Source organism: Indicator indicator, chromosome 11 (assembly GCF_027791375.1).
Source record: "Indicator indicator isolate 239-I01 chromosome 11, UM_Iind_1.1, whole genome shotgun sequence".
Lineage (NCBI taxonomy): Eukaryota > Metazoa > Chordata > Aves > Piciformes > Indicatoridae > Indicator > Indicator indicator.
In genome coordinates this window covers 29,010,546-29,082,355 of record NC_072020.1, presented here as the reverse complement: position 1 = coordinate 29,082,355, position 71,810 = coordinate 29,010,546, and the positions used below count along the sequence as shown (strand labels likewise).

Below are 71,810 nucleotides of genomic sequence, written 5' to 3'. Positions count from 1 at the left end.
CTAATTTCTGCAGTGAGGTCTGCACCCACCCAAAGACAAGAGGATTCTGGTAAAGAAAGCTGATCCCTGTTTTCTGCTTCAGTCTCTCACAGCATGGCTTTAGGTGACAAACGTGTTGATAACCTTGTCACATCACAGAGGTTGTAAGTCACAAACTGACACTGCAGCAGCAACTGGAAATAAGAATAAAGGCAAAGAGACTAAGAGCCCATTTTAATAGCGTGATTAATTCATTAAAGCAGCAGAAGTTTAAACACAGCAGTCCATTGTTCAATCCCCTGGCCAAATTTCATCTGCTTGTGGTGGCCAGACGTGTCTGAACTGAAGTGCAAACCCCTTGTGGTATATGATACAGATCCCATCTGTGCCGATTCACAGCAGTGCTTTACAGTTCACAGCTACACTGCTGTTAACTCTTCATCTCAAACTGCAGCAGCACATAGAGCCTTGAGATATTTTTGTCCTCCCAAGGTCCATGGTTCATTTATCAGTGTATCAGTAAAGGCAGCAGACTGCACACTGGCTTCAGTTGCAAAAAAGAAATGGTGTATGAGACCTTGGTATGATTGAGAAGATAGCCTAGGAAACATGATTAGACAACACCACAACACCAGCAGCTTTTGGTGTATGAGTTGTTCATGTCATGGACTGGGGCATTACATTTGAATGGTGCCTTCACCAAGTAAAGCTTTACACTAATCAAGGAATTGCAATTGTTTGATTAATTTGGAGGCATAATTATTAAAAGGTGCACAAATCAGGGAATTTAGTCCAGCAACAGCTACATGAGTAGGGGACAGATATTGATACACTGATATTGAGGTGCTTTGCATCTTTATCTCCTAATGCTGCCCAATTTAACTCTAGGCTTTGTACTGTTTAAGCCATATCAGCCTAAGCCTAAATACAATTAACATTCTAACCATCATCCTGCTAAAACAAGGCTGGCTTAGTTCCTTGAATTTAGAATTTGTTCCCAGCCAGTGTCCATTTGCACCAAGGCCACTGTCATAATCCAATATAATCCTCACAGTTGGTACACATCCATGAGCAGTGGAGCCTTACATTTCCCACACTCTTTAGGACTACATCCTGCCCACTACAGAACAAATTTCAACTACACCCTGTTCCTTTAAGCAACAGGAAGCAGGAAAATACAGTTCTGGCATTCCTCCCAGGTCTTAAACAAACACATGCCTGGCTGCTTGGTTTTAGGAACATATTCTGACTATGAGTGACATTTGTATAACCACATGCATGATAAAGCATTGGGAATTTCAGTACTGTCACGGTATCCCCAGGACATGAACTGTACAGCAGGGCAGTGACTGTGACAGCAACAGTGGCCACAACCTGAGCAGTCTGCTCTGGTGCCCATGTGGGGACTGGATCTGGAGTTTGCTTTCAGGTTTGACTTCCAATACAACTGCCAGAAGTTGGACTTAACCTGCAATCTGTCTTGAAAGATAAAGTTGTTTTACAGGGCAGCAATCTTTAGGTAAAATTTTCTTTGGATCCACTCCTGAGAGGCACTTGGTCCTTGCTGCTCAACAGGAAGCCTGTTGGTATCAGAGGTTTGGAGAATGGCCTTTACTGAAACACAAGCCAAGGTTCCCAAGCCAGGGCTGTCTGTGTTAGATCACTGGCTCAAAACAGGGTACGACATAGCTGCATGAGGCTCTTTATTCCAGAGAACGAGGAGAAAGTCCTCTTGTGTGCTTTGCCATCTTCAGAGCTGATTGCATCAGGTGAGGTATGTGGTTGGTTATATCACAATGAATTACTAACACAAAGATCTCGTGATGATAAGGTTCACGGATCACTGGAGACATAAAAGGCTTTCTTTGTCTAAGTGCCCAGGAAGAAGTTGCTGTTGGGCATTCTTATTTTTTATTGAATAAATCACATGAAACTAGAGACTAGGTCGAGGGAGGTGATTCTCCCCCTCCACTCTGCTCTGGTGAGACCCTACCTGGAGTACTGCATCCAGTTCTGGCGTTCTGCATCTAGTTCTGGAGTTCCTGTTACAAGAAAGATATGGACATGCTGGAAGGTCTCCAGAGAAGGGCCATGAGGATGATCAGAGGGCTGGAGCTCCTATGAGGACAGACTGAGAGAGTTGGGACTATTCACTCTGGAGAAGAAGGCTCCAAGGAGACCTTATTGTAGCCTTCCAGTATCTGAAGGGGGCTACAAGGGAGGGACTTTTTAGGGTGGCAGGGAGTGATAGGACTGGGGAGAATGGAACAAAACTAGAAATGGGGAGATTCAGATGGGATGTTAGGAAGAAGTTTTTCACCATGAGAGTGGTGAGACACTGGAACAGGTTGCCCAGGGAGGTGGTAGAAACTTCATCCCTGGAGGTTTTTACAGCCAGGCTGGATGTGGCTCTGGGCAACCTGATGTAGTGTGAGGTATCCCTGCCCTTGGCAGAGGGGTTGGAACTGGATGATCCTTGAAGTCCCTTGCAATCCTAACAATGCTATGATTCTACCTGATACCCTAAAAAGTCCCTCCCCAGCTTTCTTGTAGCTCCCTTCAGATACTGGAAGGTCACAAAGAAGGTCACTTCTCCAGACTGAACAGCCCCAACTCTCTCAGTCTGTCCTCATAGGAGAGGAGCTCCAGCCCTCTGATCATCCTCATGGCCCTTCGAAAGATTGCAGGATTGGACGATCCTTAATGTTTGTTTGAATGTGCTAGGACGGCGATGTTTCATCTGCAGCGTCCTTGCTCAGCACACTGCACACCTCGCTGCTGCCTGCAGCAGCTGAGCACCGGCACTGATTCGCCTGTGCCACCGGGTGGCGACCGCTTAACAGTTATGAAAGCTCAAAGCATCTTGCCCTGTCTTCTAACTCCGGTAAAACTAAAGCCAAACGGAGAGATAAGACTTCAATTCTTCTCAACAGCGGTGGTAAAGTCAGCCTAAAGGAAAACAATATCCCTAAGTCTGCTTTCTAAGCATAAGGCATCTCAGCAGATCAGACTACACTGAAAAAAATATTGCAATCATTTTGTGTCACCTGTGCCAAAGCATTAAAATACTGCAGGGTTTGTTATGACTTCTCAGAAGAAGAAAAGGGCTTTCTACACAGACAAATGTAACTCACAGCTTTGGAGAAATCTTTTAGGTGCAAATCCTTTCTGATCAACATGCATTTTGAAGTGAATTGTAGCTGGCTTTTCAATCACTCAGATTTTGTTGATCTGGGCACATTTCAACATAAGCAAATTTTTTCTGCTTATACCTCTAAGGGACTTTGTCATATCAGTAAGTCCCAAATGTGTACCTATTTAGTATAAGAAGTAATAAAGGTGACACCTAAATGAAATCAAGCTCTCTGGGACTGCAATGGCACATTAGCTAATCTATCTTTGAAATTGTCTTTCCTTTTAGAGAGTTTTTTTGGTTTTTAATTTTATAACACTGAGAGACAGCTCTGACCATTCTCTCACAACACAGTGCTGCTTCCTAAAATCACAGCCCTTTGGATTTTTACGATCCTTTCAGTACATGTAATGCAACTGTTCTTGTCTTGTTCTTGTCATTTACCGTCCTTCTCTACATTTGACAGAGTGGATTAGCTACTTAAAACATATTTCTCCTGATTCTTTGGTTACTGTCCAGATTAGGGTGCCACAGGTGATGGCATACCAAGTGCAGTTCTGCAGAATCACTCATTCCTTTGTCATGCCCTCAGATATGAAACTGGAGGAGACAATGTGAGCAACCAGATGGACAAAGACAGTGATTTATCAAGAAACCTAGCAAGTAAGGTTCTCAATATCCTAAGTGTATGTATTGTCCACTCGTTTCTCAGTGAGATTCTTACATAGCCTTGAAATGTCACTGTCTGTACAGAAGCATCAATGAATACTTCAAGATCTCCTAACTTGTGTTTCAAATAAGAGTTAGGTGTAGGTTAGGTACAAAACTGGCAGCCAGTCTGGCAAGACTCTCCCAGGTTTGAGAAGGTTTACAAAAGTGATGCCTCACAGATGAGTGGATTGTTGTACTGCATCCATTTGAAAAGGTACTTGTAGATTAAGGATAATTCTGAGTGATGTTGAAACATGATTGAAGAAGTCTTTTATATATATAGCTATACTTCTTTTTTTAACTACTGCTTAAAAACTCCAGTGCTAATGAGCTCCACATTTGGCCTGGATGACACCACAGCTTTGCAGAAAGAACCTTGGATATAATATAAGGTGACCACTATCTTTCCCCAGCCCAATCAGGAGGTACAGGACATGCCCATTTCCTTCTCACAACAATTATAAATAGAGATACGGTTTTCAGTGAATAAGATAAATAAGTTGAGCCTGGACCCTGCCAACTGCAAACAAAAGCACATGAGCAAAGGTTGACACCACACCCAGCTACCCTTAGCTTAGTTACAGCTCAGCAGCTTGTGATATGGCTTCTTGCAGTCACATGGCATGCTGGAGAAGTCCACAAGACCAAATGGACAGGTCTTTGGATCTCCACACTCTTTCATCTGTTGCTTATCCTAATGAGATAAGAAAGTAAGTGCTGTAATTTTTGGAGTTCATCAGACAGTGTTCAAAGTATGAAACAATAAAACTGCAGTAAGGGAAGCGAAAGCTCTTCACTTAGCTACAAGCCCAGTGGAGCACGACTCCTCTGCCACAGAACTGCTTGTCCATATGTAACAAGCTCTAGTAGTTACTCCTCACAGACTTACTTCTTCCTTGCTGTCTGTGCTGGTTTGAGGCCAGACAGATTCTCTCTTACCCTGAGAGGGACAAAAGAATGACACTCACAGAAAAGGACTGAAGAGTGATGGAAAGTTTAAATGGAAAAGCAATTGGTGAAACTACAAAAAAATACAAGCATAGTGGCAAAGATAGCCCAAAGCATACAGAGTCCCTTACACAACACCCAACGACCTCCCAACACTTCCCTTCTCCCCACCTGAGGGTATACCCAAACCCCCCAGGGCTCTTTCCACCCCTCTCCCCCCACTGCCAGGCTGGTCTCAGGCTGGCCAGGTCTGAGACTGCCTCCCTGCCCCTTTCTCCTCCTGGCATTAGGCCTAGACAGGCCTTGAGATACTCCCCCACTGTTACCTGATAGGGAAGCATCTCCCATGGGAGCAGAGAGGGAAGAACGAGGAAGAGAAGGACTTTGTGATGGATTGATAGGGTGCAGGCTTTTGGGGTAGAAATATGCTGATTCCTGTGTCCACCTGATTGGGTTGGACACAGGGAACACCGGAGGTGTAGCTTATGTAGCAGTAACGGGAGGCAGCCAGCCTGAACTGCCAGACTGGCTTTGGGGGTTTCATCAAGAAACTTAACCCTCTGGATGCCATGGAAATGCTTAACCTCCCTCCTGAGCAATCCCTTGGCTTGCAGCCAAGACATTCCTGCCTTTGCTGAGCAAAATGGAGAGGAATTATGACCACAATAAAGCATTCAGCTTACTAATTGCTATTTAATTGCTGTTCAGCTTTTCCCATGCATTAGCTGCAATGACAGTGTTACATAAACACTTGAAAGCAGCAGCAGCCAGCTCTTTAGGACACAGGGCAAAGCACAGTGTGTCTTGAATGTGTCTGTGCGTGTTCATGTGCGTCTCTGAAGGCACTAGACACGACAAGGCTTCTCTTCTCCACTCTGTACCACATATAGCCATCAAGCATATGGACGTCTCCACCACAGGAATAACCACTGAATTACACAGAATTACACAGAATCAGCCAGGTTCAAAGAGACCTCCAGGATCACCAAGTCCAACCGATCACCCAACCCTATCTAATCGACTAGACCATGGCACTAAGTGCCTCATCCAGTCTCTTCTTGAACACTTCCAGGGATGTCAACCCCACCACTTCCCTGGGCAGCACATTCCAATGGCCAATCTCTCTTTCTGGGAAGAAATTCTTTCTAAGATCAAGCCTAAACTTCCCCCTGCACAGCTTGAGACCATGTCCTCTTGTTCTGGTGCTGGTTGCCTGGGAGAAGAGGCTAACCCCCACCTAGCTACAACCTTACTTCAGTTAGTTGTAGAGAGCAATAGGGTCTCCCCTGAGCCTCCTCTTCTCCAGGCTAAACACCCCCAGCTCCCTCAACCTCTCCTCACAGGGCTGTCCTCCAGACCCCTCATCAGCTTTGTTGCCCTTCTCTGGACACATTCCAACATCTCAACATCTTTCTTGAACTGAGGGGCCCAGAACTGGACACAGTACTCAAGGTGTGGCCTAACCAGTGCTGAGTCCAGGGCAGAATGACTTCCCTGCTCCTGCTGGCCACACTATTCCTGATCCAGGCCAGGAGGGGTGATTCTTCCTGTGCACTTAATGTCCCCAGAGGATGCATATACATCTAATACCAGCTGTAGAAGAGCTCTCTGACAATAGGCCTCCATTTTTCAAGTGAAATGCCTAGATTTTTGCTTCTTCTCCCATACAGAAGCACTCAAAATGTTGTGATTCATTAGGAATGGAGACTGAAAGTGCCGGATGAAAAAAGAAATTAAAATGAAGGCAGAGAAAAATAATTTCCTCTTCTTCTGTAAATGGGGAGAAGACGACAGGGAATAAATTTAAACCTAAAGTGACTCAATATTTTTAGCAATAGCTGTCAACAAAAAGCAATTCCCTTCAGTTCTTGAAGTATGCTCAGTTTTCCACTGCCTGCCTGCCTTGTTCAGGGCTTCTATGTGCCAGGCTGTCCACATGCACAGGACAAACCTGGAGCAGTTATCATCTCAGGGTGAGTTAAAGCCACTTGCAAAGGCAATCCATAGTTTGGGAATGCATCCACTGTGCTGGGCTGGGGGCAAGCTGGTGTGAGCCCTTGCTGTGTACCCATTCTCACTGCCTCATCCCCTTGCACTGCTGTTAATGCTCAGGGAGCAACACAGGCACAGGAAACTGGGGAGAAACTAATGGCATTAGGACCACAGGGCACCTTGCAGTATAGAATCATAAAATCATAGAATGGTCCAGGCAGGAAGGGACCTCCAAAGCTCATCCAGTCCAACCTCCCTGCAGTCAGCAGGGACATCCCCAGCTAGATCAGGTTGCCCAGGGCCTCATCAAGCCTCAAGCCCCTTCTCCAGGGAAGGAGCCTCAACCACATCCCTGAGTAACCTGTTCCAGTGCTCCACCACCCTCAGAGTAAAGAACTTCTTTCTGATAGCCAACCTAAGTCTGCCCTTCTCTAGTTTGAAGCCAGCCAGTACCTGGGTACAAGTTTCTGATGCAATGGCTTCCCACAAGCACAATGTGGTTGTAGCTTTAGTGAACTGAGACACAGCTGCTGGGTTGCATTTCAGATGCTTTCAGAGCAGTAACAGTCCTGAAAGCCTTCTCAGCTTTGCCCACATCAGGAACATGGACCTGCGTTTACCACCGCCCCGCTCTATCTCTCTGTTTCTGACACTGGCAGGTTAATAGCTCATTCACACTGTGTCATTCTTACTTCATGGCCCTCTGCAAGGCCTAATGAAAAGCATGAACACCAATCCAGAAATCCCATCCATACCATCCCATCACCAACAACCAATATGCCTTACCTATGAACTCCGTGCACGTCAATATTCCTCATCCCTTTCCTTCTGCACTCCTCCATCATCCTTTTGCAGCGTAAGGGATGAGCCACCAGCATGTGGGCACTGCAAAGATCTTAAGGAGGGCTACAAGCACACATCTGCAGGACATTGGCAGATGTCTCAGTGACATAGGGATGACATTTTGGTTAAGACAGCACTAAGGACTATGTAAATTCAAATCCATTTTCTGCCACAAGCTTCCTGTCTGATTGTGGTCAAATTACTTAGTTTGCAAAATAAGGCATAAAATAATGTCTTTTAGAACCCCTTTGGGGCAGAGACTTTCTCACTCAGAGATAGCTATATAGTATTGCTTACAAAGAAATGTGGATTTTGTTGACAGTCTCTTGACATACTTGCAAATTAGCAAATAAGAATGGGTAAAGTAATTGCAAAGTCATATTAAGTGGACTAAGCATGTATGAAGGTCCTGTTCTTCATCTTACAGCACTTTCAAGCTGACAGTTTACTTTTGTAAATCAAGAATTTCACCTTTCAGCAACAGCTTTTGGTAAGTTTGGGCTGGTAAATGGAAAGAAACCAGATGACTACCCTGCCACAGAATCACAGAACACCTGAGGCTCAAAGGCATTTCTGGAGGTCAGCTGATCCAACCCTTGTGCTCAAGCAGGATCACCTACAGCTGGTTACCCAGGACCATGCCCCAACTGATTTTGAGTGTCTCCAAGGATGGAGACTCCACAACCTCCCTGGGCAACCTGTACCAATGCTTGGTCCGCATCACAGTGATGTCTGGACTAGATGATCTTGAAAGGCCCATTCCAACCCAAACCATTCTGTGATTCTATGGAAGTGTTCACAGCCAAGTTTGAAAGGGCTTTGAGCAACCTTGCCTGTCCATTTTCTACCACAAGCTTCCTGTCTGGTTGTTGGTCAAATTACTTAATTTGCAAAATAAGGCATAAAATAATCTCTTTTAGAACCCCTTTGGGGCAGAGACTTTCTCTCTCAGAGATAGCTGTGTAGTATTGGCTACAAAGAAACGTGGATTTTATTGAGAGTCTCATGACATACTTGTAACACATAATGAAATAATAATGTAGTAGTTGTGGGCATTTTTCTCAGTAACCCCTAGTTTAGGTGTCAAGGGATTATTTTGGTTGTTGAATCTGACTTCGTATATACCATGAATTAGGAGGTTTCTGTGAACAGTTTCTTGCTTGACCTAGAGCTTTTTCTCTAGAAATAATTCTACCACTAGTTTAAAATGGCAGAATTTAACAAAAAAAAATACATCTTATTTATAATCTAGGTTTGCTGCCATCCCATGCCAGATCTTGTTATATCTTTGCCTGATAGATCAAGGGGCCTTGAGATCAAAGTTTTGTCATGCTGTGGCTCCTCTGTTAAGCTAAATAGATTGAAATCCTCCTGTCTTACACTCTGAGGTATTTTTTCCAGTGCTTTAATCATTCTTGTGTGATCTTGTATGATCAGTCTTCTCTCTAATCATTCCCAGATAAATGAACTAGATGTTCTTTAAGAAGTGGCTACACCGGTGGGATGATGGAGGCAATACGCCTCCTGCACTCATCCTCACCATTCTCCTGCTCACACATCAAGGTTTGTAGTAAGATATTTTGGCCACTGAAGGCTTGAAAAGAGGGCTTCATGGTCTGGCTGCCCTAGGATCTCTGTAAGAATTAATTTTCCTTACTACATATTGCTTGATGTGACCAGAAGACCCAGACTGGTCTCTCTCCATGACATGTCTTCTTTGGTTTGCATCCTCTAACTCCAGTCTGTATCACTTCAAGCTTTCAGTTATTGTTAAGACTGGGAATTATTCTTTTATTCCATGTCACTCTTGGAAAAAAATTTAACTGACATGAAAATAAGAGCCAAATTGATGTGAGATTTTTACTGGCAACACAACCATGCTAATTTCCCCCTGACAGTGAGATTCTGTATGTGTCAAGCCGTAACTATTAAAAATATGTTTAATATTATTTTCTATTCTTTTGACTTACTGAAAAACTAGTCTCCTTCCATGAATAGTTCTGTGCATTTATAGGCTGTCCTTTATAGTCAAGGTATTTAAGCTTTTTTTTTTTTTGCCTCCCTGCAGTGTCTTCATCAGGTGTTTAAAACTGAAATACCTCCAGTGTCCCATCTCCATTGCCCTGTATAGAGACAGAGGGGAGTAAGGCAGGTTTATAGTACAGCATGCACCAGGACAGTAGCCAAATCTTTCTGTTTAGAAGGAAAGCTAGGCCAACTCCACATCAAAAACAGAGGAGCAGCTGGAAGCAGGCCCTTCTTGCAGAGGCTGTGCTCCCAAAAGAGCACCCATCCATGCTTAAATCTCCCTGCTTCAGGGACATGCTCATCTGCAGTCTCCCTTACCCTTAGTTCTGGCTTGCTCTTGGACTGGCACTAGTACTGCAACTAACTCCTCTCCTTCATTTTTTTAAGTCTTACTTGAAGATGATGGTATTTTGGTATTTGAACAGGACACAGGCATACCCAGACAACTTTGTATCACAGTATCACAGTATGTTAGAGGTTGGAAGGGGCCTCCAGAGACCATCAGGTCCAACCCCCCTGCCAAAGCAGGATCTCCCAGGGTAGTCTGCACAGGAATGCATCCAGGCAGGTTTTGAATGTCTCCAGAGATGGAGACTCCACAACCTCTCTGGGCAGCCTGTTCCAGTGCTCTGTCACCCTCCCTGTAAAGAAGTTTCTCCTCATGCTGAGGTGAAATCTTCTACGTTCAAGCTTGTACCTGCTGTTCCTTGTCTTATTGTTGCACACCTCTGAAAAGAGCTTGGCCCCCTCCACTTGACACCCACCCCTCAAATATGTATAGACCTTGATGAGATTCCCTCTCAGTCTTCTCAAGACTAAACATCCCCAGATCTCAATCTCTCTTCATAGGGGAGGTGCTCAAGTCCCCTAATCATCCTTGTAACCTGCTTTCCTTCTTCCACTAAAAAAGTGAGAAGTCTGTGGAACCAGTTTACAAGTAAGCAGTGAGAGCCTCTCCTCCTCTTGCTATGAGGAGATCCAGAGACACATTAGGTGAACAGGTGAACCTCCTGCTGAACTGAATGGGTGGCCAGCGAATGGCAGGTCCTGCTCCGTACTCTCAACCTTCTCAGCCAAAGCCTTTAGCTGCTATTTAATAATTGAAATTTTATTGCTAATTGCTAATCTGAGTTGGCAGGTTTACTGCTCCAAGGCTGTGTTTGCTGCTGACAGATGTGATTGTGAATGTTTGCTGTCTCCTTGGATTTGTGCTGCTCCAGGGTGGGCATTGTGTTGCCTGCTGAGCTGAGGCATTCCCTCACGTCGCTTCACGTCTGTTTTAGGGTTCTCTAGCTGCAGACCAAACTCCCTGAAAAGCATCTTTGTTTGGTTAGAAAATTATTAGCTTCAGCTCAGACTGGAAAAGGTAAATGCTTGTGGGCAAACTATGAGAAGTGGTGGCAAAGCACACATGCTGGTGTGAAATTTGGAATCCTCCCATTCTGGTTTGCTTTGGACCCTGGAAACACCTGGCCTGGCCTCTCTGGTTCTTATGGAGCTTTTATCTACTGCTTCTTTATCTGAGCTAGTCATTCCTTTCAGCATGCACTTTGCAGAAGTCTTTTATGGCTTCAGCTTCCCCAAGGCCAGATGGCTGCACTCCTCAGAGTCATTCTGGAAAGGGCTGAGTTTGGCATCTACAACCCCCTACAAATCTTACTGCTGAGAAAGACCCTACATAATTCTCAGTCAAGGGCTTTTCTTTATATACTCTGCCTTCCCAGGTTATGCTCTTTGCTGGTGTCAAAATTATCCCAGGTCCATACAGGGATTGCAATCATTCAGCCTGTTTCCCAGGACAAAACCAAATGTTCTCAGCAAGATCAGACTAGAATAAATTTTGTTTCCTCAGTGGGACCACTCCTCCTGTGTCCATAAAGCAGCAGAGACAGCCAGCCATTATTTCTCCCTTTACAACCAATAGCTTGGAAGGCTGGAAGGAGTCCGAAGCGCTCGCTGGCTCCGGTCTGCTGCCCCAAGGCAGTGTCAGCCCTATTTCAGAGAGGCCTTTCTTTTAAAGCCATGTATGGCAAAGGCTAAGCTTTCCAAGTCTTGCTTTTTCCAAATGTCAAATCTAGGCTTCCTTTCTCTAGTGGAGATCCATTACTCCTTGCATTAGCTACCAAGGACACAGGAAGCAGATTCTTCTTTTTTTTGCAGCAATTTTATAGGTGTCTTGAGACCTTTATATCCCCTGCTCTTTCTTTTCATATCTAGATTAAAACCCTCTAATTTCTTCAGTCTGTTCTCATGTATCATGCCTTCTAGGCTTCTGTTCATGCATATTAAGTATCTCCAGTAGCCTCTCTTTATTTACTTTCCCTCTTTCTCAGTGCTTGAAGGATTGAAACCTGGATGCATGCTCCAATTGCAATGACATTAATGCAGAACAGACTTGAAGCATTGCTTCCCAAGCCACACCACTCTTGATTTAGCTCCTTTTCTGCAACAGTGTAATAGCCTTGTTGGTGGGTAAAAAACCAGACACAGTATTTAAAGGACTCCAAGCGTGGCATTTCTGGTCACCAGGGTCAGACCACAACTTCAGGAAGAAAAGGGCTCAAAGGCCTGGACACATAAGACTTAATCATTAAGTTTCTATAAGTTTTTGTTGTTGTTGTTGTTGTTCTTGTTGCTGTTTTGCTTTCAAAGGGACTTCCTGCTGTTTCTGGAGTAAACTGGAGAACAGCACATCAAATGAATTGCCAGTAAAATTACAGGGTTCTTATGTTCATTAAGACTCTTTGGTAAATTACTGACATTCCTCATTTTCATTGAGTTACTTCTGTGATGCAGTTCATCCAGACTGCAGCCATTCTCTCTGCCCTGGTTGTTCTGCTGCCACAGCCTGTCATTTTGCATGCAGTCTTTCCACTACTTTCCTGCTAAGTGCCATACTAAAGCAAAGTTCTTCCTATCATACATATTCCCACGGTCCTGAATGGTGATTTCCTTCTAAATCAATGACTATCCTCCTCCTGTCTTCCTTCAGTTCCTTAAAAATCAGCAGGCTACATCATCTGAAGTCAGCTAGAGGGGTTAGGAACCTAGAATGGAAATTTCAGGAATGGCTGGGGAATTTTATGATCCTTTTCCCACTGGCAGGCAGCAGAAGTTGTGTGCATAACACCTACTGAAAACTTTGAAAATTAATTAGATAACAGTTTTGCAAAGCTCAATTGTGAAGTACCCCTTGGCCTCTGGATTATGTAAAAAGTTTTAAGGTAAGTGGTGAGATGCTGAAAGATTTTTAATCCTGCAAGGTGCTGTTTGCAACTCCCTGAAAATGATTAATTTCTGAAAGTTTTATATACTTGCATGAGTAATTTCATGTTACATTTTACAGAAAGCATAAAGCAGTCACACCATCATAAGAAAAGGATTTTTATAGAATTGTCATGGTTGGAAGGGACCTCAAGGATCATTCAGTTCCAACCCCCCTGCCATGGGCAGGGACACCTCACACTACATCAGGTTTCTCTGAGCCACATCCAGCCTGGCTGCAAAAACCTCCAGGGATGAGTCTTCTACCACCTCCCTGGGGAACCTGTTCCAGTGCCTCACCACCCTCATGGTGATAAAACTTCTTCCTAACATCCAATCTGAATCTCCCCATTTCTGGTTTTGCTCTACTCCCCCCAGTCCTATCACTACCTGACACCCTAAAAAGTCCCTCCCCAGCTTTCATGTAGGCCCCCTTCAGATACTGGAAGGCCACAAGAAGGTCTTAAATAAGGTTTTAAAGAGGGACAGGTTGACACTTTGTTATACCTTCTCTTCCCTCTATAATGCATGGGTACAGAATATTAATTCAGGTTTGCACTGTTCTGTAAACTCTTAGTTCTTTGAAGTTGTGTAACAGGGATTTAGGAGGGGCAGGTCCTGCCTGACCAACCTGATCTCTTTTATGACCAGGTGACTGCCTGGTGGATGTAGGGCAGGCTGTGGATGTAGTCTACCCGGATTTCAGCAAGGCCTTTGACACTGTCCCCCACAGCAAACTCCTGGCCAAGCTGGCAGCCTGTGGCTTGGACAGCAGCACTCTGCACTGGGTTAGGAACTGGCTGGAGGGCCGAGCCCAGAGAGTGGTGGTGAATGGTGCCACATCCAGCTGGCAGCCTGTCACTAGTGGTGTCCCCCAGGGATCAGTGCTGGGCCCCATCCTGTTCAATATCTTTATTGATGATCTGGATGAGGAGATAGAGTCCACCATTAGTAAGTTTGCAGATGACACCAGGTTGGGAGCAGGTGTTGATCTGTTGGAGGGTAGGAAGGCTCTGCAGAGGGACCTTGCCAGGCTGGACAGATGGGCAGAGTCCAACAGGATGGCATTCAACAAGTCCAAGTGCCAGGTGCTGCACTTTGGCCACAACAACCCCATGCAGAGCTACAGGCTGGGGTCAGAGTGGCTGGAGAGCAGCCAGGTGGAAAGGGACCTGGGGGTACTGGTTGACAGCAGCTGAACATGAGCCAGCAGTGTGCCCAGGTGGCCAAGAAGGCCAATGGCATCCTGGCCTGCATCAGGCATAGTTTGGCCAGCAGGAGCAGGGAAGTCATTCTGCCCTGGACTCAGCACTGGTTAGACCACACCTTGAGTCCTGTGTCCAGTTCTGGGCCCCTCAATTTAAGAAGGACATTGAGACACTTGAACATGTCCAGAGAAGGGCAACGAGGCTGGGGAGAGGCCTCGAGCACAAGCCCTATGAGGAGAGGCTGAGGGAGCTGGGGGTGTTTAGCCTGGACAGGAGGAGGCTCAGGGGAGACCTCATTGCTGTCTACAACTACCTGAAGGGAGGTTGTAGCCAGGTGGGGATTGGTCTCTTCTCCCAGGCAACCAGCAGCAGAACAAGAGGACACAGTCTCAAACTGTGCAGGGGGAAGTTTAGGCTTGATCTTAGAAAGAATTTCTTCCCAGAAAGAGAGATTGGCCATTGGAATGTGCTGCCCAGGGAGGTGGTGGAGTCACTGTCCCTGGAGGTGTTCAAGAAGAGATTGGATGTGGCACTTGGAGCCATGGTTTAGTTGTCAGGAAGTGTTAGGTATTAGATAATAGGTTGGACTTGATGATCTTTGAGGTCTTTTCCAGCCTGGCTGATTCTGTGATTCTGTGTTTTATTTTCAGAGATTCATCTAGAACTGTGAACTCTGCTGCATCTCAGTCCTGCAGTCGAGGCAGATCCTGACTGACCAGCTGGCAGCAAGACCTTGATCTCAGAGTAACTGTTTGACTCAAACAGACGAATAACCTTCTCAGCTATCAGAACTCCTGGCGCCAAGACTCTGCCACGACCTGTGTTATGAAAATAATATAATCTGTGGCAATATAACAGTGCTGAGTTAGTTCCAACAGTCTGATAGAGCACAGATAAGGAGCACATCAGGACAGTTTATAGTAGCTCTCTGCAACAGATCTGCAAGAGAAGGGTGGATCGCTCATATGCAGTTTATGGGGCTCTCAGAAGACAGTGCGTATCTTCTCCAGCACCATCTGATGCATAAACTTAATTTCAGTGTATTTGCCTGTCAAACAAGCACATTTATGGTGCCCAAGCCCAGGCATACTGGATCTGAGCAAAGGTCTGTCCAGGCCAGTAACAGCTTCTGCGGCAGTTAGTAGCAGATGTTTAGTAAGGGAGTGTAAGAACAAAGTAAATGCAAAATTTCACCTCCTGCAGTGTATCTTCACATAGGCTAACAGCCTACCTGAGACAGATTTAATCCATATCTTTGTATTTCATCATTTTGGATGGATTCTTTTTCTTTTCATCTGCAAATCTATTCATAACAATTTTTTTCAACCCACTGGTACTTGTTGTCTCCACAATGCCTTGTGGTGAGGAGTTTCCCAGTTTAATTCATTGGCTGTGAAGAATACTTCCTGATAACTTTAAACTAGCTTCTCAAACTTTTGCATAGAGGGAGAAAATAATAATACCCTGCTCACCTTTCTTTGCTGTTTGTGATTTTGTATAGCTATGTCATGCCTTGCAAATCTGTCTAATCTCATTTTGAACAAAAACCTTTCTGAACCTGTAATCATCTTTTCACCTTTCTCTATACTTTTTCTAGCCACTACCATATTTCCCCTGAAATAAGGAACAGAACTTCCTTTAACAGGCAAAGTATGGTCGTGTCATGACCCTGAAGATTCCAGTTCTGCTCTCTGTTTCTCTACTAATACATGTCAATATTTTATTTACCTTTCTGGACTACCATAGAGTACTGAGCTGTCACCTTTGGTGAAACAGCCAACACAGCAGTTTCATAACCTTTGCTAAATAGTAATAACTTCCATAGATTTTCTGAGTGTAAGGATTGTTTTCCCTGTAATGCTTCTGAGTTTCATCTGCCATTTTATTTGCCAAGTCTTGAGATTATAGTTTAAACTCTGACTCTTCTGAATAATCTATAGTCTTGTCACCTCACTCTCTGCTGCCTTTCCACTGATAGCTGCTTCCTGTATTCAGAAAATTGATCACGTATTACATTTTGGATTTTTTTTTCTTTTTCTTTTAAATTACTGTTGATTCATGACAGGACTATGACTCTATGATTCTAGGATTCTAGGATTCTAGAATTCTAGGATTCTGTGATTCTGTGATTCTGTGATTCCATGATTCCGTGATTCTGTGATTCTAGGATTCTGTGATTCTGTGATTCTAGGTTTCTAGCATTCTGTGATTCTGTGAATCTAGGATTCTGTGATTCTATGATTCTGTGATTCTATGATTCTAGGGTTCTAGGATTCTAGGATTCTGTGATTCTATGATTCTGTGATTCTATGATTCTGTGATTCTATGATTCTAGGATTCTAGGTTTCTAGCATTCTGTGATTCTAGGATTCTAGGATTCTGTGATTCTATGATTCTGTGATTCTATGATTCTAGGGTTCTAGGATTCTAGGATTCTAGGATTCTGTGATTCTGTGATTCCATGATTCCGTGATTCTGTGATTCTATGATTCTAGGATTCTAGGTTTCTAGCATTCTGTGATTCTAGGATTCTAGGATTCTGTGATTCTATTATTCTGTGATTCTATGATTCTGTGATTCTATGATTCTAGGATTCTAGGTTTCTAGCATTCTGTGATTCTAGGATTCTAGGATTCTGTGATTCTAGGATTCTGTGATTCTATGATTCTAGGATTCTAGGTTTCTAGCATTCTGTGATTCTAGGATTCTAGGATTCTGTGATTCTAGGATTCTGTGATTCTATTATTCTGTGATTCTATGATTCTGTGATTCTATGATTCTAGGATTCTAGGTTTCTAGCATTCTGTGATTCTGTGATTCTAGGATTCTAGGATTCTGTGATTCTATTATTCTGTGATTCTATGATTCTAGGATTCTAGGTTTCTAGCATTCTGTGATTCTGTGATTCTATGATTCTGTGATTCTATTATTTTGTGATTCTATTATTCTGTGATTCTATGATTCTAGGATTCTGTGATTCTAGGATTCTGTGATTCTATGATTCTAGGATTCTAGGTTTCTAGCATTCTGTGATTCTGTGATTCTAGGATTCTAGGATTCTGTGATTCTATTATTCTGTGATTCTATGATTCTAGGATTCTAGGTTTCTAGCATTCTGTGATTCTGTGATTCTATGATTCTGTGATTCTATTATTTTGTGATTCTATTATTCTGTGATTCTATGATTCTAGGATTCTGTGATTCTAGGATTCTGTGATTCTATTATTCTGTGATTCTAGGATTCTAGGATTCTGTGATTCTGTGATTCTACGTTTCTGTGATTCTAGGATTCTAGGTTTCTAGCATTCTGTGATTCTGTGATTCTGTGATTCTATGATTCTAGGATTCTAGGATTCTGTGATTCTGTGATTCTGTGATTCTGTGATTATGTGATTCTAGGATTTTATGATTTTATGATTCTAGGATTCTGTGATTCTAGGATACTAGGATCCTATGATTATAGGATTCTAGGATTCTGTGATTCTGTGACTATTTCTCTCATCCAGTTTAATAAATTATTTCCCATGTAATAAAGGAATTGTTCTATTCAGGTCTGGCTGCTGTGGAAGATAGAACTTTTTAACACCAAGCCTTTTATCCATGTACAGCCTCAGTCTTCACACTCAGAATTAAAGGGAAATGCCTTTCTTTAAACATAACAGCTCTGGTGAGACCACACCTTGATTCTTGTGTCCAGTTTTGAGAGATGTGGAGGTGCTGAAGTCAGTGCAGAGGAGGGCAAGGAAGCTGGGGAAGGGCCTGGAGAATAAATCTGATGAAGAGCAACTGAAGGAGCTGGGGATGGTTAGTTTGGAAAAGAGAAGGCTGAGGGGAGACCTCATGGCCATCTACAGCTACCTGAAAGGACACTGTGGAGAGGCTGGTGCTGGTCTCTTCTCACAGGTAATTAGATAGAACAAGAGGGAATGGCCTCCAGCTGTGACTGGGTAGGTTTAGACTGGACATTAGGAAACGTCAGTGGTCAGGCATTGGAATGTGCTGCCCAGGGAGGTGGTGGAGTCCCCAGTCCTGGATGTGTTTAAAGGTGATTTGGATGTGGTGCTTGGGGCTATGGTTTAGAGGTGAACCTTGTAGAGTAGGGTTCATGGTTGGACTTGGTGATCCTGAGGGACTTTTCCAACCTGAATGTTTCTGTGATTCTTTGCAATGCCTTGAGAACCCAGACATACTTTTGCACAAGTGTTAACAGCATCAGAGTAATTTTCCCTTCCCAAAGAATCTAATAAAATGAGAGGCCCAGCTTCTTCCTGATTTGCTTACACACAATACTCATCAATTTAAGCTAAACTGAGCTGTGCCTGCAGTGTGAAAACATGTGAAAACTGTGTCCTTGGCTGGGTCAAGAGGAAGGTCTGCAAACACAAAAATGAACACATATACCCCGTTCCTAATGAATAAAGCTATTTATGTTTAATGTAATTAAAAGCCTGGTTAAAACCTCTTGGGATCCCATGGTTGCATTTTCCCTTGAAGTACCAATCTGCAATTTCAGCAGGCCCTCAGGACCTGGGAGGGCAAAGTGAGTGTTAAGACTGATGCATCAAAGAGCAAGAGCTCTAAGTGCTATGGAAAGGCTAAATCCTCCTGATAGGATCACTCCTGCCAGAGAACGGGAATCAATTTACAGCATTTATTGTCAGCACCCACCTAATAAAGCTCATGAACTGCCTGTTTTCAAATTGATAAGATGGTGAGAAAAAAACCTTGTGTGAACAGTACGTTGAGCTTGGGACTTACAATTAAGGCAAATGGAATTCTCAGTAATTACCAAAAAAAAAAAAGGGGGGGGGGGGAACGGGGGACGGACTTTTTGTACAGAGCAGTCAGGTTTTGACCTCCTTGCCTGAAGTTGGTCATGCAAATTGCAACATCCCCTGTTCCAGAGGAACTTGTAGTTCCCTTTAAAAAAAACCCTTGGATTTTTTGTATTTTGTTTTAACTGATACTGAAGTCCCTATAACAAAAGAAACATTTTAAATTACTGTTCCTGGGGCTTATTACAGTGGTGTAAAAAAGAAATCTTGTCTCTGGGAGACTGAGGCTACTGCTGAAGAACATCAATTTTAAGAAGCTACTACATGCCAGCCCAGGGAAGAATCAATGTAAAGCAATTTTATGTATACACAGAAGGACTATGCCATATTCAGCCTTACACAGCTGAAGTACAGGTAAAATTCTCACTCTTGCAGATTAAGCTTTTATGAGGGCTGTCTAGATCATCATAAGGTTATGCCATAACTGGTATAAAAATAATTCTCTTGGTAGGTAAGCTTAGAATTGGGAGAGTCCCTAGAAAGTGTGTGGAGCATAAAACCTGTTCTTTACAACAAAAGGAAAGCCTCTGGAGCTAGTGGACTCCATTGGGAAGGAGGTTGAGGCTGTGAGCTTCTCCCAAAGGATGTGGGTGAAAAGCTTTTCACATCAGCCCCTCCCTATAGCAGTTGTCTATTGCTGTGTAATTGTGACTAGTTTATTGTTTGAACATTGGACAGTTTAACTGCTATAAAAGCCAGCATGTCATGTTACCCTGCATGCATCTGGAGCTTTGTTTTTTTTGTGTTTCTGTTTTTGGTTGGTTGGCTGTTGTTTTTTGTTGTCATTTTTGCTTTTTTTTTTTCAATTAAATGTTGACTATGACAAGGCATTTTAAAGATATTTCATGTAATAGTGCAGGCAAAGGAACTCCTGCCAAGTACTCATTCGCCCCTAGGAGCAGAAAGACATCCCTTCTGCTCAAGCAGCTCCCATGCATTTATCAAATATTATCTCCCTAGAAACTAGTACAAGATGTGCAAAAGTACAGTCAGACTTAGATGAAATATAGCAAAGATACAGCTTGTGGTAGAGGTAGCAAAAAGCGCTCTGAACTAGGTCTGAACCACAGAGAAATCATCTCTGACAAAAGCAGCCCTTACTGCTCTGTTGTGAAAAGGGTCCTTGCCCTGGTGCAAATACAGTGCATGACTTCTGCCTGCTAGCAGAGCCCAAGTTCACTGTGAAGCTTTGGGTTTTGGGACTCTGTTCTAGGATGGGACTCCTCAAATCTCAGGTGCTGGGCTCAGGTGAAAGTCCTGGGGACAGGCACATTTTTTTTTTGGTGTCCTCTCTTTGCACTGGGACATGCTTTCACAAGGCAAGCTCCAGAGCTCAGGATCCTCTCAAGCTCAAGTGCCAGTACCATTTCTTCCACAGAACTGCACAGGGCAGCCTTTATTTTTTATAAGAGATACAGAATTTTACCAGGTCAGACCAAATGTCTCTGTCTCGGACAGTAACTGATAGCAAATATTCCCTTGCCTCATCTCCTGGAAAGAATGAACATGGTAAAGCTGCTCTGCTATGCTTTCTCACTTTCCCAGTTCTGATGAGATCAAAGCTTTTCTGTTTGAGAAATTCCCATCATGAGGTTATAACCCCAGCTTTGTGTTAATAGCTCTCCATGGGCTCTTCTCACTGGAATTTACCTAATAGTTTTTGAGCCCCATCAACAGTACCAGATACCTAATCTGACACTTAAAGCACTTACTAAGGAAGGTGGATACTCAACTGTGCTTCCTTGATGCCTAAGGGGACTCAAACCTACATCTGTCAGGAGAACTACCTGAGGCTGCAAATCTTCCTAGTCTGTTGGATGGGCAGGTTTCTCTGACTGCCTGATAGAGCAGGGCACCTTCACCCTTAGGCAGATTTTTTTATAGCCTCTGGGCAGATTTAGAGTGACGATTAACAGCTGAGAGTAAGCAGCTGTCCAAAGCAGAGAGCAAGCAGCTGGCCCAGTGAGCAAACCACACAAGCAAGACTGACCAAAATGGTACAGTGATGATACCTTGACAGCATAAAATAGGACTGTCCAAGGTGCCTTTCTTAAGCCAATAAGGTGATGAAAAGCCTGCATGTTTCCTACACGTTGGGATCTGATCCATTAGCAAGGATAACAAGGTGCAGGTTCAAGGTCCCTCAGTGCATGCATCACTTCTTACTGGAGTGAAAAGGCACCCAGCTTGGGCCCTCTTAAGTCACCTTCAGATAAGATCCTGCAGCTCACTCACAGGCATTTCATGGGTGTGTTCATAAACAGGTATGGACTTTAGGTTAGGCAGGGGGATCCCTCCCTATAAATTTACCTTTATTTGATCAAGTAAAAACAGCTTCTCTCTGAGTTTATTCTTTAGCAAAGCCTTCAGTGAATCACACCCCTTCTCAAACCTGCAGCCTGGAAATAGCCCACTTGCTAGTGCACACTGGGCATTACCAGTCTCAAGAAGATAGCTTTGTACTGCCACTTTTGCCTCCCCAGACAGCAGACACTTCTTGGTACTGTTTCCAGAAACCACTGCAGAGCAGGCAAATGGCAGGGGGAGGTGGGAGTGGGTTATCACCTGTTCTGGGGGCTGTGGCATCCTCTCTAAATCTCTTTATGTGGCTTTCTGTGTCGTCAGTTGAGGTTATACAGCCTGGAGAAGGGAAGGCTCCAAGGAGACCTTTAGAGCAGACTTCTAGTACCTGAAGCTGGTACAAGAAAGCTGGGGAGGAACTTTTGAGAAGGGCTTATGGTAAGAGGCCAAGAGGGAATGGATTGAAGCTTGAGGAGGGCAGATTGAGACTGGAGATTAGGAAGAAATTCTTGACAGTGAGGGTGGGGAGAAACTGGAACAGGCTGCCCCGGGAGGCTGCGGATGTCCCCTCCCTGGAGGTGTTCAAGGCCAGCCTGGATGAGGCCTTGAACAAGCTGGGCTGGAGGGAGGTGTCCCTGCCCAAGGCAGGGGGTTGGAACTGGATGACCTTTGAGGCCTCTTCCAACCTAACCCATTCTATGACTCCATGACCAGGAAAGCCTTGGCAACGTGGCGTGGATCTTTATGGTGACCCAAAGCTGGGTTAAAATTGTATTGCTAGTTATAGGTCTGGATTGCAGGGTTTGCAAAGGTGTCATATGACTGCTGCTCGACATGGCCACTTGTTGGAGCAAACATTTGAGGAGAAAAAAAAAAAAAAACTTGAATAGCTCTTAATTAAATAGGTTTGTATTGTGCTGAGTGAGGGTGTGCCCCATCCTGGCTGGCAAAGCAAAACAGGTAAAGGCCAAAGTGGTAACTAACACCAAAGAGTAGGGAGGGAGAGGGGGCTCCACACACCTTAGGATTTAAAGCTATCTTCAACCTTAGGTCTTGTTCTCAACACAGACAAAAAGCCTGAGAGGAGATTTCATTGAGATTTCTAAAGAAGCTGTTTAGCAGTAAAAGCTGATCTAGAGGTGGAGGACAAAAGAACAACGGCTCTGCCGAAATGCTACACGAGGCTGAGCTGAAACTATCTCACTGAGAGCTTCTGTAAGGAATAATTTCAAGTCAAGACTGGAAAAGATCAAATAGCAGCTGGAAAGCAAGAATATACCAGGGAGGAGGGGGGGAGAAGAGCTACACTGCTTCCGCACCAACAGCTGAAAATACAGAATCAAAAAATACAGAAGTTATTAGGCAGCTCGTGGTAGATAAACCAGAAATGGTTTTTTTAACTTCCTCATCTTACAAGGATTTTATTTAGTTTTGTGTAGCTATGCTCCTTCTTCTAAGAGATTTTACTGAAGCTTAGATCCACAAAGGTACTGAGACACCACTGAAGCAAGTGGAATCAGACACCTCAATGCTTTTTTTCAATGTAACCCTTTGACCACACTGGAAATCTGCAGCTGCATGAGGGGAGATCCATACTCACACAACCATGACAGGTGAAACACACACCTTAGGTTATACCTAAATTGTTTTCCCTATGCATACAAGCTGGATGCCAATACCACAAATACAACTACAACTCCACTTCTGTTCGCCTCAGCGCTCCTCGTCGCAGTCCCAGCCATAGCTCACAACGCACAGCACCAGTAACTGTCCTGGAGGAAGCTGTGCAATGACACAGAAGTGTAAGTGCTGTTAAAACTCCCACGTATCCAAAGGTTCCTCTTGGGGATCTACAACTTTAGAAAGCCCATGCGAGGATGATCAGAGGGCTGGAGCACCTCTCCTATGAGGACAGACTGAAAGAGTTGGGGCTGTTCAGTCGGGAGAGGAGAAGGCTCCAAGGAGACCTTTTGTGGCCTTCCAGTATCTTGGGGGGGGCCTGCAGGAAAGCTGGGGAGGGACTTTTTAGGGTGTCAGGTGATGATGGGACTAAGGGGAATGGAAAAAAAATAGAAATGGATAGATTCAGATTGGATGTTAGGAAGAAGGTTCTTCCCCATGAGGGTGATGAGACAGTGGAACAGGTTGCCCAGGGAGGTGGTGGAAGCCTCATCCCTGGAGGTTTTTGCAGCCAGGCTGGATGTGGCTCTGAGCAACCTGATGTAGTGTGAGGTGTCCCTGCCCATGGCAGGGGGGTTGGAACTGGCTGATCCTTGAGGTCCCTTCCAACCCTAAATATTCTATGATTTGAACCTCTTGCCACCACTTACTATGGCTTGCTGTCCTTAGGCAGTTTTGCGACAGCCTGATTTCTGGTCTCAGACTTGGTTCATTATTCTGTTCAGGTAGCTGAACAGAATTTCCTTTCTTCACAGCAGGGATGACTTCAGAAAGATGAAAGGGCCTATCTTCAGTGATGAGTTCATTTCTCCAGAGTTCTGGAGGGTTAGGGGTGCTGCTAGAGTTAGGGTTAGGAGTTAGAGGTTGGTGTTAGGGTTAAGATTAGGGTTAGAGGTTAGCATTAGTGTTAAGATTAGGGTTAGGTTAGTGTTATGGGTTAGAAGTTAGGCTTAGGGTTAGGGCTTAGGGTTATGGTTAGGGGTTAGATCTTAGGGTTAATATTAGGTTAAGATTAGGGTTAGGTTAGTGTTATGGGTTAGAAGTTAGGCTTAGGGTTAGGGGTTAGGTTTTAGGATTATGGTTAGGTGTTAGATTTTAGGGTTAATGTTAATTTAGGTTAAGGTTAGGGTTACAGATAAGGGTAAGGGGTAGGCTTTAGTATTTAGGGTTTGTTTTCAGGTTTGGGGTTGGGTTAGGTTTAGTTTTAGAGTTAGGTTGAGAGGTTAAAGCAGGCATGTTTTGTGCTTTTTCTGAGAGAGATGAAATGATCGATCTACAGTGGTGAGCTCATTTCTGCAAGTTCTCCTCAACAGCAAGGCATTGTGGTTCAAGTTTAGATTTAGGCATACATTCTAAAGCGGACAAGACCAGCCAAATTTCTTTTCCAGTACAAAAAAAGGAAGGATAGAACCAATAAATAGATCTTGGAAGATAATGTACAGTGAATAAGATTATTCCAGCAGAAAACATATGAATTAAGGACGAATAGCTGTCTATGACAAAACCAGGTACTATCTGAAGTGCTTTCCAAGGCTTACATGATTTCAGTCATGGTCAGCAACATTTGCAGTACTACTGCAATTCCTCACTTTCTCACTGTTTTTCATTTCAGATGTAATTCAGCAGATGTTCATTAACCTGTGAGATAACTAACACAGTTAATGAGATAACTAACACATTGCCTAGATGCATTTTCATATCTAACTATTAGCCAGTTAAGAACTGAACCAGAAACAAGCCAGAGCTTCCTAGCCTTGCAGGAAGAATTAAACTACCTTTAAATGTCTGGTGTCATGTCTAGGGCTAGGGTTGTCATTTGCTCAAGACAGTTCCAGTGCAAAATGCTCTCCTTGTACATCCAGCATGTCTACTTCACAAATTTTATTTCTCTAGCTGCTTTATGGTCCAGCAAGGACTATAATGCTATGGCATTGTTAAGCATTGTTATGCCAAGAAAAGAACCTGAAAATAGAGAAGTCAGAAAATACTTTGTTCTGTTTTGTTTTGTCCTCTCATTGCAGAGGTCTGAGATACAGCATTTCAAGGAAGTTGGCAGGATTTCTCTTTTAAGTATACACTAGGCTCCTAGTCTGAAACCCAGTGATTTTAAACAGGACAGGTAAACCACCTCTGATTTTTTGAAACTCCTGTCACTGAAAACACACACCAAGATAAACACAACCCAGAATGTGCAGACTATGAGGCTCCTCCTGTTTCCCAGGCATTTCCAGAGTCAAGACTAAGGCTCAGTTCTGCTGCTGTCCATAAAACTGGATCTATTATAACTTTTCCCTTGGCCACTTAGGTGTTGCCCACTCTGCTGTCACTGAGCAGTTCTTATGAAATCAGTGGACAGTATCTGCTCAAACATTTACAGGCTGAGCATAAAACAAAGACATGTAAAGCAAAACATTCTTAAGTCAGCACTGAAAAAAAAGAAAGAAAAAAAAACCCCAAAAACCGAGCCACCAAAGTTCAAGAGCTCAGCACCTCTAATTTTTTCATTTCAACAGACATGTACAGGCATGGTTCCTATTGTCAGTAACGCAGAGGGCTGTGCTTTTTATCTCCTTACTGTAAAAGGAACTGCCATGATAAACAGCAGCTCTGGGTCAGGGGAAGCCCTTGCAGTGTTGCAAACAAGCAGCAGATTCATGGCAACACACAAGCTTGAGTCTGAGAATCAAACCTACCTCATACCCAAACTGTCTGATAGTCTGGCAACTAATACCCTGAAAAAAACAACATTCTAACTCATTTTTATTCACATGAATCATGACATCTAGATCTGATGAGGATTACTCACCAGAGTAAATTTTTTCATTTAAAACCATGCCTTACAGCTATCATGGAAAGCTCTTTGCTACCCCGCAAACACGTATGATCTGCTGCTAAGATTTCTTTATCTGGATAAAATGGGGGCAGTAAATCAAATTTGTAAGATGCAGCTGCTAATTAATATGCTTTAGTTGAAGACTACATCCAAATAATGTTTCTTGGAGCTATTTGTGAGTTTCAGATGTGTCATTAAGGATAAAACAGATAAAGAGAAATTGCTTCACTACTTCTGGTGCCTATAAAATCAAACAACTTTATCACTTTTTGGTTTATTTGGAAATGAAAAATCACAGCCAGCAGGTCTTCCATCTTATTTACAATAAATCAATGATGAAGGGGAAAGGTTTATTTTTCAAAATGATGCAATTATATGGTCTCAAATATCATTCTATAAGCAACTGTCTCTCACCATAGCTTTTAGAAAACAACTTAGAAAATACAAGGTTTGGGTTTGTTTTGTCTGCCCTACAAGATAGGATCTCAAAACACAGCAGAATGAGCTTCCAGTTTGTACCTGCACTTGAAACAGCTTTTTCTTCCAATGAGATACCAGGTGTTTGATTGAGCTAAATTAAACATGGGGTTTAATATCAAGCATCCAGCTGCACTGCCCAGGCCAAGGCTGGTGTTCTGTCCTTCAGATTTTAGACCCCATATGAGGTTACCTTGTTAGTGGACAGATGACTTTGTTATTTCAGATATAAAATTATCATTGGTTGCAATACAGTGAAGACAGAACTTAGAAAAACCCTAACAAAACAAACCCTCAAAACCCAGTGAAGACCCCTGTCCTCCTCAAAACAGCAAAGTCCCTTCCACATTCTTTCAGTTCAGCTTAAGCCATACCCTGACATAACATCTGAAGTTTAAAGGCTTGAGGCTTTCAAGGCATTTATTCCAGTGTTTCCAATTTAGGACTATTTTATGCAGGTGCTCCCTTATAATTGTTGAGGTCCAGACTGACCAGCCTGCAATTGCAGGGAATGATTCACCAGGCAGCTACTCAGGGATTTATTTTTAGTTTTGGCAAGAGCAGGAATAAGCAGACATATACTTAGCAAGTTTATTTGAAAAGTTAACTCTGTTTACTAACTATTTTTTTCCTCCCCAGACCCATAGTTCTCAGTGGTATCTGGAGTAATATTAAGAAAACTGCACTGCAACTGACGTAGCTGAGGTTGAGCCTCATCTGCTTCCTTCCCTTTATTTTGTCAGCATGTCACTGCTTGCTTTTAAAAACAAACAGCAACTAACTTCGCAGGCACTCTGCTTCCTAAATGTACTTTCTGATGCATGATATTTATAAAGGAGCTGAGGAAAATACCTATCTTAAGAATGCAAACAGCCCTTTAATAACTCAACACACAGAAATGCATTACTGTTGTAATGGAGCACATATTCTCCAATACAAAAGAAAGGTCAAACTTTCTCCAATTCAGTGGGTAAAAAAAAAAAAAAAATTAGCTGCTCCCTAAAATGCCATCTTTTTTCTATATCAGCTTAATTCACTTACATAGGTATGGATTGCTTAAAGCTTTATCTGACGATCAGGTTGAGAAACAAGTGCTGTTTTTTGTGCTGCAAGTGGTTCATGGCTAAATTCTCACTCCTCCCTGCGGCAGGAGCAGGTCAGAACTAACCTACAGCTACTGCTGCAGGGCCCTTGCAGAGAGGGTGGGGAAAATGAGATGAGGCAGGCAGCCCATTTTCTCATGGATCTAGTTTTTCAGCAGCTGCTATCAAATTCATTGAAGCAAGGATTTGACTGAACAGGAAGATAGGATTACGTCTCCTTCCCACAGCTCAAGGTCAGACTAAAGATGGAGGATGGCTGCGAGCAAGTAGTTTCATCTGCATTTATTGGCAACTCTTACCAAATTTTCAGGCTGAAAGCACCACACAAGGATTAAGAGGTGGCTGATATTTAGTCATGTATTAACTATTGAATCTTGACAGCATGTATCAAATCTTGACAGCAGCCATCTGAACAGCATACCAGAATTCTCAAATAAAACCTGAACTGCTAGGTATCTTGTGCCTAGATAAAGAATTGTAACTAATAAACCTGAGACATGTCCAGGGAGCAGAGGTTCACTGTAGAGAGAGGTAGCTTGGAGGTACAGAAGAAACTGTATTTTCATGACAGGATTAAAAATGCAGAAAAGCATCTGCATGAAATGTGTAAACCAGCAGGCTGCATATTCAGGCCTCTGGATAGTTCTGTGAATCTGAACCTCACAGAGCTCAAATGCTCAGTATCTCTTTCCTTACTTGTTCTTTCAGTTTGAATGCACACACACGCACACACAAAAGGTTCTTTGGGCCCTAGAATATATAAATACAGCCCTGACTAACGGTAGATAATGTACAGTTCTTCTTCACCTGTCTCTCCCTTCCCAGCTCTCACATTTTCCTCTCTCTCTGGCATCCCTTCGTCTGAGGCTGGATTTCAGATGCCCCCTGACTGAAGAGGCGCCACAGAAGAAATGCATCTCCAAGGAGCAACTCAAGAGCTTCCCCCACAGCCTTCCATCTCTTTGCTTGGTCAGCATACAATAATGAATATAAAAAAGCAGTCCAAAACCAGTACCTCGTAGTTTTACTAAAGGCAATTTTAAAAAAGCATATGCTTGCACACTGGGTATAAAAAAAAAATCTTTTATGGAAGTAGATTTGATGCTACAGTCCCTTTGTCCTTAGGTTTCAGAGTCTGAAGGAGTAACTGAGTGAAGGGCCAGCCAGTACATAAGCCAGCTAGGCTGGCTGAGTTTATCACACAAGAAGTTCATTAGATATTATTATGCACAGTGAACCACGGGGTACTTGCCCAGCATCTACTGCATCATTTCAGTGACTGGTTTAATACATATTTTCACATGGAACTCAGCTCTTGTTTCCTTTCAGGTAATCTTTTAAATTATTTTTAATTGACCTTAAATGATTAGTTACAACCAAGCAAAATCATAATGGCAAAATCCTTGACTCGAGGAAATAATTTTCAGTCCCCTGCAACTACGTAATACCTTATTTCACATTCAGAAAAAGTCTAAAACCATTTTTACAATACCAAGTATATTGCATTTAAAATAAATAAATCAGTTGTTGCTACATCACCTACTATCAAGAAATGTGTAATTGCTGTGTTTTCAGCTGAGTTTGCTCTGTAAGGCACACCACCAGTACAAATCTGGCTTACAGTTTACTTTGTGCAAAAATCCAGGAGCTGTCAGAGGCAGTGGACAGCTGCCTTGGTTAAAGCACGTTACCTTGCTGTCAAAAGAAACCCTGGGACTCCTTTAACCTTGCTTCATAAGCCTCAGACATGGCAAACAGTAAAGAACATTTCCAGTGCTGCTCAAGCCTATTTCCACATTAGGAATACAACCCTGCCTGTGCTCTCTGGGGCTGCTCATCTCCCAGAATGTTCATTTTATCACAGAATTTCTTCACCAGAGCATCATTATGCCATTTATCACCAATTATACAAAGATCATGGGTTCCCTGTGTAAACAGTGTGAATCACAAGACAAAAATCCGGCCTACCTCTGTAACAGAGCTATGGGAGACCAGCCTCTGAAACACCTGCTTGCCATTACACAGTAAGGGGAGGGAGAGAAACAGCATGGTCTTGCCTTTTGCATATTTACACATGATGCAGGGCATGGGTGAATGCAAGCCTCTGTCCCTCACAGTATCTCTCTTGTGACCCTTGCAGGGGAAGGAGGACGGGTTCATGGCATTCCTGCTAGCGGCAGGCAGCGGCACATACGGCACTGCTGGAGGTCCTCGGCCCTGAAATTAGATAAGAGCACTTTGTTCCATGCTTCCTTGGATAAGGCAGCAAGCAAGATGAGAGCAGCAAAGCACCTCCTGGGCCAGAGAGCCGAGAGGAGCTGGGTCACAGGCCTGAGAAGTCAGCACCTTGGCCCCTGGCAAGGGCTGGGGGAAGCTAGAGAACCTAGCACCAGCCTTGGGATAGCACCTGAGTCCACTCATTGCAGTACAGGGAGTGGGGTGTTTATTGGTGTTATTTTGTTAAGACAGTCACATTGTCCTGTCATCTGGGGGTTTGGTCTTGGTGGTGTCCATGTAACACTGCACACTATCCACTGGGCTGACAGAGGTACTGGGTCTCCGCAGGGTCTGCTCAGGGCTGAGCAGGCCGCTGCCACGCATCTCCATGTTGCCCGCGGGGCCAAGCAATACCAACCCCAGCTGTGGGGCGGCTGCAGACGCCAGCCATCTGTCCTGCCGCTGCTCCGGCCACCCGTCCAGTGGCGGCTCTTCACCGGACCGCTGCTCCGGGGGCGAAGCCCTCCTGGGCTACTCGGCTCCTTGGGTGGCAGTGCCCACGGCACCGCCTCCGTCGAAGACCTCGCGGTTGTCGGCCAGCAACGAGGTGCGCACCTTCCGCCTCTCCTTGAAGCGGCCCGAATGGGAGACGCGGAGGCTCCGGCGGTTGCCCCCGCCCGTCCCCGCGGCATCACCGCTGCCGATGAGGGCCGGCTGCTCCTCCCGCCCGCCGGGGCTAGGCGGGGCGGCGGGGGCTTCGCTGGCGGGAGCTGGTGGCGGAGCGGCCACCGCTTCCTTGTGCTTCTTACTGGTCAGCGACTTCCACCAGGGCCCAGACGAGCCGCCCTTCACGCCGGGACGGGGGGCGGCGGTAGCCGCGGCACTGTCAGCCATCTCGGCCTCCTGCGGAGGGAGAAAAGAGAGCGAGAACGGGCGGGCGGCCCTCTGCTCGGGCCGACTCTGGGCGCAGCTGGAGGCGGCGAAGACCTCTCGTCCCCTGCTCAGGGGCTGCGGGCAGCACAGCTGCGGGACGTCTGACAGGGAGGGGCAGGTCTGGCGCAACTAGCCAGGTGGGCGCGGGGCACAATATTGCGCTTTGCCCCTGGTTGAGTCCCGTTGACAGGCTTTGAAGAGCCACTCCACTTTCTCCTGCGCAGCTGACAGAGTTAAAGGTAAATACAATCCCGGGGCTGAGCCGGACCCGCTACCTGCACTCTCTCCCTCAGTTTCGTAAGTGGGCCCCGAGGCCTGGTACCTCAGGGCTGCCGTCTCCCCACGGGATGGGGCCGGGAGCTCACGTACCTCCCTGGGGGCGCCTGCGGTGGTGGGGGCGCCGCTCGCTCGCTCGCTCACTCCCTCCCTCCCTCCTTCCCCCCGCCGGCTCCCAGAGCAACAGGTAGGGGAGGCGGCACTGACCTGCGGGCGCCCGCCCGCCTGCTGCGGGAGCGCTCTCCTTTTCCCAGGGGCAAGCGTAGCCGCTTCTCCCTTCAGTCGCCCCTACGTCCCCGCGGCTGCTGGGAAGGAAGCAAAAAGGCAGCGAGGACCTGCTGCCAGGAGCGGCAGCCGGGCGCCTGTGCGGCGCGGCGGCAGGTGGCGGCCAGCCTCGCGGCTCGCCCCTGTGGGCGGAGCGCGGCCCGGCCGGCCCCGGGGCCGGGGCGGCTCTTGCTCACCTGCCGGGTTGCCGCCGTGTGGGATGGAGGAGTCACTTCGGGAGGAGTGCCTGGCTTCCCTCGGGCTTGGAGGGAGGAGGCCATGGGGTGGGGGCAGGCCGGAGTCCCCGTGAACGGACGGTGAAGAGGCGTGGGGAGGGAGGAGGAAGAGGAGGAAGGAAGGAGCCTTAGCGCAGGTGAGGCGGCACCCTGATGAAACCCGGGGCTGCTAGCGGTGGATGCAGTGCGCTCGGTGTGTGTGGCTGAAATAGTGACGCCTGTTGGCACACATGATGGATGTGCGTACGTGAGTGTTCTGTGGCCTTGAAGAAAACAGAATTGTCTTTAACGGTCCATCTTTAAAAAGCAAATGTAGCTAAGAGACAGTACCACCTAATAGATCTACATGCTTGATGGCTTAGAATTTCTGTCTGAGGATGGATGGCCATACAAATGTCTTTTTTCATTCATCTTGAAAGGTGGAAAAAAGATATTTTTGTACCACACTATGTTAAAAATGGTGATTTGTTCTTTGGACAGCAATGCTATGTAATTTGCTTCCTAACAGCCCTCCCATCAGCTACACAATTGCTTAGGGATGCCTATGCTCATGTGAAGGAGTTCCTGAAAGCAGTGGTATTAGAGCTTCATCTTCTGCAGATCAACTCCAGCTACTTACAGCTTCCCTGAAGAGTCCATAAAGGTAGATGTATGGAAATTGGTGAATGCAGGCTACTGAGGGAGAGGAGCTCAGGGTGTGCACTGTAGATTGCTCTCTTGGAACCCAAAGGCTTTTGGGTAGGGAAGCATGCACACAGACACATATTTGAAAGTACTCTAAACTGCCTGTCGTACTACATAAAATCATCAGCAAAAAAAGCTCCCTGTGGAATAAACCAGTAACTTCCATTGAGAAAAAAAATGCTCTTTATGTTCCCTCCGAACAAGTAAGCAACTAACGTTTTCTAAGATGCATTTTGTAAGTACCAGGCTTTGTTGGGCCAAGGACAGAGACAGATCATAGAGTCAAGTTTCGTCTAGTGAAGATGATCTAGTGCTTTGCTACTCATTTGTTTCTATAAAGAAAGAGAACACTGGTATCTGTCCTCATCTTGTGTCCCAGGGAAGTGCCTGGGGAGAAGAGAATTTATGGAGGGATAAAAGTAACTAATATTTTTAAAAGCCTTTTTCCCAAAAGTATTACTGCTTGACGTTTATTGCTTCTATTCTGCCTGTGGCCTTATGCAAGACACTTGCCACTGTATTACTTGTTTATATTATTTTGATTACCGTACACCTGACCTCTTGGCTCACACAATGCCAAACTTACATGGAATTGGTGCAATATTTTTTTTTTTTCAGTTGAGCCTGTTTCAGAGAGTCTTACAGTGAAAGAGATTTATCCCTTTTTGACACATGTACTGAAAGCAGGGTCTGCTGAGAAGAGGCGGGTTGGAAAGCTTTGTAAGAGACGTGTGAGTGGGAGGGTGCTGACTGCATGTGTATGCGGTGGGGGCACAGGACGACAACAAAACCTGCTCTGCATATGAAAGCCACTGTTACGGATCAGTCACAACACACTGTTCTACGAGGTTGTCACTGAGGCTAGTGTTTATGTAAAAACAACTCTTGACAGTGAAAACGGTATGGTCTGCCCCTTTCTTCCTGCAACAGTACTCCCTGCATTCCTTCAGTACCCACGTATATAAAGCACTGATATAGAAACAAAAATAAAGTAATCCATTGACTCTTTCAATTCATGGAGGTTAGATATTTATATTAATTCAAATTAAGACTGCTGCAGTTAAATTCTGTCCTGTCTTTGCAGGAGGACAGGATAAAAATTAGTGTGTCTTTATAGTCCCAACTGGGTTGGATGCCCAGGATCCATCTCTGGAGAAGGCTCCAAGAAGACCTTCTTGGGGCCTTCCAGTATCTGAAGGGGGCTACAAGAAAGCTGGGGTGGGACTTTTTAGGGTGTCAGGTAGTGATAGGACTAGGGGGAATGGCACAAAACTAGAAATGGGTAGATTCAGATTGGATGTGAGGAAGAAATTCTTCCCCATGAGAGTGGTGAGACGCTGGAACAGGTTGCCCAGGGAGGTGGTAGAAGCCTCATCCCTGGAGGTTTTTGCAGCCAGGCTGCATGTGGCTGTGAGCAACCTGATGTAGTGTGAGGTGTCCCTGCCCATGGCAGGGGGGTTGGAACTAGATGATCCTTAATGATTCTATGATTCTAGCAGATGGTCCAGCACACTGTAGGGCCTTTTCTCTTACCTTGTAACATGTTCCTTTTGTGTAGAATTAAACCATATTGACATCAGGTCTCTTCATAATTCTTCAAGCTTTCCAAAATCCAGAAATATCCTGGTATTGTAAAGATTTAGATTCCCAAGACTAATTTTAATGTCAGTTCTCAAGCTAATCTTACTTCCTAATCTGTTTCTGCAGTGAAAAGAAAGAGGGGGGGGGGGGGGGGGGAGAGAGAGAGAGAGAGAGAGAGAGAGAGAAAGAAAGAAACACAAAAAAAAAGCCCTTCCCATCATCCATTTTCCAAACTTTGCAAATTCTAGTGTGTTTAAGTTGTAACTGGGCTCTGGAAACTTTAGCCTACCAAACCATCCATACTCTTACCTAATTGTGTTGAGGTTCTGTTCTCTCAGGAGAAGACAGGCATGTCCACTGCCTTCCTGACTATGCATGTCCTGCTGTGCTCTGGAACCATTTGATTTTCAAAACATAACAGCAACTAGCTCTGATATTAAATACAGCTATAATTATACCAGAGGGATCATGTTCTGGCTCTAGCTGTAGCATCAGCATAATTATGTGCAGAATACCTTACCCTTCAGAGAAAGGTAATGTGAAGTATGCTCCCCACGTAAGACCTATTCATGTACTAAATCTGCAAGGCCTAGAGCATTCATCAATAACCATAATTCACAAAGGTTCAGATTTGTGAATCTTAACCATGATCTTTAATCAAAGAATTCATCTCTACAGCTAAAAAGCATAAAATTTATTGATGCTCTCACACTCTTATCTCTGTGGGCCCTATAGTCTCTTCGTTCCTTTTAGATAGCTGTAGGGGCTATAGTAATTTAATTCTGCTTTGAAGATCCAGTTAGATGGCATTCTTCTCCTTGTGTGTTTGGGAATTACCTACCTACTCAAAAGTTTTCATCAGTTCCTGGTTATTGGCAGAGGGGTCTATTTGCACTCGAATCTTCTTCCTCCCTTTTCTGCTGACTTTGGCTCTCTACTTGCCAATAAAGAAATAAGAAGGCAGCCAGACAGGCTCCTGCAGCTTCTGCCCTTTGAGCAAGGTTTGGGGGGAGTGTAACATTGAGAGAAAATGTGGCAGCCTCTTCAATTGCTGCCACTTTGGGGAGCTCGAACAGCTGGAGAAGTGCCTACCTGTGGACCTTTCCATGAGCCTGCCAGCCCCATCTCCTTTTTCTGCTGTCTCTGGCCTCTTCTCAGCAAGGCAGCACCTCTCTGGCCATTAGCAGGATCAAGGGGAGCAAGCTGCCTTTGCCCTCTCTGTACTTTGTGTGTGAGAGCATGATACTGGCAGCAGCTAAGGCAGAGCAGAAGAGGCTGTTGGCGCTCTCTATTGCCAAGTGAGAGGGAGCAGGAGAGAGCAGCAGCCTAGCAGCTTTAGGAAAATGCTCTCTTTCTGGGCATGTGAATCCAGGTAGGGCTCTGTGCAAACACAGTTAATCACTTCACAGTGTCTCATTTGTACAGATCTGCACTGTGCAGTGTTTGAGCTTATCACAAAAGGCATGGTTGCTCCATGTGCTCTGCAAACTGCTCTTAGTACCTATCATCACTTTCACCTCCTTGCAATGTGACTAAGCCATCCTTCAGCCCAGCTATTTATTATCCCTGGCAGTCCCAGCACTAGGTCTCAGTAAGATCAGAGTTTTGCCCAATACCACATTCACAATCCTTCCTCCCTCCTGTATCCTAAATTTGACAGTAATGCAGAGCTCAGAAGAGTTCTCAAACCTGATACATTCCTTCCCAGAGTCTCAGGCCAGGTGCCCCTGCATCCCTGTCTCCTTCATTAAACTCAAATGTTGTGTCAATTTGGAGACTTAAATATAGAGGAAAGTGTAGTCTTATATGTCTTGCTTATAAATAAAATGAATGTGATACCAATTCACCCAGTTTTGTGCTCTGCTAGACCTGTTTTGTAGCTGAAACTGACATCATCTCACAGAGTTGAGAGCAAGGGTCTGGCTCCTTTGTAACTTCATTTGAAAGAAGTTTTCCTGAGGAAACATAACTGTACTTTTTTTTTTTTTTTTTTTTTTCAAATTCTTCATCTTCTCCTGCCTCCTTTGTCCATTTCCAATTGTATTTGGCAGTAGGAGAGACATCATTAAGTTTCACAACAAGTGGTCTCTGGGTAGAGCAGCCTCAAGTCAGTGTTGTAGTTGAGGAAACCCTTCGAGTCCCCAGCCCAGTCTTGTCTGCCAGCTGCCTTCTCAGTACATGTGTGCTTTGGAGTCAGACACAGCACATGCTACCTCCTCCCCAGTGTGTTCTCAGGAAACAATTCCTTTGCTCGGCTGCCCCTGCATGCTCGAAATTGCTGACAGCAATGAGTCTTGTGAAGACAGAGGTATAAAGAAGAGATTTGAACTGTTCCATAGCACTTAGGCAGGTTACTACCTTACAAGCCATTAACTTCACATACTGTTTTATTAGTCATGGCTAAGATGCTTCTGCATTGGACGAAGCAAGAATTCTCACCCTGGCAGCTCCGGGGACCAGCTGTGAGGGGGTACACAGTTGCAGTCATCACACCAGAAGGTGGGGCTAGCTGAATGGGAGATGGAAATCATGGCTGGGTGGCTGTAGTAGGGAACTGCTACTGCACTCACAGCACTCCACCAAAGACCTTCTCCAGTAGCTGGAGGGGAACAAAGTTCCTGCTGAACATCTGGCAGCAGACAGGCTCCAGTGCTATCTCATCTGCTTCCAGAGGAGCACAGCTGGGTGCCACACAAGATGATGTGACCTAGCAGGGAAGTTATAGCAGCTTAAACACAGACTCCTGGGGCATCTTTCAAATGATTCTCACTTCTCTCTTGTAGTAGTGAGATGAATGCTTTGAAGTAAAGGGTTTGGTATAATCCAGTTGGACTGTTTTCTTTCTTTCTGTGTAGGGGAATGTAGGCTTTTTCTTCTGGTTTAGCAGTCAGTAGTAGTGGTTTGAGCTAGTTGCTAGCGTAGATACTAGTTGCAGAGAAAAGTCTTCTGCCTTTTTATTTCCATGAATGGTGACCCTGGAATAGAGACTGTGTAGCCCCAAGCATAACAACAATGGCTGCAGTAAGTCTGACAAGAGAGGAGGTGGCACTAGTGAGGCCCTGAGGGGACAGGGTTCTTTACCTCCATGCTCAGTATGTACCGAGGATGATGGTCTTGTTAATCAGCCAAACAAACAGGAACAATTAACTAGACAGTAGAATTGTATTTTTCCTCTCTGTCCAACAGATTAGAAACTTCTGTTCTCCAAGGACACTAAGCATGGGTATTTCACAGAATTACAGAGTCACAGAATGTTAGGGGCTGGAAGGGACCTCAAAAGATCATCCAGTCCAACCCCCCTGCCAGAGCAGGATCACCTAGAGCAGATCACACAGGAATGCAATCAGATGGGTCTTGAGTATCTCCAGAGAGAGACAACACAACCCCCTGGGCAGCCTGTTCCAGTGTTCTGTCACCCTCACAGTGAAAATTTTTCCCTCATGTTTCCGTGGAACTTCCTATGCCTCAACTTCCACCCATTGCCCCTTGTGCTGTCACTGTAAACACACTGCTTTGTACTGTCATCAAATCCTTGGGATGGGACATGTGTTGAAGACCCCAGAGTGTGAGACATGTCAAGGCTACTTGTATACTCATGGTAGAGGGAAAGGGAGAAGCAGAAGCAGAATGGCTTGCTTGTATTCCTACAAAAAGTGAAAAAAAAAAAAAGGTACTATTCCTACCTTTAAAAAGAGAACTCATTACTGAATGGACTAGAGAAAGTAAAATCATTGATAGTCAAGTGTGTTCAAGGTAATGGAGAAGTGCTCTGATGGCATTGATTCTTGGATATTGACTGGACTGATACTGTGACTCGTTGCTTGCTTGAAGTTTTACACAGAGGTGGTTCAGAGTGGTCACAGAAAATCAACATGTGCATAGGCTTGGCTGTGGTAGTATGGGCTTCCAAGTGCCAAGCTGAAACTGCTGACATTCAGTAAAACTGTTCTAAGTGTTGCAAATAGTAAAGTTTCCAGCAATGTCAGGATGATAATTAACAATTGATTTTCATTTGGCAGCTTGCCATGCAGCCAGAGTGACAGACACCAGAACTCTTTAACACATTTAATGGGATTTTTCCTTCCATTTACACTATCATAAATTACAAAGCATATTTCACTTCACAAAATAAAACCATTTCCAGATCATTTTTTTTATGACAGTATTAAGTAGTACATAACCTACAACAAATAGTCCTGTACAAGGCAGGAGGAGCTATGGAAGTATTGGGAACTCAGACTATTTAGCATTTGCTCTGCATCCTGGGTTAATCTATCTAGCCCTTAGTTATTTCTCTAGAAGACAACAAATTTACAGTCAATCCCTCCACTTCCCTTCATTATCATAGTTATATACATTTTTCAATTTGAATAGAAACATGTGCTCCCTGAAATAATTCAGGAAACTGCATCACTGAGTTACCAAGCATGTGACACAAACTATCAAGATGAGGGATTATTAGATATTGGGGTAGGTTGTTTCTTGTTTTTTTTTTTTTTTTTTTTTGTACTGAAAATTGAGTTTGGTAGTAAAGTCTGTTGATTTTCTACGCTTGCAGAGACATGTCATGCTGAGAAATGGTTTTAACATTAGGAATAAGTTGCAGTTAGACTATGAACTCTGTCGGTCAATGTTTGTGAGTGTTGTAGGGTGCTCCAAAACCTCCTTCCCCCACCTCCCTCTGTGGAGGTTTGAATGGGGGAAGACAAAGGTGTGAAATTCCTTTCCCCTCCCCCTCTGCAGGCTTCAGTGAGGGGAAAAAAATATCAAAATTTGCTAAGACTTAAATTTACCAACTCCCCCATTTCCTACACTTTTCTTTCTTTTCTTTTTTTATTTTTTTTTTCTTAAACAAACCATCAGGAAACACATTCAAGATAAATACCTACTTTTTTTAGCAGATTTACTGTACGTTTATAAATACAGAGACATGACAAAAACATAACTCGATTTTTTTTTTTACAGAAGAAAACCAAATCCTTCATAATTGACACCCCCCCACACACCAAGAAAAAAAGTGCTAACTTTTCAGCAAAGCCAGAAAATATCCAGTGTCCCAGCATCACTTAATTTACTGTAATCCAAGAAAAATCTGGCATGTGAAATTGATACTACCACCAGGACTTTTGAAAAATTCTTATTTTACGTGGCGGGGGGGGGGGAAGATATAATAGTTTTATATTTTGGGAAAACAGCAAATGGTGAAAGTGTACAATCTTAAGATGCTAGTGCCTAAATGCAAAGAAATCTAAGGAAGCTGGAATACACACAAGAAAAGAATTCTTGCAATGAAAAGAGGTATGTCAGGATAATACTGCATTAGTGGTAATTGTTTTCAATACATCATAGCAAAAATGCAGGGAAAGAATTAGGTGGAAAATAATCAATGCACCGCATTGATTTACAGTTTGCTAAAATAAAATGCATTCTTTCAGCTAGGTAAAGTAAAAATATCTTTATAATATAGGTTCTGCTCCACAATTATTGACATACATAATTATGTCTCATGGAGAGGGAAATGTATAGGTGCAGACAAGTAACACTGATTGAGTACCTTTTTGCTTCTCTAGCCGTATTAAAATATGTTTTGTGTTTCTTAATAAGTTAACAATACAACTGTTTGAAACTTCTCAAAACAAATATACATCTGAGACAAGGCAAAAGATACAAGGTAAGAGGATTTTCTTCTGACCTTTTTCCCCCCCCTTTCAACAAAGAGGCCTATGTCTATGAGACATAGGCTTTCCCTAAACATTTTGGCATCCATCTGCAACTTTGCAGAAGTTGAAGTGCAGTCAAGGAACCTTTAGGTTTAAAAAAAAAAAAAAAAAAGTCAAGAAATGTTGGGCTTTTTTTTCCTTCAAACGAATTATTTTAAAACAAATGGCTTGAAGATATGGCTCTCTTTGTCTAAAAGAGAACATCTTCATTCTCTATTAAAATCTGCACAATTAACTTCTGGTACCGCATGTCATTCAGTGTAGCAAGGGTACTGTCCTCTGGAGGTCTCATTAAAGTAGGCCCAAACACTATTCCCAGGTTTTCAGCATTCATAAAATTGTCCTTTTCATGCAAGGTAACCCTAGAATAGGGAAAACAAACAAACAACAAAACAAACAGACAAAAACAAACAAACAAAACAAAACAAAAAAGCCCAAACAAAAACCCAACCCAAAACCAAACAACCAACACCAGACAAACAAAAAAAAAGAAAAAAAGAAAGTAGTTGAGTGATTGCTTATTTTCCACATGAAAACAGTACATACTTCTTAAGTCTGTAATCCTGCTTCACATCAAGCATTGGTAATGACATTTTTCAGTAGCAATTTTTGCTTTCGCTCAATGTAATGACTGTTTCCACACTATATACAATGAAACTACAGTGGAACTATGGTTTCCATGCCTTTTTAAACATCCCTGATGTGACTCTTCAGGGATTTTTGTCATGTGGCTATCCATGAGGGTATAAAGAATTAGTAGCAATAGCTTTTTAGGAAAGCATAATAATGACTTAAATGATGATGTATAAAGCAGTCCACCACGCTACGGCGACTACAGCTCTCTAGCATGTTGTGCTTGGTTTGCATCATACTGGAGGTGTAGGTGTGATTCCCAAATACAAATCCAGATTTTCTTTTGATTACCAGTGACCCTCATGGTACCAGGTGTGTTTCCAGCCTGCAGGAACCCACCTCTTCACACATTTCTGCCTTGCTGGCTTCCCCAGGCTAACCAAGAGCCAAGTAATTCTGAGTACTTGTTACACTTTAGAGTAGGCTGAATCCTGGAGCAGCCTGGAGAGGCAGCTTGCTAAAGCTGAGCTGCCAGAAATGGCGTTGTTCCTTGACAGAGAACAGAGACACTTGTAGGAAGGAGCCCAGGCTGGGTTGTTTCCTGATGTGGGTCACATAACATAAATAGAAGAATAAGCAGATTATGTGTGGCTGGAGCAAAGAAAGACCACCAAGAATTGGCCAAGCTGTACTCAGCCCTGACTGAAAAATCAGCTGGGCCTGCTGGAGAATGCAAGGTTCTGCTCAAGTTCTCAAGGATTTTCTCCAGGTTATTACATCAGTGTTGTCCCAGCAAGCCTTTGGCATCCAAATTTGGACCTGAGAGTGCTCTTCAGTGAGACAGTGTAGAGACAGCCATGATCTCTTATCTGTAATGGTCCTTCATGGACCAGACATTTGCTGTTAGTTAGTACTACAGCATGGGTGAAATTTCACCTCTCCTCCACACACAACTGCCAGGATGAAGCACATCTGGTTTTGGAGCCAGCTCTACTGTCAGCAGGTGAGACCACCCTTGGCCATGGTAATTCCTAGCTGGGCAGCAGTGGAATTCACTCATGCCATCGAGGAGCACAGAGGCTGAAACCAGACACAATCGGTCTTCCCGTGATTGCAAGGTCATTATACAACTAGGTTTTGCCTCTACTATTTGCTCTCTGCAAAGAGTGGCTCTGTTACAGAAAAACACTCTCCCTCTTTGCTTTCAGGACAGCAGTCTTTTACTGGCCCCACACACCCCCTCATCTTCTAGCATAGATATGTTAGCTATGCTTTGCAAGGAATAAAGACAAAACACAGCTGCCCAGCCCAAGCCACCTTTCTGCAAGTGCATGTATAAGACTCTGCTTTCCATCCATGGATGCATGCAGCACAGTTGTTGAACTGTGCCATGCCACACCACACACATCTTACTAGCACCTCTGTGCAGGAGTGTAGGCATTGCTGAATGGCCTGGAGTAAACAGAAGATTCACAGCTTCACTGTGATGTCAGCACGGATGGAGTTCATAGAATCATAGAATCAACCAGGTTGGAAGAGACCTCCAAGATCATCCAGTCCAACCTATCACCCAGCCCTATCCAATCAACTAGACCATGGCACTAAGTGCCTCATCCAGTCTCCTCTTGAACGTCTCCAGTGATGGTGACTCCACCACCTCCCTGGGCAGCCCATTCCAATGGGCAATCACCCTCTCTGTGAAGAACTCCCTCCTAATATTCAGCCTATACCTCCCCTGGCACAACTTGTATGTGTTTCACCACAGAGGGGACTGCTCATGCTATTGTATTTCCTCCAGTGTGGAGCAAAATGCTATCACAGAAAGGTAACTGAAGAAAACAATGAAATAATTGACTGACAATCACATTTTTCACCACTGACATTGTCCTTTGCTGGTTTTTCCATGCTTTTAACAACTGGGTGCAGTTACTTTTTTGTTGGTAAATGGCACCGAAGGTAAGGCTGTGATCCTCTAGGATCCTCCCCTTGACACTGCCACATGTTTTCTTGATGCAGGAAGAGCCTTATGGAGCTGGGACTTTACATTTTATCTACAGAATAGCCTTGTCTGAACCTAAAGCATCCTTCCCTATTTTGCATTCAGATCTCTCCAACAGATTCTCTATAGGAACTGACATGCACTCGATTTCCATGCAGATACTGAAAGCTACAATTTGGGAAGGAAGAGGAAATTAATTGTGTCACTTGCAGGTATTTGAGAGAGAAAGCTTAATCAACTGTTTGGACTACTTTTGTCTCGTTGGTTCAGCTCAACAGCTGAACTGAAGGCTGTTCATGAAAATGAAGGAAGGCAAGTCAATAGTGGTCTATTAAAAATTTGCTGCTGGGACATGAAAGTACTGATTCTGTATGCAGGTCACTTGTCTACAGCCTCCACAGGCTTTCCTAAAAGCCAGCATGGTTCATCCAGAGTTGTCTGTACATAGGCACTGATGAGGGTGGGTATTTGCACACCTCATTTCTGCAGAGTCTGAAAACTCTTCCTGCATGCCCCCAGAATGTCTCACTGAAAGGAAAAATGACTCACTTGTAACCACTTGAGCCAGTTCAAAATGAGCAAAAGTCTTTGCACACCAAGAACCTGATTGAGCCTGAAATGTGCTTCACACAAGGCTCTCTGATACAATTTCACATGAGTTAAGGTATTTCTAAATTGGCATGAATAGTTCAGATCAAAGCCAGGAAATAGGAGAAATTTGCAACTATGTTGCAAGTAGTAGGGCAACCAAGCAGAGATCAGGGATTTGCTGTATAAAAGGTGAGTAGTTTTATTCCTCCCTCATCCCCTTGTTACCCAACAGGACCGTAAACGTTAAGTAGAGACGCGAGACATCTTGGGCAATAAGTCCTTAAATGAAGGCCTGCTTTGAGATGACAGTGCCACTCTGCACTCAGCTTCAGGTTTTAAAAACTGAGCAAAGAAGATTTCCTGAGGCATGTCAATATCCAAAGCAGCAAAGTGGAGCCAGCATGGTTTTGCGAAACAGTTTTGCTTGGGATTAGTGAAGGTGAGGCACCCTCGTTGAAGCACTTCTTAATGTTCCTAGCTACCTACCTACCTACCTGTAATCTTGGAACACTTGGCAGCACACACCCAAGTCACTTCCAGAAATGAAATTCAGGCACTTTTGAAAATTGTGTATGTCTTATGAAGCCTTTTGGGTGCCTTATGTGTTCCTAAAGAAGCTTTGGAAAGTAAATGAGGCCGAGTGTGTTTAATACTAAGAGACATAACTGGTGAGGGCCTGTATTGCTTCTACTAGTAGTATAAAAATAGGTCCTGCTTGGTTCTTGGCTTAACTGTGCTGTGAGCAAACAACTTGTAGGAGACAGCTCTTTCCTTTTAGGATTATTGTTCACCAAGACAAATCAGGAGGTAAGAGGAGGCAGAAGCAAAGCATGATCAAGGGATATACTGTAGCACATCTAGCACATCTCTCAAGTATCTACTGTTGCAGTATTTTTCAGATGTTATCTGTCACAGAGAAACATGACAAATCTCATCTCTGACTCTTCAAATCTGCCAGGAAAAGGATCTATGCTATATATGTGCATAACTTATATGCATTTATCCAAACGCAGCTTGTCTGCTTAGTTGTAACGTTATCATTTTAGTGGCCTTAATGGAAGCTTTATTGGTAGTTTTGGTAATATCTTTCTTTCAAAGCAGAAAATTGTTAAGCTCTTCAAGAATTATCCTGCATGCCAATTAACTCACTTTTTGAGATGAATCATTAGGTATCTAAGTGTCTCGTAGTGAGCAGCAGGGAGTAACATCAGCACTTCATGTATTGCTTCTAGTCGTTCATCAGGATTGGAGATTTCTGTAAAAACACCAAGCAAGATTAATGTTCATAGGGCTTGACAGCTGTAAACAGCAATAGTGCAAAGAGCTCACTTATTATGGAGTAATTCACAAGCCATTGACTGTGCTTGGAGGAATAAATATTAAACTCGTAAACATGGAGGTTATCAGCAACTTCTGCATCCTCAAAGGAAAAAAAAAAAAGGCTTTATAAAGAAATCATCAAGAAAGACCTCTGGTCTCTTTGGTCTGTAGCTCTGTCTAGACAGGCTTAAACAGGTATGGTACCTGAGCTTTCTGTAGTGCTTGGTAGTACTCTGCCTAGAACATAAGGTTACATCAAAAGAAGTGTGGCCAGCAGGTTGAGGGAGGTGATTCTCCCCCACTGCTCCACTCTGGTGAGTCTCCACCTGTAGTACTGTGTCCAGTTCTGGAGCCCCTATTATAAGAAGGATCTGGAGGTGCTGGAAGGTGTCCAGAGAAGGGCCACCAGGATGATCAGAGGGCTGGAGCTGCTCTGCTATGAGGACAGACTGAGAGAGTTGGGGTTGTTCAGTCTGGAGAAGAGAAGGCTCTGAGGAGACCTTCTTGTGGCCTTCTGGGATCTGAAGGGGGCTACAAGAAAGCTGGGGAGGGACTTTGAGGGTGTCAGGAAGTGATAGGACTGGGGGGAATGGAACAAAACTAGAAATGGGGAGATTCAGATTGGATATTAGGAAGAAATTCTTCCCCATGAGAGTGGTGAGACACTGGCACAGGTTGCCCAGGGAGGTGGTAGAAGCCTCATCCCCAGAGGTTTCTGCAGCCAGGCTGGATGTGGCTGTGAGCAACCTGATGTAGTGTGAGGTGTCCCTGCCCATGACAGGGGGGTTGGAACTGGATAATCCTTGAGGTCCCTTCCAATCCTAACAATTTCATGATTCTACGATTCTACTTCCATTAGCCTTCAAAATGATAGGCCTGTGGATATCTGCTTTTAGAAAGCTATGTTTGAATATGTAAGTTTAGCCAGAGCCTGAAATGGCATAGGATTACATAAAGATTTTTAAATATACTTAAGGAGGCAGATACCAGTGATTGGAGGGCATCAGTGCTCATTTAAGACTATTTGACAATCTCTTTAAAAACGTGATCAGGATTTACATGTATTTTCCATAAAAAGTATAGGTTCCTAAGCTGTGAACTGTCAGAGTTCTGTGTGCTGCGTGACTTTTCATACAAGTGGCACCAGAAGCCCCAAATTTTCAAAGATTAAGAATCTCTGTTTCCTGCTTTTAAGAGATTGGCACATCAACATGATAGGAACTGCTTCCTCTGGGCATGTTCTTTATTGGAGAAGTGACTGCTCTGGTGAGACCTCACCTGGAGTACTGTGTACAGGTCTGGAGCCCTCAAAATAGGAATGACATAGACCTGATGGAGTGGGTCCAGAGGAGGGCCACAAAAATGATCATGGGGTTGGAGCACCTCTGCTATGAGGACAGGCTGAGGGAGCTGGGGGTGTTCAGTCTGGAGAAGAGGAGGCTCCAGGGAGACTGGCAGTACCTGAAGGGGGCTACAAGAAGGACGGAGAGAGACTGTTTACAAAGGCCTGCAGGGACAGGACAAGGGACAATGGCTTCAAACTAGAGAAGAGCAGATTTAGATTGGATGTCAGGAACAAGTTCTTTACTATGAGGCTGGTGGAACACTGGAACAGGTTGCCCAGGGAGGTGGTTGAGGTTCCTTCGCTGGAGACATTCAAGTTGAGGCTCAGTGAGGCCCTGGGCAGCCTGATCTAGTTGGGGATGTGCCTGCTGGCTGAGGGGAAATTGGACTGGATGACCTTTGGAGGTCCCTTCTGGCCTGGACCATTCTATGATTCTGTGATGAGGAAAAATAATTTCTCTGCCAAGGAAGGAGAGGGGAGTGCAGAAGAGAGGAATCTGTGGTTGCATGTGGCATGCAAGGTGGGGTGAGGCAGAGGGGAAGAGAAGGCAGCACAGTCACACAGACAGACCACTCTTCCTGCTGCTTGTCGATACATTTGGTGCCATTTGAAAATTACTAAGGATATTTTTTGAAAGAAGAAAGCATACTACTTGTTAGATACCTCAGGTCTTTGGAATTTTTGCTAATTATCTGTCTTTGATGCAATCCATCTAGTGAGTTTTCGTTAGGGACTCGTTATGTAAAAAACTCTGCCCTGGAGAGCAGAATTTGAGGCAAATCTCAGCTCTCTCTGCCAACATCTTGGCAATGAATACTGCTGTCCTGCTCCCTCCCAGACAGTGTGCAGCCCTGACTGCTGGCTCTGGGTGTGGGGTAGCTGCATGTGCCTCCCATCTGGACATGGGCTAGTTAGTGTAGGAGTTAATGAACACTGGATGTACCTGAACTGTGGGGGGGTATGTGCTTTATGGGTTGTGCCATCGCTCTGGTCTCGCACTGACTGATGGAGGGGACATGCTCGTCTGCAGTGCAGATTTGTTGCCAAAGGAGGCCAGGGTATGGGAAATGGGGAAAAGGATGGGGAAACAGGATGCACTCTCAAAGCTCACACTGTTCATTCAACCCTGACCCTTTGCTGATCACCCAGTCCGGCCTGCATCTGGCAGCCAGTGCTGCAGCTGTAACACCAGCCCTGGGACCCTCCCAGTGCCAGATGCAGTCCTTGCAATAGCACTGGGCATTCTGCTTCTTGGCACAGAATTTGGTCATTTACAAGAAATGAGGAAGGGATTCCATTCAAAACTCCATCCCAGAGTGTGTCATCACTTCACTGACTGACACTGAAATCCCACTTTCTGAAACTGCTCCCTTGTTTTGGTACCCTACATTTATTTTTCAACTCTGCATGATGTTCCAGCCAATTAACCATCAGACAAAAGTTTCATGTGAAAGAAGGGCCTGGCAGAGAAATAATGAAGAGAACAGCACCCTTGCTTCCAAGTAATTGTCCCTTATTTCTTTCTCTTTAATGTGGACAGCCTTGTAGATGGGAAGTGTAATTAAAGATTGGTGCAGATTACAATGCAATACTTACTTGCTGCCTCTATGAACTTGGAATAGGTGTCATAGGTGATCACGGGAATTGGTAAGTCTCTGAAGTATAGCTTCAGTGCTCCAGCAATGATGTTTATGTCTGGATAAATACTGGCAGAAATATCAGCCTTGTCACCATCTAGAAGAGGAGAAGAAATCGTTTTGAAACCAGGCTAATTTTGACTTTAGCAAAGCTTCTCAGTCAGATTTATTGTGTCTGACCTGACAAGAAAGAACAACCTGAAAGCATCTCGAAGGCTTAAATGAGAAGATATTGCTAGCAACTTTATAGTGTATGAAGAATGATAGTTCCTTTATCTTACAGTAAAAAAAAAATAAAAATTATTTATTTACATCTTTTGGAGAGGCTGTTGATTGCATCAAGGACACCTGCAGTGTACCATCTCACACGTGTTTTAACGTCGGATCAAAACTCAGTAATATGTTTAAGGAATTTGGCCTATTTATTCACTGAAAAGAAAGCTATTAACAACTTGTTCTGATCTTGCCTTTTGTATCTGCAGATTAATGCACAGCAGTATGAACTATTCTTTTCACTTTCATTTGAGGAAACAGAAGCATAAAGAATGAATAAATTTCTAACGACCCTCAGTAGATCGGGAAGAAAAATCAAACATCCAACTTTTGTAAGCCCTGCACCAGCCTCTCTATAGTGATCAGCTAGTAAAAAGGCTGCCTTATTTTCTGGATGTCCTCTAATGTCTTAAAAGATATTTGACTGACTTATTTATAGCCAAGATGTGAATATAAATAGACATGCTGTGGCAATTTAGCTATACAATGTATTCTGAAACGTGGATTGCAGTTTGTCAAATGAATATGGATACTTGTTAATGGATGAACAGCTAACTAGATGAATTATGCAAGGGAAATGACATGCACTTTGTTTGCCACATATTGTAATACAGTTAGTCAGAACTCAATTACAGAGGGCTCTTAATCACATGAGCTTAACGTTTACAAGTGTTGCTGGTAAGGTGTCAGGGAGTGATAGGACTAGGGGGAATGGAACAAAACTAGAAATGGGGAGATTCAGATTGGATGTTAGAAAGAAATTCTTCACCACGAGGGTGGTGAGACACTGGAACAGGTTGCCCAGGGAAGTGGTAGAAGCCTCATCCCTGGAGGTTTTTGCAGCCAGGCTGGATGTGGCTCTGCGAAACCTGATGTAGTGTGAGGTGTCCCTGCCCATGGCAGGGGGGTTGGAACTAGATAATCCTTGAGGTCCCTTCCAACCCTGACAATTTTATGATTCTAACACATAGCTTGTGACGAGTGAAATTACAAGAGGCAGCAGTGAGGCTGGATCACTATTATTTTTCAAGTTCAAATTACTACATCTGTTTTGTCCTACCTCGTACCTTCATAGCGACATTTTTCCCCAGATGGAGAAATTATGCTGTCCTCCCCACCTGGGATCTGTCCTTGGTGGGCCACTAGTAGAAATATGGGGTAGGACACTGGCCAAGCAGAGGCTGAGGCTGCCTGGATTTAACCCCCTCAGTAGCTCTACCTCAGGCTACTTAGAGATGAGTTGTATCCTGTTGTCCTTAATCCCCACATTTCAGGAAACAATACTAGTGCTTCCCTTGATGGTGGAAGCATCAAACAGTGGAAAAAGCACAAAACATGAGCTGGGGTTATTCAGCCTGGAGAAGAGAAGGCTCCAGGGAGATCTTATTGCAGCCTTTCAGTTTTTAAAGGGGGACTATGAGAAAAGATGGGAACGATCCTTTTAGAAGGACCTTTTGTGACAGGACAGGGGGTAATGGTTTTAAACTGAAAGAGGGTAGATTTAGACCAGATATGAGGAAGAAATTATTTACAATGAGGTGATAAAACACTGGAACCATTTGCCCACAGAGGTCATAAAAGCACGCTGTAAACATTCAAGGTCAGGTTGAGCAGACAGGGTCCACAAGGTCAGACAGGGCTCTGAGCAACCTGATCTAGTTGAAGATGTCCCTGCTCATTGCAGGGGAGTTGTCCAAGATGACATTTAAAGGTTCCTCCCAAACTAAAGCATTCTATGACTCTCTAAGATTAGGACCACATGGTGAGGGGGGTGATGTGAGGTTATGCTTGTTTGAACAAGAGAGAGGAGTTTGCTTGTACGTGCCAGAAGGTGCAAGCACAAGCTCGGGCTGTTACCACTGAGGCGCTGACACGCTGTAAAGCCATCTCCTTGCTTGTCTCACAATAACCAGTGCTTGTAGACATACCCTGATACAGACAGAGGAGTGGCTGTGCTTGACAGATGACGTCTAAGATGGTGATAAAGGCTTTCAAAGCAGAGTAAAACAGTTTATATTGATTGTAGACATTTTATACAAAGCTATGGCATTAATCTTGAAGGGATATCTCTTGTCCAATGTATGCACATAATTCTCATTAAGACTAATAGCACTACATGCTCTCATCAAGAGGAGATTATATGCTTAAGTGTTTAAAACAAGTAGCCTTTCTTGGTGCAGCTGAGCAGTCTGAATACATCCATCAGCATTTAATTTAATACAGCATCAATAAGCCCTAGGAGGATGTTTACACTGCCCCAATCTTTTGTTTAATCCACACGTTCCAGGCACGGTAGCATTACTCATGTAAAGCTTTGTGTGGAGAGCTCTATTTAATTGATGGACACTGAGCACTCAGAATGTTCACTGAAAACAGATACCTCCAAGGAGCCAGGAGCTGCACCAGAACAGATAGAGCAAAGTAGAAGGTTCCATCTATTATCCAGGTCAGCAGTACACTAAATGGAACTGTTACTTATTTAGTACTTTTACAAGGCAGCCCAGCATGCTTCCTTAAAGCACTTCAGCTAGAGGGGCTTCCAGCTACAGGGTACTTCAAACGTACTTCTTAGTCACATCTTTGCTTACTGTAAGAAAAATGCAGTGATGCCTGAGTCAAAGATTTTTCTCTTCACTTCAGAGACAGATGTACATCCACTGGAAATGCACTGAAGGTAATTTTAAAGTGAATTTAACAAGACATGTGTTGTAATATCCCTACACATTTCTGCAGTGGCTGTGCAGGGGAAGGTAGATTTTTATTTTCCTTTGGTAAATTTTGAATTGTCTTTTTTTTTTTTTTCCTTTCTTTTGTCCTTTCAGTTTTAGCAATTGAAGGCCCTTGTCAGGCTGCACTTATTTCTTATCCTCACCAGATTCCTGGATTTGTATTTTTATTTAAACATCCTTCAAAGGATTAAGAAAGAAAAGTTAATTAATTGTTGGTAAAATCATGATGCACATTAAAGAGAGACTCCTCTTCAGTAGCACACTGTCTGAACATTTACAGCTGTTTTATATGATACCTTCTGCATTACCACAATCATTTTTTCCACTCTTCAATACAGTAACTTTCCTCAGGTTATAATTAGCATTTTCAGTATCGATGCAGTCACCACATGTTAACACAATTATTTTTTAATTTGGATTACAAATAAATAGTTCACTTCAGCCTTGCAAATCTAATCCTACCCAAACCCTGTCATTTCTCTTCCCTCATTCCTTTGGCTCTCAATGAAATTTGTTGCATTATGTTGAAGTTCGAACATCTCAAAACAAAGAAAGTCTTTATTCTGTTCCTTAAAGCTTTCAGCTGACTTTGGATGTCATAGAAATGTATCAATAGTTTATACTAGAGAATGAAATGGAGTAAGTATTGCATTCTTAAAGCCTCAGTTATGCTTTTTGAATACTGAGTTACATTTCTATTTAAGCTCCTTTTCCCTTAACACTTTGTTTTCATTGCACAACCTCTGCCACTCTGACATGCTGCTTTGTGGTTTTTCTTGGGTTTGGCATGTGTCAGGTTTTCAGCTACACTGGCAAAAGGGTGAATATGAGTTAGGATGCCTCTAAGTACTCATGTAATATTTAACAGCATAATATTTTTATCTAGTGTATTGTACCAGCCAGTCATACAAACAAGTAGGGGGGACAGAATGCGCTGGTGACAATGGCAGCTCTGTGGATAAAGCTCACAATGAGAGTTTTCTGAATGCCACAACGCCACAGCTCAACAATGCTGACAGGGAGCAACTGTCATTCTACAGCACCAACATTCACCAGATTAAATAAATCCACATTATTCCTCTCCTCCTCATTACAAAAATCACTAAAATGGAACATTGTCAGTGCCACAAAAAGCCTAATGCTAATTTACAGTAGGAGTACTTACACTGCTTTGGCTTTGGAAGGGAGCCTTAGTTTAAATCAGATGAGGATCAGCTTCTCCCTGTTTTAAAACCAACTACTGCAGCTTCATTGGACCCAGCTAATATTCTGTGGGATACCATTCTCTTCCTGAGATGTTAACTTTGAACCTGCCTTTGCTTTTTTGTTCTTGCTATAATTCTTTGTTAAAAAAAAAAAAAAAAGCAAGTGACTGTCCCTTTGCAAAGGTAGAATTAGTCAAAGGGAGGGCTGGCTTCTCATCATTGCACCCCTTCAGCTATACAGGACATCAGCAGGAGAGGTTTCTACAGTTGAGTCAGCCCCTCTGCCTCATCCCTGTCTTCTGGCTCATGTGGCTTGACAGAGAGCTTGGAAAAACAGAAAGCTTGATGACATTATTTGAGGGATGCATCCCTGTGCATTAAAATCAGAAGCCTCTTTGCTTGGTTGTTCTCAAACCCATTTTTTAAAAGCTGTATTTCAGAGATGCAGAAGTGTAGTGGCATTCTAGCCAGGTGCCTGGGAACTGACTTGGAAATGATGGGCAGGAAGGGACTTCTGTAATGCTAGAGTGCAGTGCTCTGCTACTACAGAAACCACGCCACATAACCCTGCTCATAAACACCTCAACTTCCATTTTAAAACTAGTTAACATTTTATTCCCACTCTCATCAGAACCTTATTTCAGAGACTTGCATTCAGATGTTTCAGAAATAGTCTTCAAATTGTAAAGCTCAATTTATTCCTGGCTAGTTGTACACCCTCTAGTATTGTGCTAAGACTATGCATTAAAGAGTTCTCTTCTCTGGTTCATAATCCTGCTCCTAGCTTCTGCTTTGACAACTAACTATCCCAAGTTCCTTTAAGACACATTAACCTCCTGCTATAGTGATGTGGCCACAGATAGGGCTGTTTCTGCTTCAACACTTACCTATGGGGCAGAACTGATCAGGAATGTTCCATGCAGTATTTCAGACACAGATTTTCCTTTTTTATTTTTTTCCCCTTCCACTTTTGCTAGAATTTGGAAGTAACAGTTCTGTAAAACTCCCACAAACTTCACTTTCTGGGCTGAAAATAAAATTTGAACAAAACACCTTCCAGGCATTGCTGGAGGTAAGACCTGCCATCTGGCTCTCAGTTCCCTGCTCTCCTAGCTCTGTCACCTGGAACAGAGATCTGGGGCATTCCCCATCCTTGGGATTGTCCACTGCCTGCTGCTTTGGCTTCCAGGACTAAGCAGGGATAACTGGACAGCAGAAATGTGATGTTCCTCCTGTTGGGCTGGGATGCAAAGAAAGAGGGTGGGGTCCCCATCTCAGTAAACCTTGATTTGACAGGGAAGCAATCTCTGAGCTGTCACGTTGGAAATGTCTTGCCAGTTCAGCTTTCTGCCAGCTGACAACCACCTTGTGGCTGCACAGCCCACATGTCAGAATGAAACATTTATTTTGCTTTTAATTCCCTTCCTGCAAAAATCCCCAACTCCTGCTTTGCCATCTCAACTGAGGAAGAAACACTCAAAACTGAAAAGTTTTCAAAGTTCTTAGTTTCTAGTTTCAGCAATACTCTAATCATGCAACTCTCGTAACAAGGTTTTGTTCTTCTGCTTTTAGCATTCTTCACGGCAATGCTCTCCTTTCTTAGCCCTCTTCCCTCATGAGAAAAGAAAATGAAGACACAGCTTTTTTATCAATTTATGCTCAAAGGTTTTCCTCAAAGCCTTTGTAGGTAAGCACTGTTCTTGCTTTCCCTGCTTCCATGTTTATCCATGTTTTTTTTTTTCCCTTTGGAAATGTGATACTGCCTAGTGACCTTACTCTTCCTGTTTCTAGGTGCTGCTTTCTTTGCCAGTACATCACACTTTCTTACTTGCTATGTGTCTAATTCCAAGTGTGTATTGCCATTGTATTATGCCATGAATACAGGCAATAATAAAAGATATGCTGTCTGTAAAACTGAACTGGCTCCTATAGTTCAAAGCATCTGCAAAGGAACTAGAGCTGCAGCAGTACTCAAGTCACGCACAGACACAATTTTTCATCTGCTTTTTTCAAACTCTTCCCTCTTCAGCTTGTGCTGCTTCTGGATTCAATCAGGTTGATACACTTACAGGAGAATTAACACAGAGAGCAAAAGGGTTCTCCAGGCCAGATGTACATGCAGGAAGCAGAGTGGGACCTATGGGAACTGTGACCCCCCCCAGCAGTACTGCTTCATGTGGCACATCTGCAGCATGGGTCTTCCTATGATAGCAGGCATATCACTGTGCATCTTTTTCACCCAAATCATGGCTGATCTATGTATGCATATATTCACAACTGCAACCTCCAACACATTTTAAAAGATGTATTATTTTTTACCATGAAAGCAAATTCCTAGTCAGACTTTCTTTGCCAGTGACGTCTGCATGACAAACTATCTCCAAACAGAAAAGTATTCAAGCACAGTAATTGACACCCACAGACCTTGCTGGCCCTGCCCAGCCTCCCCTGGAGCCCCAACACCTCCTGCCTATGGGATCCTGTGGCTCCCAGTCCCTGCCTGACAGACATCATAGCTGTCCCCAGCTGCATCATGGCCACACCTGTGTCTGGCCATGCACCTTTCTGGTCAGTATCCTGACCTCCAGCCTGACTTTCTGATTTGACCAAGACCTGCTTCAAACCCATGGGCTGTGTCTGACCCTACTCCCTAACATGGCAGAATATGAATAATGAAAAAATTAAGAAGGAAAACACTATGGCGAAAGGAGATGAACATTTATGTACCTTCTTAAATGTACTTGAGAATGAGGTTTTTATTGATGAAGACCATACTCTGCACTCACTTACAGATGTATTTAAAATTAGCCCTGTGTGCAAAGACTCTGTGTACAGCCAGAACCAAGGTAATCAGCCAAATCAGTTCAGAAGGGCTAGGGGGAGGTAATCAGGCAGCATTTTAGTTTTTCAGTATGTTATACAACCCATCTCCTCAATGCCCTTCTCATCTGTTGTGCAAATGCAATCACATGCAGAGTTGTGCAGTGCTTTCTACATGGCTACATGCAGAACAACTTCCCAGTTAGAGTTCCTGGGTTTTAAACTCATAAATAGGTTATTGTATTGTAAAGCACTGAGTCTGCTAAAGGTAGGACTAAGAACTTTTCCCTGGTGCTGTCTAGGCTTGCACTTAAACTAGGAGCCCAGGCTGTGCTGCTAGGCTGAGCAATCATCCAGTCCTTGGAGCACTTAGCCTTCTGTCTACCATTACTTACTGCTTAATTATTCCTTCCAAGTATGAAATAGGATTTCTTGTGAAAAGCACTACAGATGAAGAACTCAGAAAACACATACTGCTTTCTGCACTTCTGCTTATATGCCAGTTTCATTACCACAGTACCAATACAAACTGAAAAGGAACCGAAAGGTCCTGAACCTGCAAGCTCAGAAAAAAGTGATTAAGATTAAAAAAAAATTCTATACCTCGATCAAAGGCCATTTTCACATCTTCAATGTGCTCAGTGAAGCCTGACACTCTATAGAGCCCCTCAGACTTCAAACCTGAAAGAAAAAAATCCTTGGTTAACTTTGCTTCAGTAACCAACAAATATTTAGGCTTAAAACCCACTAGGAAGTGTAGCAAAATATTGTAATGTGAAATTCTGGGGCATTTAAGGAAGGATCAAGATAATTGTAAATTGCTTTTTAAAGGATTAAAGAATTCTATAATTTATACTTTCTGGCTTTTGTTAGGTACATGGTTGATTATGTAGGGGAAAACATTGCAATTTGCTAATGGTGAGGCACATGATTTTATAATGATTTACTCATTTTATGTGGGAGATTTTCCTGGATTTGGCTATAATTAATAAAGCTTTAGAGGTCTCCTTTCCTTTTACCAGTTGCTTAATGATGACATGCAAGAGATGGCCTTTCCCTATGAGCACATTTGTTCCCAGTTTTGCTGCCAGCTTTTACTTATACACAGCTGACAGATGTGATGGACACTGTTCCCCTCCCCGTCAATGCATCCCTTCCACAGCTCTTTCACCACAAGAGACATCACTTGCACAACTCTCCCCGCATTGCTCCACACCAGCATGAAATGTAGGGCAGCCCAGCAGGCAGAGCTAGCCACACACATTATTTATTTTAATTCCAGAAATGCTTATTGTGACTAAGCACAGGCTAACCTACTTGTAAGATCCAATACACTTTGTTTTCTCAAGAATGAAATCAGTATCTCACATAGTTCTGTGACAACAAAGGAAAGAAAGATAACAATGTTGAAAAAATAGAATGGGCAGCAGATTATATCATAATCAATGTACAAGTAAGAAATTGGATCTCAGTTGCAACGTATCTTCCTGCTACACCATCAGCATAAAGCTCTTCTGTCTCAGTCCAAACTATTCCTTGTATCTGTCCCTGAAATGATGATATAATCCTGGTAGAGCTTTACGGAGCACTGTGGGGGATTTGCTTGTAAACCTTTGCTTCATTTCAGCAGATGCTCCATGTCTTTGAAATCCCTGTAGCCAGTATCAGTGTGTTGCCATACAGATTACTGGGATGCCATGAATTCAATATAATGAGATTCCTGTGCGGAGGCTATGACTAACAGGGAAATTTGGCTTTTTGGGGGGGCATGACATACACATTGGCTATCTAATGCAAAAATCATGTGATGGTTACTTTGTTGTGTTGGAGAGGAGATGGTATTTCTTCCATCTGGCACATGCTTGGGTACCAAAAATTGTCACAAGCTGTGGATTTGGCTGTGACATTCTGCCTGAGCCATGGTACTCATCAGTCACTAGCTGAGCATCATAGAATCAGAATCATAGAATCATAGAGTGGTCCAGGCCAGAAGGCACCTCCAAAGCTCATCCAGTCCAACCTCCCCACAGTCAGCAGCGACATCCGAACCAAATCAGGCTGCCCAGGAACTCATCCAGCCTCACCTTGAATATGTCCAGGGAAGGAGCCTCAACCACCTCCCTGAGCAACCTGTTCCAGTGTTCCACTACCCTCATAGTAAAGAGCTTCTTCCTGATATCCAATCTAAATCTGCTCTTCTCTAGTGTGAAGCCATTGCCCCTTGTCCTGTCCCTGCAGGCCTTTGTAAACAGTCTCTCTCCAGCCTTCCTGTAGCCCTCTTCAGGTTCTGGCAGGCTGCTATTAGGTCTCCCCAGAGTCTCCTCTTCTCCAAGCGGAAGCTTGCATGAAAGCCTGCATAGTCTGTGACCTACCACAAAACATCACAGCCTGTGACCTCACTTGTCTGAGGCACTTCAATCTTTTGCCCATCATGTCCAGAAAGGTTATTAATTTCAGCTGAGTGCTTTGAAAGTCTCCCTATGTATGTAAAAAGCAAATAATGCAAAAGACACATAAACATGAACTTGAAGTTCACTTTAAAGTTCACCCCATTCAGAAGTGTAATGTAATACAGGTTCTGACATGTTTTCAGAAAGCATTTCAGGAAATTGCATGATGAAATGCCATGATTTAATTTGACTAGCAAATGCAAAGCAATGTATCACCTACACTAAAAAAACCCTTCTCTCCTCCTGTCTTCAATGTGCATGAGCATACTACCCTGTCCTATCTGAGCACATGATTCAATTCATCTTCGCTGTTGCTGTGCCTGCTGCTTTCCTAAGCACACTAACCTCTTGCTTCGATCTCTCGAATGCATGAATCCACCACCATCGGCCTCTGGGTGTTGTGGGCTTTCACCAGTGTGGTGAGGTCACAGCAGTAGACTCGCTTTATCCTCTTCAGGTCTGGCTGGCAGTCGTTGGGCACGTATTTGGAGCACTGCTTATGGACGTTCAACCCGCAGTCTGTAGGCAAAGTCAGCCAGGGTAAGTGTCACAGTATCACAGTGTCACAGTATCACAGTACATTAGAGGTTGGAAGGCACCTGCAGGGTCCAACCCCCCTGCCAAAGCAGGATGACCCAAGGTAGTCTGCACAGGAATACATCCAGGTGCGTTTGGAAAGTCTCCAGAGAAGGAGACTCCACAACCTCTCGAGGCAGCCTGCTCCAGTGCTCTGGGACCCTCACTGTAAAGAAGTTTCTCCTCATGTTGAGGTGAAATCTTCTCTGTTCAAGCTTGTACCTGTTGTTCCTTGGCTTATCACTGCACACCACCAAAAAGAGCTTGGCCCCCTCCACTTGACACCCACCCCTCAGGTATTGATAGACATTGATCAGATCCCCTCTCAGTCTTCTCTTCCCAAGACTAAACAGCCCCAGGGCTCTCAGTCTCTTTTCATAGGGGAGGTGCTAAAGTCTCCTAATCATCCTTGTGGCTCTCTGTTGGACTCTCTCCAGCAGGTCTCTGTTTCTCTTGAACTGGGGAGCCCCAAACTGGACACAGTATTGCAGGTGTGGTCTCAGCAGGGCAGAGTAGAAGGGGAGAAGAACCTCCCTAGCCCTGCTGGACACACTTTCCTTGACGCACCCCAGGATCCAATTGGCTGTCTTGGCCACAAGGGCACATTGCTGTCCCACGGAGAACTTGCTGTGCACTAGGAGCTGCTTTCCAGCAGGGCAACCCCTAACTTCGGGTAGTTAATACTAATGCCAACAGGTATTATCTAACAATGTATTTCCTTGGACCACACCAAGCAAGGGGTGTAACTTCCTCATCAGCAAAACTAGAATAAATAAGATGTAGATGAGAAGGATGAGCACAGAAATCTATAAACTTTATTCCAGCAGAGCTGTTACAAAGTTATGAAAGCTCTGCATGGTCCTCACACGCCCCTGAGCTGGAGGTGGGCAGTGTTGCAGTCCAGGTCAGTTCACTGCTAGACACATAGCTCTAGGTGTTGCATTTGAATGTATAGGACTTAACTTCTGGGTATTTCAGTTCAGCCTTTTATAAATTTAACACTGTAATCACAGAATCACAGTAACAACTGTCTTCTGCTGGCTGAGCTAATGGATGAAGGACCTAAGATTCAGCTAATCACTCAGACTTGGCCAGTAGCTTGAGCTAGCATGTCTCTTCCCCTTCCACATTCCTGCAGTGTTGCATTTTGGCTTGCTCTGCCACATCAGCAGCCTCCCCGTCCCTGTCTCAGCACTTCACTGGTGACTAAAGTATGCTCTTTGTTTAGTCTGTAGGTCACTTTAGGCATATCCAGTGCTGTGAAAGGCATGACAGAAAAAAAGTGATTCATTTTACAAATGGTTCTTGGTAGCTTACTTCACAGTCAAATCCTACTCTTGGTTGCACAAGGGGGTTTCTATTAACTTAAACATCATTGCTTGATTTCCCCAAAATTGAATTTTTCTAATAGAGTCAAATATTCAGCCTCTGTAAAGCAAACACTACCATCATGATTTACATTATCTCACAGAACTCTGAGTCCTGTTTTAATGCCTTCCCCGTAACACCCATCACTGACGGTACCCTTGGCGATAACATGGCTAATAGCATCACTAATGAGTTACTTAGTGGCTTTCTCATCTTGATTTGCTACCTGATTGTGGCAGTTTTAGGCTGATGCCTAGGAAATTTTCCACAGATCTTGAGTAGAAAGTGGTAGAATGTAAATAAATTACCATTGGATGCAAAAGAAAAATAATGATAAGGTCAAAATAATCCCATTGGGCTGATAGTTTATATAACTAACAGAAAGTTATATAAGCTTTCTCTCTCTTCTCATCTCTTTGCTCTGGCAGATACTAGTTGGTAGCTTTTGCTTGGCTGCTGCTCACCTTGGCTGCATGGACAAGTACTACCAAGCTACCCTCTGCTTTTCTCTTTCTCTTTTCCCTTGTACAGGGGGCCAGAGAAGGGGAAGCTATTGGTAACCCCCTGGTTTTGTTTGGGGCAGGGGGGGTGGGGGTTCTTGTGTTGTTTATAAATTGTAAATATATGTAAATATTTTATGTTTTGTACATATTCATTGCATTTCATATTTCTAGATTGTAGTTTTGCTTGCAAATACAGCTTCATTTGCTTTCCATCTGAGCTGGTCTGGCAATTTTATTTTGGGGAGGGGAGTAATTCTCTCAAATTAGTTGGGAGGTAGTTTCAACTCAGCACACTGAACTATTAAAAATGGAAGCATATTTTCAGTATGACTCTCTATAAAGTATTAATCAAACAAAACCATATAATCAATACAAACACACCTACACATTTAGTGGGGTTGGGTGGGGGGTTTGTGTGTTTCTCCACACAGTTATTACTGTATAATACATTACTGTGCTGCAAAATCAAATGTGAGCAGCTGCAGTTAGGATCCTCCCTGCATTGTTTTCAGTGCTGTTCTCTGAGCCTGTGAAGTTCCATCCCCAATGCATCTGTCTAGAGTGAAATGCTGGTAATTTGATGAGGCAGAATATTATGTTTCATACTAAATAAATAAGCCTTTTAATAAGTTTAATATTTTATGCATGTGAACAAACACAGCCCTCTGCATTAGTGAGGTCAGGTTTTGCATGCTTGTGTTTAAGATCAAACAGCTTGAAAAGCAAATTACTGTTCATTTTCCTGTTTTGTTTTTTTTTTAATGTCTGTCTTATATTCTCTGTGCTTCTGTTACTTGTCTACAGGCAGACAAGCTGCAGCAGTAGCTGAAACTGCACTCATAGTGCATTTATGAAAGGGATTTTGATCCTTGAAACTGCAGTCTACATTGCACCTATCCCCATGAAAGGCAGGTATTAGAGGTGGATGTGTTTGGTGCCAGTCTGAGATGAGGAATGTCTGCAGGTCAGGGCAGAAGCATATTCAGGTGAGACATGGAAAGGACTGTAGAAAGAAGTTATGAAACTCCATTTGCAATGCACCAAACACTTACTTTCCTTGCTGAATCCAAAAGCTCACAGTGTGATGATTATTGCAGCTTTCCAAGATGATTATTTTCCCCAAAAGAACAAACACATTTAAAATAATTAAAGCACTATTAAAATGCTAATACAGTTACAAAGGCACCAGAAAACTAATCCTTCTAGGAAAATGAAGGTGATATTTTTTGTTTTCCCTGGAGCTGGGATACTTGAGGCTTGCAGCAGCACATGGCATTTTTCTAAGGAACAGGTGACAGTGTTTTTGCAGACTAAAGGAACTTCTCAGCAACTGGTGGCAAAAAGATGAGTTATGAGCCTAGCTGCTGTTTGGCTTTGCCACTTCCAGGGCTTGTTTCTTATGGTGTTCAGGGATAAGTTAACTATAGAGATCAATTCTTAAAGTGTACACCAAGACAGACATTCGACCAAGGTACTACCGAGTCACCCTCAGTGACCAAGGGCTGGTTGCTTCATTTCTAAACCAGCTAGTGGCCAGTTGAGAAAACAACAATGCTCTAACTTGTGTGGGAGGATTTCCTGCCTCGTTCTTCAAAGTAATCCCTAGAAGTGAGAGAGATGTCAGAGCATTTCAAGAGAAGGACAGAAAATGTCGAAGGGCTACCTGAACACCTCACTCCCTGAGCGATGAGACCCCACATGAAGTTGGCGCAGTATTCACACCAGTGTGGACCTCGAAACGTATGAACCTGTAACACAAATGGGGGGGGGAGAGGGGAAAGAAATAGGGTCATTGGGAGGCAGATGGTCTGACAGATGGAACAACTGAAATGGATGAACAACAGAAGACTCAGTAAGAGTACATCTTTAGCACATAGTACCCACATATTTCCAAAGTCTAGACGAAATAAAACCACGGGGACAGAAATTGGCTCTTTCTCGAACTTTATCTTTCAAACCAAGTAATTTTTGCTAGCTGACATTTTAGCTATAGTAGAAGAAACCAGGTTCACTAGTCAAAAAAGTAAAACTAATAATCCAGGGAACTGAAGTCAGTGCTTTTGTTTGACTAGGTCAACAAAAATAGGACTATTTCTGTGACTCAAATGCTCTTCAAAGATCACTTAGAAGCAGGGCAAATGCAGTGACAGGAAGTCCCTTAAATGCACCACATTTTGGCTGCCTGTAACCGTGTGTGACCACAGACCTAGTGCAAGACCCATGTTCTAAGAGCACCACTAAGGTCTGAAGGGTTTGAAGGCACTATGTCTATGATGTTACGTTGTGCATTTCTGTGCAACACCACTGAACAAACCTGGTGGGGACTGCGGTAAATCAAACCACCAGGGAGGAATGATTTGTGCAGGCCACTCCAGTCAGTGCTTGGGTAATGACTGGATTTTGCCCACTGGAATCCATTAGCGATAAAAAGTGAGACCCTTCTCCTCTCTTGTAAGTAAACTGAGCTCACAGAGGGGAAAGATGTCACTAGGCTCTTTTTCAGTAGACCGAACTTGCTACAGTCCACATATCAGTAAATAAGGAGGAATTAAACAGAAAGGATCTGTGTGCTGACAGAGCCCACAGCTCCCTCGCCAGGGTTCTACACACCACTTCCGCCTCCACCTCTTTTCCAAAGGCTATGGCAGAAGACCTTTTTATTTAAGATGTATGTTTTGGAAAGGTAAGCATTTCGTTTTCATTGAAAAGTAAATAGTGAGGTCTATGCCTGTGTGAAGAGACATGATATGAGCTAGTTCTGGCCAGAGACTTAATTGAAGTTAAGAAAGCATAAACCATGCACACTCCAGCTACTAATGGTTCCTTTTCCTTCTCTCTGCTCGTTTACCCATTGGGTGAATGGCTCAAAGGCCACTTCTACCCCCAGGGATGGGGAAAGCTGCTCTTTGCTTTTCATAAAGTACAAAATAGTCATTGCCCTTTTCAAATAAACCTGGTGAAGTTTTAAGCCTAGCATTTGTCTGTAGAATCACACCTAAACGAGCCTCTGCTCTTGAATCCATTCTCCAGGAAGATGAAGTATTGTGATTTTAATACAGATTCTGTATTTAATTCTGATTTAGTGATAAAAATTTGAGCCTGACTACAAATGACTCTTGACCAATTACCCCCAGTCAATAACTGCACGACTAAGCCTAAAGCAATAGTAATTCTGCCTCCCTTTTGATGGTAAAAGGTCAAAGCTGGAATGTCTGACTGATCATATTTTTTTTTTAAATACTATCTTTCCTCTCAGAAAAAAAAAAGTCTTTGGGAAACAACACTTTGCAATAAAGTTTGAGACAGATAGATGCATGCTTGTTTCTCATCTCATCTGATATCGTTTTGCAGGGTTTGTAGCATAAATTTCATATTTGGCTTTTAGCAGGGGGAAATGGCAGTACTAGCTGATGACTTGAGTTTCAGGCATATGTTCTGTGTGACCTTCAGTGGATTAAGAACTAGGGATACAAATAATTATGCCTGCACCTTTACCATTCTCAGGCTGGCAACCACATAATTAGTTGGTCTGCACCTGCATTTAATCATGGGTGACATCATCTGCTGGGGGAAGACAGCTAACAACGACTTCTGCATTGCTGCAGTTTACAAAAGCTAACCTTTGAGAAGTGGCTGTAAAAGCTCATTCAGGGTTTTTTAAAAGCACACCATTTTGCATTTGAAGTCCATCACAGTTTCTAGGCTATTTGGGGCCTGCTTGCTCACGTTACATAAAGCTTATTTCAGCTGATTGTGCTGTGGCATATTTAGAAAATAGTAGCTGATTACTCCTTGATCTCTCCTGTCATTTATGGGCAAGAGGCATCCAGGCTGACTGAGGGCTCCATCTGAGAAGTGCTGACTGTGCACCCTTCCCTTGTTCCCTTCAGTTTATGGAAGGCCCTCAAAGGTTTAGCTCTTTTTATTCATTCACTTCAATTTTCCATTCAGCTCAAATGCAAGTTCCCAGTTGAAATGCCCTGAGAAAAACAAGTTGTGGCAGTTTCTGGTCAAGCTGAAACAAGGAAATACTTGCTATCTCTAACTGGAAAAAGGGAGATCTTCAAAAGTTTTTAGATGAAGGTGGAGTAAATCTCTTAAGATGCAGTTTGGAACTTAGTCTCTTACTACTTGCATTAATTCTAAAGAAACAATGAAGGAAGTCTGTTCCTATGAAAACAACACCTGAACATAGCCTGGAGCCTGCAAACTTTTGAGCAGTAAAAAGGGAATATTGCCTGCAAGACTGGCCTCAACTGTTTTAAACAAAGAGAGGTAACAGTGAGTCCTAGGTTTTTGAGATGAGCTTTTCAGGTTTTCTGTCCTTTGTAACTGCACCATTACAAATGGCCTAGGCTTACATTTCTGGAAACATCATCAAGATCTATTTTTCATTGGTCCTACTGTGTACACACAGAATAGATTTGGGCTGCACTCAACACAGTATTCCAACTTTTAAGAATTTACAGGGAAATATTTCTTCATATAAGGCAAAATCATGATATTTTAGACTATACCCCATATTTTTCTTGTTCTACGTTGCATCTGCTTTCCAGTGTCTTACAGTGTCGTAACTCCTAACTTCTTCACTCTGTTTCCTTTCCAGCTGTTGCAATGAAAAGTTGTTTCTTACATTCATCCTTTCTTCTCTGCTGGACAATCTCACCCTATATTAGACTGAGTGTTTCTTCTTATTGCCCTCCTGTGCTCTCACCTTTACCATTCATCCCTCTGGTGCCCTTACTTCCAAATGGTAGAATTCCCCCTGGGGGTGTGAACTCAGGCAGTTTTAGTCTGTTGTCTGAGCTGTGTTCACAGAGAAAACTAAGACCAAAGATAAGGAGTGCCAATACAGTGGCAAAAGAAAATAATCCCTTAAGCAATATTGCAGAAACAAACCAAAAGTTGCCTTGAGTTGAAATGCATGTTTTTAATTTGCATTATGTGGTGCTGTTTCTCAGAGAGTTTTGTTGTTTATCTGACTGGAGACTTTGCATCCAACAAAAACAAGAGATTTTTCAGTCTTTTGCCTGAATATATGCACATTTATACTCTCCTGGGAACTCCTGCTGAGCGTGGGCCATTTTTGGGGAAGAAAAGCTGACTCTGCTGGGTTTTTTGTTTGGATACATACACATAATCTTCGTGATGTCTGTAAAAAATGCTTCCCTCAACCCCATTGTCTCTCAGAAGCAGTGTTTGTCTGCAGTGATTAACACAAGGGGAAATTTATCCCAGATCCTCCTTTCGCCCAGCAGATCTTTGGTCCTGTCAGTAAGCAGCTGCCTCTACTCCACTAGGTCACCTGCAATCAGAATTTGCCCATGCTATAGAAGCAAACAGAAGGGCAGAAGGCCCACGAGGATGATCAGAGGGCTGGAGCACCTCTCCTATGAGGACAGACTGAAAGAGTTGGGGCTGTTCAGTCTGGAGAGGAGAAGGCTCCAAGGAGACCTTCTTGTGATGTTCCAGTATCTGAAGAGGGCTACAAGAAAGCTGGGGAGGGACTTTTTAGGGTGTCAGGTAGTGATAGGACTAGGGGGAATGGAACAAAGCTGGAAGTGGGGAGATTCAGACTGGATGTGAGGAAGAAGTTCTTCACCATGAGAGTGGTGAGACACTGGAATGTGTTGCCTGGGGAGGTGGTTGAGGCCCCATCCCTGGAGGTGTTTAAGGCCAGGCTGGATGATGCTCTGGCCAGCCTGATCTAGTGTGGAGTGTCCCTGCTCATGGCAGGGGAGTTGGAACTGGATGATCCTTGTGGTCCCTTCCAACCCTGACTGATTCTATGATTCTATATTGTGGTAAATGCACATTATTCAGCTGAATTCACTCACTTAAAACAGCACAGATGCCCTCTCATGAATTCCCAGTCTAGGACAAAATGCATGGAGCATTCCCAAGCTCCTTGTGCCCTTGGGCATACGGTGACCTCACCACCAGCTGTGACCCCACTGAAGAGCCTGCTGGATCCTAACTGTAACACGGTGCAAGAAGAACTTTGCAATCCGTTTAGGCTGATGCCCAGCTAGTTACAGAAATAACCTCTGTGTTTTTCTAAAGAGGGCTTCAGAGATTTATTCTCTTTCCTGAGTTATGGTATGTCTGCGCTGGCTTATGCAAAGTTGTGCCGCCAGACAGACGCCGGCTCCAAAGCTAAATCCATGTGACTGCGTTGTGTGCCTAGGATGAACCCAGCTTAACAAATCAGTCTGGATTCTAAGTCTTTTTTGTTTTGTTCATTTGCCTTGAGTGCCTTGAAGTTTGGAAGACAGGCTGAAAGGAGAAAGCACAGATACTCAGAGGGGTGTAACACAGCACCCTCACTCTCCAAATGCCAGTACTTCTTTTTGATTTTTATATTAGCTTGCAAAACATGGAAAGAGGTCCATCCTTGCTCTGAATTTGTGCCCTGAATCTATTTCTTCCTTTTGTCCTTCTCTTTTTAGAAGGTAAGATCTTTGGTGTAAAATCTGCAAAAAAAATCTCATCAACTTCCTTAAAAATGAGTCCTTCACTCTTCATTTTTGAGATTCTTCATGGCTAAGGACTACAGCTAAAGAGTCAGGAAGAACTGCCTACGCCAAGATCATGATGGACACTGACACCCAACTTTCGTGCCTGTGAACTGAGATGAATGATACAATACATGCCAGTATTCACTTAAAATGGGGAAGAAAGCTCTTTGAATGTCTGCAAAACAGCGTTCAGATAAATCCCATGTCACCATATCATGAGTTGCTGTCAAAAGCCATTTCGATTTTGGCCCTAAAAAACCATTCTTTGTCTTTTCAGTAATTTACTAATTGTATTATGTAAGGGACTATATTAAAGATACTAGACTTTAGCTTAATTATCTTTTAAATCTAAATGTTAAACCCTGCCTATCCACATTTTTTTGTTCACCTGGGCGTGTTTTAATATACTGCTTTGGAAAGTAACTATATTTGCATAGTGATTGTTCATTAAGTAGATACAACACTTCTGAGTGGCCTTTCTGGACAATTCACTTTTCAGAATGTTTCTTCACTCAGATTTTTATTGCCTTTACAAGCATAAAACAGTAATCTTCTGCTGTCAAGCTTTTGAATACATATATATATATATATATATATTTTAATCATGTTATTTCCAGTCAGACTATGACTCTTGTGAAGCAGAAAGGAGCAGAGACTGTACAACAGCTAGATTGTGCAAACACAAAGTTAACTGGGCACTTGTCCAATTATAAATCAAAGCTAAAACAAGGGGAATTTTGAAGAGGAAAGAATGCATGGGTCAAAGTAGAAAAGAGTCTCAGGCATGAGAAAATATTTTCTAGTTAAACTAAAATAGTTCTGATATTAAAATGATAGTGAAGGCAAAAACAAAGAAAGAATGAAACTTGGTTTACTCAAGAAGAAAGCAGAGAGTATTTCTCCTGTGTCTTTCAGTACTGATCAGTGAGATAGGATAAATCCTGACTTTTGTGTAGACTAGGTCAAGGAGAGGTAATGAGAAGAGTGATGCTATTATTTGCTTTCTTCACTAATATTAAATTATTGATTTACCATCTACAGCAGAAGCACTGCAGAGGAGAGCAATGCTCACATGACAGAATATGTAGACAAATAAGAAGTGAAGCTTTTTTTGATAAACTAGGAAATCAGTGAAATCATTTTAATCAGTGCTTCTCCTTTTTGACAGGCCTGAGATGAATACCAGAAAATTCTCTTTCTCCTAATGAGTAGAACTATTCTGACAGTGACCCAGATCAGCATCCTCAAGGAGCAATAAGTAAACTCAATTTTCAAAGCTGAGACACATTCCTTTCTTGTCCTGTTACTACCTCTTACTCTCTCTCTCTATCCTGATAACCATCAAACTGCAATTTGACAGCATTAGGTAGGGTAGCTCGCTGGCATACTCTGAAACCAGCCCTGGCCTTTTGGCAAAGCATTTTAGTACAAGCTGCCTGGAAGGTCTGTTTCCCAAGCTGAGTCACTTCCCCTGTGCTGTCAGGCACAGCACTTGGGGAAAAAAAAAACCTGAAGAATCTGATTTTGTATGTACCAGATATCAAAAAGATGACCCATCTGAACATCCCTGTGTTAGTCCAGCTATTTGTTTGAGCAAGCTCAGATCCTACAGCTCAGTGAGACTCTCAGAGCATTTCCTTGGCATATGGTGGTGGAACAAAAGCTGGGACACAATACCACCGCTGTGCTCTGCTTTATTGTTAGGGAGCACCCAAGCTCCTCAAATTCTGAAAACAGAAGCAGTCCAGAAACGTTTGCTGGTAAAAAGCTACTGGTTTCTGATAATAGATACATTTTGAAAAGGAGCCTTTTTTCTCATTTAAAAATGGATACACTTTAAGACAAAGATAATCAATATGAAGTACTCTGTTTCTGAACAAAACAAAACAAAACAAAACCCAACAAACTGAATCTGGACTAAAAAAGAGCTAAAATGTCAGTCAAGCAGTGTAGTGAGCAGCAAAACTGTGATCTGGATTAAGAAAAATGCTATTTTCAACACTTTTCTTGGAGGTAGTAGAGATGAGTGCATGAAAACCCCATCATAGCAAAAACCAGAATGTGAGGCACCTAACCAGAACTTTTTAGCTGAAAATAATAGGAAATTGTGCTTACCTTAAAATTGTGTGCTTTTTCATAGTTGAAGTGGTTGTCATTTTGAGTTAAGGCTGCTCTTCTGACCAAGGAGGTGATCTGTGAATAGGCAAAGAGTTTCAGAGGTTGCCACAGAAGTGCCCCTTTGACTCCCACCTTCACCCCGAGAGCCACAGCCAGGAGCTCTTGGCGCTTCCTTCCTCGCTTTGCCTTGTGGACAACAGCACAGTTTTTCTCATTTTCCAGCCACAGATCCTCCGAAAACATAGCGCTGGGGTCCCAAATCTTTTCCCTGTCTTCCTCGGCGCCCGGCAGCCTGACTGTAGTCAGCACCGTGCAGTTCGTCCAACTGCTTCTGATGTTAGACAGCAGATTTGAAGCAGCTGCAGCCCATTCTGCTGAGACCTCTGGCATGTGACTTGAATGGGCCGTCTTGTGGGACGGAAGGAGCTTCTGCATCTGAATAAGTAACGGCCTGTGCCCCGCGATTTCTTAAGGCAGATGTGTGCCTCAAACAATAGCCCGAATTTATACACTCAACAACCTGCACGCCCCCACCCTCCCCAAGTGCTGGTCTCCAGCTAGGTGCTGCCAAAATACCGGCTGCGGGGGGAAGGGAAAACGTTAAAGCTTCACACTTAAAGGCATTTCCAGGGACAGATCCCTTCAGCTCTGCAGTGTGTTAAAAAAGAACAAACAAAAAAGCCCCCGGGAAGCCCACACAACTGAATCCGATGCTGCATCCAATTACACTCAGATTCGGAGACTTATCAGCCAGCAGTCTGCATGCCAGCAGATTAAGCCCTTAAAACCACAAGGATTAATCTTACAGAGCAAAAAATCTTTCTGTTTTTTTTGGTGGTGGTTTGGTTTTTTTCATTCCCTCCCCATATCCTGTACAAGGGGAAAAATACAGCAGCACTCCAAGTAATAATAGCACTTTGATGCTGTGCTTTAAAACTAGAGCACTTTGTCAGCGTGCGCTTGGTAGCACCGAACTAGCTCACTGTCAGGGAAAGCTGAAAGCCCAGCTGGGACAATGCAGGTAGGAAGCTGCCAAGCCCTGTGCAGCACATGAGTGAAGGCAGCAGGGAGCTTCACATGGATGCAGGAAACCCATGCACACAGCTCTGTTTGCAATGCAAAGTCTGCAAGGTAGCAAGAGCAGACATCTTTTGCTCTGGTTACATGTATCTATAGATTTGGGGATTAAGAACTGATTTCTAGTTAAAGCCCAGGGATAGGAGCATTCTGCCCTGACCAGACTACAGCTTGCAGTGTTACTTTGGGCACCCGATTCACTTCTTTAGCAGCAGGCCCTATCCTAGGACACAAAAGGTGTGCGGCACTGGAAACCCTTTTAGTGTTCCCTCCCCACTGACTTCCCTCCCTCCCGCTCCTGTCTCCTGCTCCCTTAGTGAGTATGTCCATTCTCCACCCACAAGAGGAAGATAGGAGTTACCTGCTTGGCAGAGGAGTGTGAGATTTAATTCTCTAAGATGTGCCTAATGCTTGAGACGTTGCTACAGAACAAACTGGAGGGTTACCAGCACTACTTTCCCAGTAGTGCCTCTTTGCACTAGGGACACTAAAGACTGTATCAGCTTTTTACATTCTGTACCCACTTTGACTTACCCAGAAAACAGATTAAATTAAAGTATTTAATTCACTTATGGTAACTTGTGAAATTGAACTTCCTTCTATTTTTTCAGTCTGCTTTCACCTCAGGCTGAAACGTCAGAATGTTCATCTAATTTATTTAATAAAACCTCCACCATAGACTGTCTGATCTTAGCAAAAGCAATGCTCTCCTGATTTGAAAGCCCATGGGGACAGATGGCCAGCTGTCAGTAACATCAGGCCATGGCATTTCAGATAGTGCCCTACTTATGGTTTTCAAGAAGTTGTGCAACCTGCAAAATCAGCTTTTCAGTTAGGAAGCGATGCATTTGTACACATAGCACACTTAATTCCTCTCTTCTCCAGGAAACACACAGCACCTCTTTTGATGTGCTCCCATAGTCCAAAGTTTCTGCTCCCTGACAGGGAGGATTTCCACACAACCCCATGGCTCCCCAAGCAGTTGCTGCCCTCCCAGCCTTTTCCTGGAGCTCAACACTGTTACCTGACCAGTGGTGACAACAGTCTGTGATGCATGTATGATCATCGATCTGCTTGCAGGAAATCCCTGCTGCTCTCCCATATGTTCTCCCACTAGTGAGCCCTGATTTCTGCCAGCTCAGGAGCTTTATCTGCTTTCCAGCAGATAGAGACAGACTATAGTTCCCTAGCTCTCTCTCAAAGAATTTCAAGATGAGGAGCACTGATTTTAGGGACATCTCTGACACCATTAGTGGAAACTTTGGTGTGGCTTGAAGTTCTTACCACGCTCCAGTTCCTTTCCTCAGTACCATTTAAAATGTATTTACATTTAACTGGAACAAAACACCCAAACTAGGTCAGAGTTGTTAGACACCTGTGAAGCTTCAGCATCTAAAACTCCATATAAACATAAGCTACTGTCTCTCTGACTTCCAGCATAACAAATCCAAAGTCAGAGAGGTCAGCATTACTTCCTAATAATGCTCTAATATTCATATTTCTGTCACTAGACTGATAAAAATCCCATTATATAACCAATTTTTTTTTTTTTTTACATAACATGGCAGATTGATACTCAAGCTACAGGCTTATGATGATACATCTTGAAATGTCTATTTATTAAACTATTTTTGGAATAGCAGAGTGTCACCCAGGGATCAGACATACCGTACTGTATTTAATGGAAACTCAGAGTGTTCACACAGCAGCATTACTCAGGCAAACCAGTTTATATGACTAAGGCAGATCAGTATTTACTGTTTACCATATATAATTTTTTATTTATCCCTTAGGATGCTTTTTCTGCCTTGCTTGAGCCCTGTTTAGACAGTTGTTTAATGGGATCCCTTGCAAACACGGGATGTGTACAGAAGGCCAACAGTGACTGTGTCCCCTTAAGAAGCTTAATCATACAAAGCCCTACTAGGTTTGGTGTCTAAAATGGTGCTGTGAAACTGAGATGAGCTGAACCACACATATAACCTCTTCTCTCTCTGAACATAACACAAACAGAAGCAGATACAAATTCTCAGCAGCAGCCAGTTCCAGTATACTGATACCACTGGCAAATCCCTATTGGCCTTTATCTTTTATCCATTTTTTTTCCTTCCCTAATACAAAATTTACTGCATATGATGTCAATTAATTTAAAAAGCATCTCTTGATCAAGTTAGCAAGTTAGACTGCAGCTAAGGAGGAGAATGCCAGCAGCTAAAAATATTATTGCTGCTTGTCACCAAACATCTAAGCTAGTGAAGGCTGAAAGGCAAATATGCATTGCCTGTGTTTTCAGACCAAAGGATTTCTGCATAACATATGATTTTAGTTTACTAGCCTCTCTGTAAAACACATGTACTGTATAGCAAATTGGCCATTTACAGCAAGATAAATGTCACTGATCCAGAATAATAAAATTGAAAAGGGGGAGGGGAAAGAGGACGACTCAGCTGTTGTGCCATTTCCAGCACGCCTTTGCAGCACGAGTTGAACCACACCATTGTCTCTCCCCTCAAACACTGCCTTCTTGTTTGCTAACAAAGGCCTCAGGGGTAGGAAAGAACAAATTGTGGCATGGAAAGCTTTTGGTTTTGCACGTGGCACAATTTCTATTGTAGCCGTGTGGGCAGCACTGAGGACTTGCTGGAAGCAAGCGGCAGAGGAACTTCACAGGTTGCCTGGCTCCTCTGTGCCAGCTCCAACCTGGTGGGAAGAGATGCTGCATGAGCAATGGCTCCTCTCCCTGAGTTGCCACTGTGCCTGCCTGTGGGGGTTTTGAGTGGCAGGTCCTTGGCTTGCTGCTCTACCTGCCACAGGGCACAACTCTGGCAGGCAGAGGAATGGCACTGGCACCTCTCCTTGGCCAGCACAAGCAAAAGAGAGGAACTGTGACAAATCCATGACTGATCTCTAACTCAATACACTTAACACCAGACATAGACACAGTCATAGGTCAAAGAGCCCTGCTTCCTTGCAGGCACAGCATACTCAGTAATCTGCCAGACAGATTATGCTTGCTCAATTGCAAACACATCATGGAGATGACACACGGGGCAGGAATCTTGCAGCTATTGGGTTTTTTTCCTGGTTTTCTCCCACAGAGCAATTCCCACAATGTGCTCAAGAGACAAGGCCAGAGAAGTGAGCAAGGTATGCAGTGGTCTAAGTGCACTCTTAGCCAAACAGAATCACAGAATCAGCCAGGTTGGAAGACACCTCCAAGATCATCAAGTCCAACTAATCACCCAACCTTATCTAATCAACAGACCATGGCACTAAGTGCCTCATCCAGTCTCTTCTTGAACACCTCCAGGGATGCTGACCCCACCATCTCCCTGGGCAGCACATTCCAATGGGCAATCTCTCTGTCTGTGAAGAACTTCCCTCTAAGATCAAGCCTGAACTTCCCCAAGCACAGCTTGAGACTGTGTCCTCTTGTTCTGGTGCTGGTTGCCTGGGAGAAGA

At 43.6% G+C, this 71,810-nt stretch overlaps 2 protein-coding genes across 8 annotated transcripts; both read right to left on the bottom strand.

The window, feature by feature from the left end:
• Window positions 1-30,083: 30,083 nt before the first annotated feature.
• PRR15 (proline rich 15) lies at window positions 30,084-30,446 on the bottom strand. Its single transcript, XM_054385103.1, has one exon. The coding sequence runs from the start codon at window positions 30,444-30,446 to the stop codon at window positions 30,084-30,086; it is 363 nt and encodes a 120-aa protein (XP_054241078.1).
• Window positions 30,447-39,436: 8,990 nt separating this feature from the next.
• On the bottom strand, window positions 39,437-67,514 carry LOC128969786 (beta-chimaerin). 7 transcript variants are annotated; one of them, XM_054384706.1, is made up of 7 exons: window positions 67,269-67,514; window positions 60,299-60,383; window positions 56,534-56,707; window positions 54,342-54,419; window positions 46,671-46,808; window positions 43,559-43,664; window positions 39,437-39,608 (listed from the first exon to the last, which is right to left on the bottom strand). In XM_054384706.1, exons 1-7 carry the CDS (start codon window positions 67,512-67,514, stop codon window positions 39,437-39,439), a joined length of 999 nt encoding a protein of 332 aa, XP_054240681.1. The 7 variants fall into 7 exon arrangements, with proteins under 7 accessions (XP_054240681.1, XP_054240682.1, XP_054240683.1 ...); XM_054384707.1 differs by having other exon boundaries at window positions 67,404-67,514; XM_054384708.1 differs by lacking the exon at window positions 46,671-46,808.
• Window positions 67,515-71,810: the final 4,296 nt, after the last annotated feature.

Coding starts and splice junctions, on each gene's coding strand:
- PRR15 (XM_054385103.1), bottom strand. CDS start 30,446: ATGGCTGACAGTGCCGCGGCTACCGCCGCCCCCCGTCCCGGCGTGAAG.
- LOC128969786 (XM_054384706.1), bottom strand. CDS start 67,514: ATGTTTTCGGAGGATCTGTGGCTGGAAAATGAGAAAAACTGTGCTGTT. Junction 60,384..67,268: donor AAAAAGCACACAATTTTAAG/GTAAGCACAATT, acceptor TTTGTGTTACAG/GTTCATACGTTTCGAGGTCC. Junction 43,665..46,670: donor CAAGTTCATAGAGGCAGCAA/GTAAGTATTGCA, acceptor GTGTTTTTACAG/AAATCTCCAATCCTGATGAA.